Source organism: Peromyscus eremicus, chromosome 5, assembly GCF_949786415.1.
Source record: "Peromyscus eremicus chromosome 5, PerEre_H2_v1, whole genome shotgun sequence".
NCBI classification, from domain to species: domain Eukaryota; kingdom Metazoa; phylum Chordata; class Mammalia; order Rodentia; family Cricetidae; genus Peromyscus; species Peromyscus eremicus.
Genome location: NC_081420.1, coordinates 5,658,305 through 5,718,405, shown reverse-complemented (window position 1 = coordinate 5,718,405; position 60,101 = coordinate 5,658,305). Strand labels below are relative to the sequence as shown.

The 60,101-nt window shown below is 41.9% G+C and overlaps 1 protein-coding gene across 2 annotated transcripts; it reads right to left on the bottom strand.

Annotated features, from left to right (window-relative positions):
• Positions 1-4,092: 4,092 nt before the first annotated feature.
• On the bottom strand, positions 4,093-41,311 carry Gkap1 (G kinase anchoring protein 1). Of its 2 annotated transcripts, none has more exons than XM_059262817.1 (13): positions 41,213-41,311; positions 40,869-40,975; positions 34,015-34,248; positions 33,394-33,537; positions 29,827-29,904; positions 25,830-25,953; positions 21,493-21,515; positions 13,763-13,919; positions 11,198-11,295; positions 8,475-8,538; positions 7,011-7,081; positions 6,491-6,568; positions 4,093-4,405 (listed from the first exon to the last, which is right to left on the bottom strand). In XM_059262817.1, exons 3-13 carry the CDS (start codon positions 34,228-34,230, stop codon positions 4,358-4,360), a joined length of 1,101 nt encoding a protein of 366 aa, XP_059118800.1. In that variant the 5' UTR covers positions 34,231-34,248; positions 40,869-40,975; positions 41,213-41,311; the 3' UTR covers positions 4,093-4,357. The 2 variants fall into 2 exon arrangements, with proteins under 2 accessions (XP_059118800.1, XP_059118801.1); XM_059262818.1 differs by having other exon boundaries at positions 40,878-40,975.
• Between the last annotated feature and the right edge of the window lie 18,790 nt (positions 41,312-60,101).

Here is a 60,101-nt window from a genome sequence, read left to right as displayed (position 1 = left end):
GGTATTAAATAAGAACATTTTCATACAATTATATAATGTTATATAATGTACTTTGAGCATACCCCACCTTACTTCTTATCTTCCCATTTCTGTCTGTCTTCCTGGAAGCCCCTTTGCTCTAGACATTTTTCACTCTACATTCATGCCATGCATACATGGTTTTATACATCTATCTAAAATCTAGGAATAACAGATGAGGGAAACATACAATAGTTGCCGTTCTGAGACTGGTCTAATTTATATGATTATCTCAGGTTGCATCCATTTTGCTGAAAACATAACTTCATTCTTCTTTGTGACTGAACACACATGTATATCTCACACTCCTCTGCTGTTGGACACCTAGGTTGGTTCTGTAATTAGACACATTGGTTCTCAAGTGAGATGCTGAAAATAGTAGATGACTATTTTCAGGTTTCTGAGGAGCCTGCATAGTCATTCCCATGGTGGCTGCACCTGCTCACATTCCACCAGCATCATGTAAGAGTTCCCCTGGTTCACAATGGTACCAGCATTTATTTTTCTTTTGGAGAATGAGTACTGCATTAACATTATTTATACCCTCCTCCTCCCCCCAAGTTCTGCTCATTTTTTGTTTTTTTGTTTTTTGTTTTTTCTCTTTTAACCATGCAACAAAACTTCTATTAACATTTTTAACAAAGGTTCAGCTATTACCAAAACTTGTAATTTCTAAACTTAAATTGGGGCAAATGGCTATAGTGCAGAGTAGTGCCGTCATTGCCCACTGGAAATGCAGACTGAAGAATTAATAGCCATCCCTCCGATGGAGGACCAGGTACAGGGTGACTCTTTCTGGATGCTGTAATCAGAAAGTGTGGCCATCTTCCAGCTGCTGGGGGTGGTGGTGCCCTCTTTATCCTGGATCTTGTCCTTCACGTGGTGGTGCCATGGGCTCCACTTCTAGGGTTATGGTCTTGTCAGTCAGGGTATTTTGACCTGTTAACCAATGTGATGAAACCACAAAGCGCCTAGAGCACAGAAATGCCTAGACACAAGGTCCACTGAAGAATCTCTTGTCACTCTATTTTGTTTTCTTCATGACTGCCATAATGGCTGGGGTAAATGAAAATTCAATGTAGCTTAATTTGCTTTAAAGTACTTTTTATTATTTTTAATTATGTGTATTTGTGTGTCTTCACCTGGCTGTTTGAATTTCTTTGAAGAACTGTTCACTAGCCCATTTCTTTTGAGTGGTTGTATTTCTTTAGAGTTTTGAATTTTGTGAACGTTCTAGATAGTAATCCTGTCAGACAAACAAATATATTCTCATTCAGGAACTGTCTCTCCACGTGGTGGTTTCCTTTTCTGTGCTAATTTAATGCATGAGGTCCTATTTGCCAGTAGTTGGTCTTATTTCCTGAACAATTGAAATACTGTTCAGAAAGTCCTTGCCTATGATTCTAGAAGTGTTTTTTTTTTTCCTGTAACAATTTCAGCTTAAGGACTTACATTAAGGTTTCTGAAGCATTTGGAGTTGATTTTTTAGATGGGGTAAGAGGTAGGAATCTAGTTTTGTTCCATCTGTGGGTATCCAGTTTCCCCATCAATGTTTGTTGAAAAGGCTGTCTTTTCTCTAAGGTGTATTTTAGCATCTTTCTCAAAAACCAGGTGGCTGCAGCTGTGTGGGTTGATGTCTGGTCCCGTTTTACTCCACAGATCAGTCTGTTTTGCTGATACCATGCTCATAACTACACTGTAGAGCAAGAAGACAACGCCTGCAGAGTCAGGCCTGCTTTGGCTATCCCAGGGTCTTTTGTGCTTCCTTGCGAATTTGAAGATGGCTTTTTTGCTTTTGTGAAGAACGGCACTGCCATTTTCATGGGCTCACACTGCATCTGCAGGCTGCCTTTGGCAGCTTAGCCTCTCACAGTATTCATATTCCCAGTTCCTGAACATGGGAGGTCCTTCCAGTCTTTCATATTCTTGGTTAGGTTTATTTCTAAGTGTTTTTTCTTAAGTTGTGAAGAGATCCCTTCCCTGATTTCTTTCTCAGCAAGGTTGTTACTGGTAGATAGGAAGGCTACTGACTTTTGTATGTTATTTTTGTGTCCTCTTTCTCCTGTGTGTACTCTGGGGATTGAACTCAGGCCAGCAGATGTGACAGCAAGCACCTTTACCTGCTGAGCCATCTCAATGGCCCACAAGTCTGTTTTCTCCCAGTCTGCTTATAAGTATTTATTAAAGGATCAGTTCACTCTCACTTAGGCCTGAGATCTTGTTTTTGTCTCCGAATCAAAGTTTTTTTCTTTTTCACTATTCATTTTTTTTCCCCTTGAGACAGGATCTATTACGTATCTCTGGCTATCCTGGAACTCACTATGTAGACCAGGCTGGCCTCAAACTCACAGAGATCCACCTGTCTCTGTCCCTCAACTTCTGGGATTAAAGGTGAGTGTCACCACACCTGTCCTAAACTCAATTTCCTTAAAGGACATGGATTATAGGACTCTTGTGTAAATTTTTCATGGGTTTCCTTCACTTATCAAATTATGTTGATTTCCTAATTTGAAGCTCAAGATGGATCGTCGGCTATCTGCACACTACTTCTCTGCCTTTCTAATTACTATCCTGTGTAAACATCCATGCTTTAGTCAAAATGAAGGCCACCTGGGTGGCAAGTGTAACTCGGCAGAGTGTTTCCTACTCACCTAAGTGTGTGTGAGGCCCTGGACTAGACACCTAGCATAAAATAACTTTTCAGGCTTCTACTCCTTCACCATACTTTGTTTATCATTTTTCTTTTATCCTAATTTTTCTTTTCCTTCTCTCCTGAATAACCTCTTTATCAATCAAACACTGCTTCAGCATCTACTCTATGCCTCATGACAGAGCAGCACTGGGCACACAGGGAATGATAATCACAGCTCCTAAAAGGCTCGTATAACCTAATGGAAGAAGTCAGAGAGAGATAAGCAATGACAACTCATCACATTTCTGTTAAAATTGTTTTGTTTCTCAAAAACTGTCCAGAAATAGAGCCAGTGAGATGGTTCAGTGGGGAAGGGCACACTGTTCAGAAATAGAGCCAATGAATGGTTCAGGGCCGGGGACACTTGCCCTCAAGCTCAGCACCCCGAATCTGAGAACCAGGCCCCCGATGGTGGAAGGAGACAAGAGTTACTCCAGGTGTTCTCTGACGTCTTCACGCATGCTACAGCACACACCACTTCAGTAAATTAAAAAAATAAAATAAAAAGGAAAGACTGCCAAGAAAGGGAATCTTGGGGGCTGGAGAGCTGGCTCAGTGGCTAACAGCACTTGTGGCTCTTGCAGAGGACCTGGGTTCTGTTCCCAGAACTTGCATGGCAGTTCACAGCCATCCCTAACTCCAGTTCCAGGGGATCTGACCCCCTCTTCTGGCCTCCATGGGTGCCAGGCACACACATACATTCAGGCAAAACACTTACACACGTAAAACACACACAGAAGCGCACACACACACACACACACACACACACACACACACACAGAGTATTTTCAGTAATATTGGCTCAAAAGGCCAAGCTCAGTGTGCATGTATTCACTTCTAACATTACACACTGCTTCTGCCACTCAGCAATCTACTTCAAAGGACAAAGACAAATTTTAATAAATCATAATTGTGTATCACTGAACATATTGAAGGAAAAAAGTCCCCATTTGCAGTTAATTATTCTAGCAATTTCCCAGCAATCAAGCGTCCCTTGTTGACCCCCCTCACCTAGCCTCTTCAGTGTTGCTGTGTCTATTCTGACTGTGCCAGGCCAGGCTGCTATTTCAGCAAATCTTCTAGTCCAGATTTTATTCCTCGGCCAGAATGCTTCTCAACAAAAATATAGGAGAAACTCTCTGTAAGCATCATCTCGTGTAAGCTTTCTCAATTTACATTGAGGAACATGTGATACACTTGTGATGACTCTTGGAGACACGTGGGCATTAGTTTTTCCTCTTTGCTCACCACCACCTGAGGACATTAGCCGTATTCTTTCTACTCATGGTGCGATCCTGTCAGGTTCAGCACACAAAGGTGTGGAAAACTGAGCAATAACAATACCACACTGTTCAGGAGACTTTAAAGATCAGGCAGATTAGTGGAAGAGTAAATTAATTTTATTGACTGATGAAAAACTAAAGTCATAAGAAGTTTGGACAGAAAACAATAATCAAGTTCTGCTGGTATTCTATATTTTCTTTTAACTTTAAGCCAAAAGAACATAAAATTGTAGACTATGAGTGAGCTAGTTACTTTTAGTTCCTTCAACAAAAACTGCAGTCTAGCAGTTACACAGTATTAAATATACACATTTTTTTGCAGAATTCTGAAAAATCTGTGTGTTGACTTCAAAGGCTGCCATAATCACCTACACTGGTCAGACTCAGGGTTCCTTTTCCCTTTTCTGCCGCCCTGTGAGGAAAAACAGCACATTACTTCAGCTTGGGGCATTTTCAGTTTACAAATACACAAAATCAAAGTGCAGCTAGGTATTCTACCCGGCTGCTTTCACAGTTACTTTTACTAAGACTACATAAAGTAATTGTTTAGGCTAATGAAGTAAGATCACAAATACCTCATTTTTCAGAGTTTACTTTGTCCTAAATACTTTAAAAAGTACAAAACAAGCAAACTTTATTCATCTCATATAATCAGCAAATTTGGTAATTCAGTTAATTTCTTTTTTGGTAATTTAATTTATAATTTATGTATAGTTTTGTTCTTATTAAATAGCATTAGAATTTAAAAATTTTTAATTTATTTGTATTTTCTGCACATGGGTGTTTTTCTGCATATACATCCGTGTACTTTAGTGTCTGGTTCCCAGGGAGGACAGAGGAGATTGTCGGATCTCATGGAGCTAAAGTTACAGAAGGTTGTGAGCTGCCTGCCATGTGGGTGCTGGGAACTGAACCTAGGTCTTCTGGAAGCACAGTCAGTGCTCTTAACTGTTGACCCAACTCCTCAGCATTAGAAATTTGATTTTCAGGCTAGGACGAAGGGCAAAACACCGACACACATAAAATAAAAGGAAGTACTTAAAAGTTTAAGAATACACTAAGTCTATTTCTCAGCCGCACTGGGGACACGTTAGGCGAGGCTCATGTGAAAGGGCAGTGGCTTCTCTGATCTCTTTCACCCTTTGGGCCTACAGCATCCATTTGAAGTTAAATACATCAACCTTCTAAACTAAAAACCAAAAACTCTTAAATACATGAATGCTGTTCTTCACTCCTGATCACACGCAAGGTTCCAAAAGATTTATTCATTTAGGGGAAAAATGTACTGATTTTGCAGGAAATGAAATGTATAATAAACATACATTTAAAAAGAGATTTATTTCCTTTTAGTAGGAAAATAAAAATAAGTTTAGAAAACATTCCTTTAAGGTAAATAGCCACTATGCTCAGGCCCTACTATTGCGTATCTTAAAATTCTTAGCATGCTTCTCAATGATCAGAATTACCAATAACACAGCTGGATGAGTATCACTGGCTATGACGTTGTCAGTGTGAAAATCCAATGAGATTAAAACAAAACCAAAAAAACCCCAAATAACAGACATACAAGGATTGCTTTCAACATTTCATTATGACCAGGCTGGCCTTGAATTCACAGAGAAACACCTGCCTCTGCCTCCCAAGTGCTGGGATTAAAGGCATGTGTCACCAGCCAGGCCGGATTAAATACTTTTTATATTTTCTATGCCTCCAATGGCTTTCAAGCCTTTTTTTTTAAACCATGATTTCACATTGATGATTTACATGTATATATATAAGTATGGAAAAACATATCTGACACATTGATTAATGGAAAATATTGATGATTACTCTCAACTGTTTCATACAGGAAAAAAGAGCTGAGTTATCTTCTTAAGCCTAGCAGAATATAGTATCATCAAAATAATAATGAATGCAAATAACATCAATGGCTACAAAATCACTGGTGAAAGATCACACAGTCTCAAAGTATCAATCTCTGCCCACTTGTCGGTTAAAAAGAGCAGAATCTACATCCAAGTCACCAAATGTGTGGTGCTGTGGTGTGTCACCTGCGCCTTTCTGTTACATAACTAACAGTACAGACTGTCTACATAGCTCTGATGCACTTCTCAAATCACTTTAGTTATTGTTGTACATACCAATATCTAGAATTACCTTTATATTTTTGAAAATGTACATTATCTGGCCAATAACAAAAGCATTAACATGGAATTAGAGAAATGCCTCAGTGGTTAAGAGCCAGAGGACCTGGAGGCTTACAAGTGTTTCTAACTCTAGCATCAGGGGATCAACACACTCTTTGACCTCTACAGGTACCCCTCCATATACACACAACTCATACACATAAATAAAATAAATCTATTTTTCTTTTACAAAATCATTAATATATCTGGTGAATACATTTTCACTTAAAAATAAAATAGCACATTTATTCTTACATTGGATCTACTCCAAATGTAGCTATAAAGAAAAATTCAAAATTATAAAAACATACCTGGTATTTGGCTAATTCTGCCTGTAATACTTTCACTTTAGATCTTTCCTGTTCCAATGCAGCATGAAGTGAAGTCACCTATAGCCAAATAGTCAGTAAGAAAACTCTTTTTGCCTTTTTTTGAAAGTACACTAATTCTGAACATACCCAGTGTGATAAAATCTGACAACTGTCAGTATCAGAGATGCCCTTCCCATGGTTTCCATGAGACACCACAGGTGTGCACAGACAGGAGGAGAGGCTCACGGTGTAGAGAAAACACACCAGAACAGGATAAGCTCTGCCTGCTGTTGGTGTTCATGTCCACTAACTCACAACCTTACCTTTTCAGACTCTTTAGGACATATCTACCATCTTTAATTAAGTAAGCAGAAACTCTCTTTGCTAGTACACAGTAACAATGAATACACTATTGTTTTCTCGCTTGCTTACTGGGCAGTACTTCTGTTTTGTGGGGCATAACAATTAAGACCTCAGAACAGCATGAGAAACACAGTCAACAGGTCCCAAAGCCTCTCACCTGGACCGTCAGCTCATTCTTGATGCTCTGTGATTCATCCACTTGCAGGAGTATCTCTGCCTTGTCTTTCACTGAGGGAAAGAAAGCAGCGGCGTCACTGTTCAGTCACTGCAGTGCCGAGTGAGATAAACTCAGGGCAGCACAGTCAGAACAATGGTTTCTTCCTCTTTGCTTAATGCACGTCCTTCTGGGGCCTGACTGGCCTTATTTCTCACTAGTACATACTGGTCATTATTATAGCAACAGGTTTTTGTTTTGTTTTTTAGTAATTTAATTTTTTTCTGTGATGTTGAAATATTATCTGCATAGATATGATTAATTTTTCAATTTACAACCACTAGGACAGGTATATAAGAAAACTGAAAAATTCTAACAAAAAAGAAATATCTTGAATATTTATCTATTTATTAGGTCATGTTTATATTTTTTGTTATACTTAATTTGTGTGTGTGCATGTGTGTGCATGTGCCCCAGTCCATATGTGTCAGGATAACTTGTGAAAGTCAGTTCTTTCATTCTATCATATAAGTTCCAGGAATCAAAGTCAGGTTTATCATGTTTGGCAGCTCAGCTTTACCCACTCAGCCAACATTTTACTTTGTAGCCCAGGCTGGCCCTTGAGCTTCTGATCCTCTTGCCTTAGTCTCCAAGGTGCTAGGATTACAGAAACAAACCACTATACCTGATTCTTGGCTATTCTTAAAAGAAACATTTTTATTTTATTTCTTTTCCTTTTTTTAAAAAAATTTTTTTGAGACGGGAGTCTCATCACTATGCAGCTTTGGCTGGCCTAAAACTCAGAGATCCCCCTGCCCCTACCTCCAGAGTGCTGGATTAAAGGTGTGCTCCACCATGCCTGACTTGGTGCAACAGTGTGTAAGAACTCGAATCTCAGCCCTCTTACCTGAATAGTGGTAGATGTGCACAAAGCCAGGTACTTGAAGAGGCCTTACAGTGGTGATATTACAAAAAACTATCCAACTTGTATCACTCTGGGAAATTGTGTGTGTGCGCATTGATAAAACATGTAACTTGGTGATTTGTCTTCAGATATTAAGATTACCTCTAATTCTAAAAAACACTCAAAGGCTGAGTGTGGCGCACACGCCGCTAACCCAAGCACCTGAGAGGCAGAGGCAAGTGGATCTTTGCGAGATCAACACTAGTCTGGTGGACACAGCAAGTTTCTGGCCAGCCAGAGCTGCACAGCGAGACCCTATCTCAAAGAAACAAACTAAACAAAGGAGCACTGCTGCTCGTATGGAGAGCCAGAGTTCAACCTGCACACCCACACGGTGGCCACAGCCGCGTGATTCCAGCTCCGGGGAACCCATGCCCCTCTTCTGGGGTTTCTGAGCACCAGGCACACTCACAATACATTTACATACACACAGGCAAAACACCCACACACCTCAAATAATTAAACAAACAACCCTCGCACTCAAAAACACGTGAATCACTTACTTTCTCCTTCCTGAAGCATTTTTAATAATTGTCCATTTCTTGCTTTTACTTCTTTATACTTTGTCTAATAATCAAAGAAAAGAGATTTTAACTTTTTAAAAGTAAATGATAAATTATGGTCCACTTTTAATTTATTGGGCTGTACATTCTGTGCTTGTTTAAAAACATAAATCATTTATGAAATAAACAGACAGAGGAAGATGTAATTGGAACTACTCAATTAAATCTCGGAAAACTTAAAGAGGGTCAACAAGATGGCTTCAAGGGTAAAGCTAATGACATGAGTTGATCCCTGGAACCCACACAAAGGTGCAAGGACAAAACGGACTCCACAGGACTGAAGTCTACATGTGTTGTAACACACACACACACACACACACACACACACACACACACACGCACGCACGCACTCACACCCACATACTCATGCCCCCCCCAACTAATAAACTTAAACTTAAAAAGTTTCAAAGTAGTAGGGGAATAAAAGTGAAGTCAGGAAATTATTAAAATTTCCTGAAGGATTTTTTTCTTTCTTCCCAAATAAAAACTCTAAATAATTCCAACTAATTTTGATAAAAATCAAAAGAAAATGGCTTCCTGCAAGTTTTACCAGAACTCTCTGTCTGTTCTACAACTGCTATGGTCAGATACAGAACTATCAGCACTACTGGACTTTTTCAGTTCCTTTTCCCAAATGGCTTGGTTCTTCTAGTCCTAACAAACAATACACCATACATTCATGAATAAGAGAAACTGTGCTCCCACATGGACCATTTGAATTTCTGATAATTATCTCCCCAAACTGTTTTCACTCAACATTTCTTTTAGTACTCTAAATACCTTCAAACACTAATAAGCAATTAGTGAAAACATTAAATGTTATAAAAAGATAAAAGCCTAAAAATGTCAGTATAAAAACCTTCTCTCTCTCTTTTTTTTTTTTTTTCTCTCAGCAGGTACCAAGTGTGTGCAGAATTTACCAGTTTCATTTTTATTTCCACAGTGCTGGGGTCCAACCTAGGGCCTCACCAAACACACAAATCAAGGAGCTACCACTGAACGATGCCAGAGCCCAGTGAACTTAAATATATTTTATTTTTATTTATTTATTTTGGGAGAGGGGTTGAGACAAGGTTTCTCTGTCTAACAGCCCTGGCTGTCCTGTAGACTGGGTTGGCCTCAAAGTCACAGAGATCTGCTTGCTTCTGCCTCTCGAGTGCTGGGATTAAAGGTGTGGGCCACCACCACCTGGCTTTCAATATATTTTAAATTCTATAAAAAGTGACTTTTACTAAATGGTACTCTATCCAATTAAACTGCTGATAATAATTATTTACTGAGTAATACTGCAGTCCACACAGGGAACTGAAGTGTCTGCCACAGTAAATATAAAGAAAGTAGAATCACTTAAGACATTGAGATGAAAGAGAGATGCTGCACACAGCAGCCCCAGGGCCCTGGCATGCCCACAGGCGCTCAGGAAATAATCAGTAGACTAACGCTGGTCAGAAGACACACCATGCCTAGGAACTGGAGCATCTTTGTCCAAGTCTAAAGGGGAGCAGTAAGAGAGTGCTTCCTAAGTTTGTGGTTAAAAACCACTGTAAGGGCTGGAGAACTAGCCCAGGGTCAGGAGCACTTGCTGCTCCTGCAGAGGACCCACCCAGTTTGGTTCCCAGCACAACTTGTAACTCCAGCTCCAGGGGATCTGACACCCTCTTCTGGATTCCATGGGTACCTGAACACACATGTGCATTCATACAAGCACACATACACACAAATAAAATTTTAAAACTAATCTTTAAAAGAAAACAATTGTATACATATAGTATTAGCAAGGATATGGAGAAATTAGAATCCCTGTGCATTTCTGGTAAAAAAGGAAAAATAACAGTTGCTTTGAGAAAGCTTGGAAGTCACATAAAAAGCTAAAACAGAATATCATATAATCAATTCTACTTTTAGTTTCTCAAAATATTCAAAGAACTCAAAGCAGGATCCCAGATACTTGTGCACTCATACACAAAATGTAGTCTGTACATTTAGGAGGATGTTATTAAGTAATGTAGGACAAGGAATGAAGTTCTGATAAATGCTACAACACAGAGGAACCTCCAAAACATATGTTATAAGAAATAAGCCAGAAAGAAAAGACAAAAACTGTGTGAGCCTCCAAAACGAGGAATCCACAGCAGGCAATCCACAGAGATGGACTGTCGGAGAGAGGGCAGGAACAGCAGGCTGCTTCAGGTCAGAGTCTCTGCAAGGGACAGCAGTACCGGTCACTCGACAGTGGGAAGGTAGTACTCTATGTTACTGGGCCTTTAATCCCAGCACTCGGGAGGGAGGCAGAGGCAGGCTGATCTCTGTGAGTTTGAGGCCAGCCTGGTCTACAGAGTGAGGATGGTCAGGGCTACACAGAGAAACCCTGTCTCAAACAACAAACAACAAGCAAACAAAGAAACACAAAGAACAAGTAACTAAATAAACAATGCTACTGAACCATATGCTTAAAATAGTTTATACAGTTAAATGCATGTAACACACAATGTATTTTACAATATATATTTTCTAACAAAATTTATACCATTATTCAGACTTTAAGTGAATAGTCAGTTTAAAAGACTGAATAACAGAATGACTATTTCTAGTAACTGAATAATAAACATATAAAAACCCATAAAATGTAAATTCCTAATTCTTTTACAGGAATGGATACACACCTCCCACTGGGTGATCACAGCTTTGAGCTTCTGAATTTCAGCATCCTTCCTTTCAAGTTCTAACTTTAGTCTTTCAATTCTTCCGTCTTTTAGACCCACTTCCTGAAAAAAAGAAAAATACTGCTTTTGACCAAGATTGTTCCACCTATCATTGTTTACAATAGTCCTTTGTGAAAATATTAAGAGGAAAAATACTATATTTTTTTAGACAATTTTGAATTACTACATTTCTACCTTACTCAATTACATGATCCTAGTTTCATACAGTGATAGCAAGTGAGGTTTTTATGACAAGCTGTAAGTATACGCTAGACCAATATCCAGTCCTAGAAATGACAGTTCTGTCCTAGAATAAACACATGCTGGAGTTCCCTGACGAGGTTCTACATAGCCCCGGCTGTCCTGGAACTCACTATGTAGACCGGGCTAGCACTGAACTCAAGACACTCTCCTGCCTCCGCCTCCCGAGAGCTGGAATTAAGGTGTGCACCATTAGGCCTGGATCTATTCTGATGAATGTAAACTGATTGTATTTTCCTAAAGAGTGATGCACACAGATGCTCAATGAGTAGTTTCTAGGTGCCAGGGAAGAGACTGAAACATTTTTGTCCTTATGAAACTTGTCTAGTATAGCATGGGCATTTCACATAAAGCGCGTGTGCATATAGAAGCCAAGGTTTAAGCTGTGAGGTAAACTCTGGGCAGTGTTATGAGGGAGATGGCAGGAGATGACTTTGAGCTGGGTGTGGTGACATGCTGTGGTCCTGGTGCCTAGAAGGCTAATACTAGAGGACTACTTGAGCCCACAAGTTAAACCCAAGCAAGACAAACAACGGTTGCTCTTCATTTTTCTGAAAACATTTGAAATAATTGTCTGGCCCTGTGCCCATCTCACTGTTTATGAGGTCAGTAGCCAGGGTGTTCTCTGTTGAAGGGTCTTATGTTTTTGTCCTGTGATTTTCCCATCTGTTGGTTTGAGTATCTTCCTATTCTGGGGTGTGTGTGGGGGTCTTTTTCTTACTCAGTCTTCTCTTGAAGACTAGAGCCTGGTACACTTACCAAAGCAAAAACAAATTGCCTTTAGAAGTGGCTTCTGCTTCTCTCCTCCCTGACAGGGCTAAGTGTGGAGCTGTCCTGGCTCCCTGTGCTGCCTGTCTGTGTTCCAGCTCTTTCCAGGCTCCTTTTATTTCTTTTGTGGGCTTCTAAAGCTGTTCCTCTCTCTTTGGAATAGAATCTATTTTTTCCTTATTCTGCTTTTCTTAAAAGCTTCACTGGTTTACACAGAGGCATTCTCAAGTCTGCCATCTTGTGTGTAAATCTGATATTTATTTATTGTGTGTGTTTTCACAGTGAATTTTAAAATACACTGTGTAATGAGAAAAGTAACTAAATAATAGTTCAATTATATCTATATCTATCTATCTATATATATGTATTTTTTTTCATTCATTCTCCATATGTGATATCTCAGGTCTGTAATCCTAGTGCTTGTGAGGCTGAGGCAGGTAGATCCCTGTGAGTCTGAGGCCAGCCTGGTCTACAAAGCGAGTTCCAGGACAGCCAGGGCTGTTACAAGGAAAAAGTCTGTCTCAAAAAAGAACTGAAAAGAATTAGTACAGCTTAAGTCACGTCCATCAGCTAGCTTCAGGTTTCAAAGATACTGCCACACTGGTTTTGAAATGGCAATTCCAATCTTCATTCTGCCTAGTTTGCTATGCCGTCCTGTCTCCTTGAAACTGTTATCTAGCCCCACACATACTCTTCATGTTCCTTCAATTCTCCCTAGACTCTGCAATAAAATTATTAGTACCAAATAAAAAGTTTATTCTGCTCAAAAATTTCTTAAAATTCTTTCCTGTCCACAGACTAAACTGCAAACTAGGCTTTAAATGCTCCACAATGCTTTCCAATCCACCTCTGCAAACTTATACAATCTCCTCTTTTCACTAAACTGATTTCTATTTCACTGTTCATGGTTTTACTGAAGACAGAAACTCATCATGATGTCCATTCCCAATTACACTAATGTGCTATTTTTCTACTCACAACTCTTGTCTATACAATCATCTATAAATACATATTGTGTACATAGACTCTGTTAAGTATTTAAACTGCAATTTCTAACTCTAATAATCACATAAGAAGGAAACAATTATGTCCAGTGCAGCACGGCAGATGAGTTGCAACGCTGATATTTTTATAATATTTGATTTCAACAACTGTTCTCTTTCATTACATCCCACTGTCATTCAGGCTTAATATAGCACTAATGCCTCCTAATCATCTTAACTACATTTATATACTCAACTTAGTTCTACCGAGAGCAGGGCCTGAGAGACAGGGACCACCCTCTCCAGCACCAGTTCTTAACTATACACACAGCGCAGCATGTGCTCCATATTCATTAGTGAACTAACTGCACATACACATTATCCTCTCAGAATAATGACTAGGATAATATCCTAAAACTGTTACTTTATACAAAGAGAGTTGAAATCTGTCATTTACCTTCTTTTAAAAAGAAAAAGAAAACTTCACTGTGATTTTAAGAGAATTTTATTTTACATGCCTGGTTGTGCTCCGGAGCGGGACAATTATCTGTTCCGTTATGTTCTGTAAGTTGTTCTCTTCTTTTTTCTCTAGTAAGAATCTTATGAACATCATCTTCCAGTCTATTGAAGAATCCCCCATCGTGTGATAAAGTCTGAGAAGAATTCAATTCCTGTCAAAATAAGTCATGATTTACTATCATTCCACACAAACACACACTAAACCCTGTGAGTCATTAGGAGGGTAGTGGAAGGGAATGGTTGCTAGGAGACAGGCCACCACTCTACCCTGTCTCTGGAAGAGAAGCAGGAGATACACTTGCAGGTATCTTTTTCTTACTCCTTCGTATTTTGGAGTGTCATATGATTGACAGTTTAGAGGGAGGGTCTTACTAGAGCCCAGACTGGTCTGGAACTTGTGATCCTCCTGCCGCAGCTTCTCAAATGCTGAAACTACAGCTCTGTGACATCATGCCTAGGCACTACTCGCCCTTTAAATTTTTATTATACACACACCACACAGTTCACCCTGTTAGCATGTAAAAGTCCCAGGTTTTGTACTCTCGAGAGTTGTACAACTGTCACCACAAACAGCTTTATATACTCTTCACTCTGCATTCATTAGCAGTCACTCTGTCCCTCATACTCTTCTCCACCCTAGGCTACACTAATTTTCTGTTTCTATAAACTTATCTATTCCGGACATTTTATATAAACAGAATAATTGTGTTTTCTGTCTCAAACTTCTTTGATCTAGCAATATGTTTACAAGATTCTTCTACGTGACGACATGGATTAGTGCTTAATTTTTATTACCAAGTAAATACCCCATTTTACATTGTGTTTTTCTTGTCACTGGTGGATAGACATCTCTTTTGCCTGTTATGAATGGTGGGGCTATGAGTATTTATACACAAGATGTTTCCAATTCTGTTTGGCATATACCTAGGAGTAAGGTTATTGGATGGTGTGAAAAGTCTATGTTTAACCCTCTGAAATCTTCCAGCTAGTATTCCAAGCAGCTCACTATTTTACAATCAGCAACATGAGACAGTTCTAATATCTATATTCTCACCCATATGTTATTGTGTTTTTATTGTAGACACCCTCATGGATGTGAATGACTATTTCATCAGGGTTTTGAGTTGCATTTTCACTATGGCTAACAGAGCAGGCCTGCTTTCATGTGTTTACTAGACACTGTATAATAATCTCTTGAGAAATGTTTACTTAGCACCTTTGCTCATTTTTAACTGAGTTATTTGCCTACTTACTTTCAAGTTACAAGGATTTCTGTCTTCTGGCTGGAGAGATGGCTCCACGGTTAAGAGTGTGTACTGCTCTTGCAGAGGGCTGGAGTTTAGTTCCCAGCACCTACTGTGGGTGACTCACAGCAGTCTACAACTCCAGCTCCAGGGGATCTGATACTATCACTCACGTACACATACCTGTCCCTTCAACATGTCCCCCAAAACATACAGGCATATTTACAATAAATACAGATCAAAAAGAAAATAATGTATTTTAAAAAGCTGAGCATGGTGACAAATGTCTATAATCCAGTGAGTGACAGAGGGTGAGTGACAGAGGGGTCAGAAAGATCTGTCACCTCTGATTGTGAATCTTTTCTGTCGACACCCTCCCATTCTCAAGTCTGTGAATAAAATGGTTTGACACCTCCCTCAATATAGTATATAAGATGAAGAGCAACTGAGGAAGACACTGGACATTGACTTTTGGCCCCCACAAACACACACATGCACACATACATGAACATGTACACATACAAAACCTTATTTTAAATAAACATCTCATTAAATATTATTTGTATTTTCTCTCATTCTAAGGGTTGCCTAAGCAAGTATTTCATGTCCTCTATATAACACAAAAGTTTTAGTTGCCCCCCTTTTTTTTTTATCTTTAACTAGGGGTTGAGTTCAGGATCACATGCTAGGTGAGCACTTTACCACTTTACTTCCGATCTTCTTCTAAGAGTGTTGGAGTTCCAGCTCTAACATTCAGCAAACCTTTCAACTTAGATCTGCCTTTGTGGTGTCGGGGTTCAAACATTGGCATGGCCTCAGTGATGTCAGTGGTGGGCACTTGACCACAGGAGCTGTAACTCCAGCCTGCCACTTCAACTCTTGTGTCCAGGCAAGCTCCAGCCTCTCAAGCAGCTGGACTGCAGTGCATGCTCTTCTGCTTGGTTTTAGGTTTTACATAGACTTCTGTGATCCACTTTGGGTTAGTGTCTGTGTATGGTATGCAGAAGGCATCCAAATGTATTCCTCTGCATACAGCTATCTAACATTTATTCAAGGAGAAGATTATTTTTCCATACTGAGATGTCTTGGCATTCATACTCAAAAAAATCAAACACAGATATCAAGGTTTATTTCTGGACTCTTAATTCCATCCGCCTCTGTGTCCATTCTCAAGACTCAATTCTCAGTATCAAATTGACTTGATTACTACAGTTTAGTAATTGCACTGTTTTATACTGCATTTAAAATTTACTTTGATGCCAGGTGGTAGTGGTGCACACCTTTAATTGCAGCATTAGGAGGCAGAGGCAGGCAGATCTCTGTGAGTTCAAAGCCAGCCTGGTCTACAGAGCAAGCTCCAGGAGAAAGGGCTATACAAGGAAACCCTGTCTTGAAAAATCAAAAAAAAAAAAAAAAGCCATTTTGACATAAACTGTGCTTACAAATAAAGACAATATGTTAAAGAGGAGTGATTTTAACACAAACTATCAAATTACTTAAATTTGGAAATTTTACACATTCTCTAATAGAAGTAAGATTTCCCCTCTCGTTATCAAGCACAGAGACTGACAGAAATTCTCCTCCTGTCCCCCTCAATTCCACACCCTTAGGCTACAGTACTAAGTTTTATCAAGTTCAACTGTATTTGTAAACAGTGATCCACAGTTAAATGGCTGCTCACTGTTTTACTTCCATTTCACCTAAGAAAGTGAAATGTTTGAATGAAAGTTTACTTATCTATCAATACAAATGAAATTGTTAACTACCCGTAGAGAACTTCATGTTCTATAGAGCACTAAGACCCTGCTTTACCTGAGTCTCATAAACACCAGGAGAGGCTGACAGAGTCATCAAGGCTTGGGATGCCCAGGAGCCACCACAATGTGGCATAACCATACTTCCAAGTATTGCTTTATAAAACATGTCCGCTATATGGTAAGATCTCATTTAAAGCATAAAACAGTGCTGAGCTTCCATGGAAGGAGCACCAGGCTGACATCAACTAACCAGTTTCTGGATTTACACTAGTCAGTGGCCCTGTTTGACTGACAGTTTTAGAGACAGATCTCACTGTTCACTCTGCAGCTTTGCAGGCCTTGGATTCACAGAGACCTACACCTCCATGCTGGGATCAAGGACATGCACACCATACCTACCATCTTCTGACTGCTGCTCCCCTTACCAGTGTTCCTATCCCCCAAAACCATTTTAGCCCCTCAGTATTTCTGAATGATACACACATAAAAACACATTTAGAATTGGCAAAAAGAGAAGACTGTTCAATAATAATACCAGAATTTTGACAAACACATGAAAACATACTCATTAGTTATCCTGAAAATGCAACTGAAATTCAATGGCATACACTACATTCCCACTAGTGTGGTGATGTTTTATTTGTGCTGAAATGTGATATTTTATTTGTATGTTAATAAATAAAGTTTGCTTGGAGATCAGAGGTCATAGTGAGCCACAAACAGAAGTCAGGCGGTGGTGGCACATGCCCTTAATCTGATCACATGGCAGGCAGAGTCTGTGTGTTCAAGGACACAGCTGAGCGTGGTGACACATGCCTTTAATCCCAGTATCAACCATAGAGACTTTGAGGTCTGTATAGACAGGCAGTGACGAGGAAGTCATGTGACTGGGCTTACAGCCAATGAGAAGGCAGAACAGGAAGGCAATAAAGGTGCAGGTTAGACAGGAAGAGGTTCTCTTGGGAAGCTACGGTGGTATGGTGAGCTAAGGTTAGTCGGCGGCTATTGCTCTGATCTCTATGGCTTGCACCACTGTATTTGGCTCTGTGTTTCTTATTTAATAAGATTGTTTAGAAATTCGTCTATAATTGGCACCCAATGTGGCAAGAATGTCTTTAAACCATTGGTGGCCTTACAGCCTTACATCATTGGTGGGGATAGTAAATGGAACATCCACTCTTTAAAGCAACCTGACAGGCTCTTGACAGTTAAATAGCGTCAACCAGGTCTCCTGGTGCAGGCCTACAATCCTAGATAGTGCAAGGCTGAAGTAGGAGGAGAACCAGGTCAAGGCTTGCCTGTGACACAGAGAGTTCAACGCCAGCCTAGATAACTTTGTAATAAAATGCTTGCCTAGCTGCTCAAGGCCCTGGACCTGATCCTCAGAACATTACAAAGAGGCAAACATTTTCAATCCCTGCCTCTGCAAAAAAGAAAAATATACTATACAGCCTAAGCAATTTCAGCCCTACAGAGAAAAACACAGAACCACATAAATATTATCAAGTTTGTAACTGAATACAAAACATTTCCACAATGTTCAGTAATAAAGCTGAATGAACTATTGTTTACTTGTTTGAGACAGAGTCTCATTCTGTAGTGCAGGCTGGCCTGGAACTGTGTGGACCAGGCTGGCCTTGCCTCTTCAGTGTTGGGATACAGTGTGCAACTACGTCTAGCTGAATAACTACTGATCCATGCCACAACATAAATCAACCTAAAAACACTATGCCAGGTGAAAAAGCCAATCATAAAAGACCACACAGAGTCTGTTCATAGGTTACCGGAAAACGTAAATCTCGAGAAATCAAAACAGAATAGTCATTGCCAGGGACTCAAGAGGGGAGCATTTACAAGGGAACTCTGGGGAATTATAGACAATTCCAAATCTAGACTGTGATTATGGTTGAATAACTTCTTAAATACACTACAAATGGGGCTGGGAGTTTAAAAAAGCAATTGTTTAATATATCTGAGACCCTGGTTTGATTCTCTGTCTTTGTTCATGACTTAGTTATACACATGCAATGGTAAATTAATTACATAACTCAATAAAGCTGTTATTTTCAATTATATTTTGTTTACTGAAGGGGGTAGAAGCCAGAGAAGAACTTGTTTTCTGCAAGAGTTAGTAGTCTTCTGTCACATGGGTCCCAGGGATTGAACTAGGATCATCAGGCTTGGCAGCAAGTGCTTTCCCATGAGCCACATTACCAGTCAGTAAAACTGCTTGTAAAAAAGCCACCCACGACCTCGTTTCTCTTGAAAACTAGAGCATGACCTACCTGTGTCTGTGCCCTTCATCATCTCCTACACTCAACTTCTGGCCTCCACAAAGTAACCATGACCCTGAATTTAGTGTTTATCACCTCCACCTTTTTTGTTATTAGGTAAACAGCACACAACAATATAACTTCATTCTGTTTGTTTCATTTCACCTGTATACTTCTTGACTTAGGTATTTTTTGCAATAGGGACACCATGGCCTAATCTGCATGAGGCCTGACATTACAGCTGCTGATCTCTCAAGTCTCTTCTAATCTAGAACATACCCCTTTCTACAACCCACTTTTTCTTCACACATTCTTATTGGAGAGACCAGGTGAGTTGTTAGACAAAAATCCATTCCCCAGATTTGCTGGGAATCAACCTAGGGCCTTATTCACAGCAGGCAAATGCTCCACCATCAGCAGCATCTCCAGCTGCTTAACTGCTTCCTTTAGGATTCATTTCACTTGCACATCCGAGCCCGGAACCTCATGTAGCATAGACAGCCCTCTTAAGGCTTGACTTATATTTAGGTTAAGCACTGTTTTTGAGCACACACAAAACTTTAAAGGATAGTTTTGCTTATCCTTAAGTTATATCATACTTCATAAACCTCTGTGTGATTACTCTAAAATAAGTATTCTACTAAAGATAAACATCTGGATTTATTCTAGTCTTTTCTTGGGTAAGATGAAGGGTAGGCCTGGTTATCACACACACAAATACCAACATTAATGTACATGGTTCCCAGGTGGTCACATATGTAAGCTTCTCTAGAGCAGGTATACCTGTGATAGCCGCACAATCTTATCTTGTGTATGTTTGAGTGCTTCTGTACATGTGTGCAGAGGTCAGAACTAGACACGAGGCACCCTTCTTTGTCACTTCCCACCGATTCCTTAAGGCAGGATCTCTCTCTGATCTGGCGTTTGTATTGACTCACAGGCCCCAGTAATCCTCCCACTTCTGCCCCTCTCGGAGCTGGGGCTACAGGATAAGTGCGATCCTCAGCCTCTGACATCTGAGCTCAGGCCTTCACAACTACACCACAACACCGCACTACTGAGCATCTCTCCAGCCCAACATTTTCTGATTTCTAAGGGTTCCACATAACCTCTTACATCCATCTTTATAATTAAAGATATCTCTTTTTTTTTTTTTTTTTTTTTTTTTTCCGAGACAGGGTTTCTCTGTGTAGCTTTGGAGCCCTGCCCTGGAACTCGCTCTGTAGACCAGGCTGGCCTCGAACTCACAGAGATCCACCCACCTCTGCCCGAGTGTTGGGATTAAAGGCGTGCGCCACCACCGCCTGGCTAAACATCTTAATGCACTGCAATACACAATCTTCACAACGGTCCATCTAAACATGCTGCCCCACTAGTCAAGTATTTGTAATGTATTCCAAGAAGCAGCCACCAGTGGTGTTCCTCAAATGAACTACCACAGACGACACTAGTTGGCTCTTCCCTTCTACCAATGGTCTCAAGGATCAGATTCGGGTTGTAAGCTTGACAGCAAGCACCTTCATGTGCTGAGCCATCTTGCTAGCCTTTTGGTTGTTTTGTCTTTTTTTTTTTTTTTTTCTGGATTTTTCTGTTGTTTTGGCTTTTAGTCACAGGATCTTGCTATATTTTTGCTATATCGTTGTTATATTTTTGGCCTTGAGCCAAAAATCTCCTGCCTTTGCCTTCCAAGTGTGAGATTTGTAAATATGTGTCACCATACCTAGAAGGGTAAGCATTTTTAAAGGTTTTTTTTTTGTGTGCCACATTTAGGGTGGCATGTGTGCCAGAACACATGCAGAGATCAGACAACAAGCTGTAACGGTCAGTTCTCCTCCACCAGGTGGGTCCACAAAGGTGGACAGCATGTAAGGAACAACATCTGCACTTGTTTCCTGGCCTCCACACACAACCATGCACACACACCTGTGCAGACACATGCCTTCCCCAGTACAAAAGAATGAACGCACTACAAACACAAAAATTAGCACAGGGCAGTGGTGGCACACGCCTTTAATCCCAGCACTTGGGAGGCGGAGGCAGGTGGATCTCTGTGAGTTCAAGGCCAGCCTGGTCTACGGAGTGAGTTCCAGAAGAGTCAGAGCTACATAGAGAAACCTTGTCTCAAATAATAATAATAATAATAATAATAATAATAATAATAATAATAATAATACAAAAATTAAAATACAGATTTGGAGATTAAATCACTCCTTTGAGTTTAAACCTTATAAACAGACGTAATTAGGATAGTGATGCCAAACGGAACTGTAGCTTATGCAAATAATCACTTTCACTCTACTGTGTTTACGTCCTCATAATACCAACACACAGTGAGTTTAGTCAAGACAAACCTTTCAGTGGCCGTGTCTCTAGAAAAAGACTTACTGTTAGTCATTATAGTACTATTCTTCAGTGTTTTCTAGACTACAGGACAATCATAGTAAAACTTACCTCTGCCTTTTTACTAATATGATCTGTAAATGAAAAAAGAAAAGAAAAGTTTTACTGGAAAGAATTAACAAATACAAATATTTTAACATGTAAAAAACCAAAATATCCAAAAGAATGTTAAAATTGTAAGAGGTGCAAACAGAATGTTCTAAGACTCACATCTGATTTACTTTCAGGCTTAGGATGTTAATTCTAGCACAAACTGGCTAGTTTGTTCAGCTCAGGGACTATATCTTATACCCTAGTAGACACCACCACATGGAGGGATGTTATTAGATTTTAAGCATGTGAGTTTTATATATAACTCAGTTATCTGGTTTCATTTATTTTTCAGGGGACAGAAATTTGAAGAGATACATCTATGTCCAAAATCAAATCACAAAGGACTATTAACTGAAAATGTTCCGATTACTGTCTTTGTTGAATGAAATAAAAAATATGATAGCAATTTATGTCCTTGAAAGCTATTGGCTATATTATTTTTAAGACATAGTGATTTAATTGCACTGTAATAAAACCCTTAGCATAGTTATATACATATTTATAGATGTGTATTTATAAAATTTAACGATGGAACAGTAACAAATTATAGATGAAACAAACCATGGACAAGAAACTCCCACAAAGCCCTTCTAGGCAGGAGTGACCGAGAGCAGGAAGAGGGAACAGTCAAACTAAATAAAGTACAAGCAGGACTAACCACTGCATTTAAGTCAGGGTGATCAGGATGTCTAGTTACTTAACAATGTTCTTGTATACAAACAATTATCCCCTCTCAAAGAAGAACCTGACAAAATTCTTTTTTTTTTTTTTTTTTAAAACAGGGTTTCTCTGTGTAGACAGGGTTTCTCTGTGTAGCCCTGGCTGTTCTGGAACTCACTTGTAGACCAAGTTGGCCTTGAACTCAGAGATATGCCTGCCTCTGCCTCCCGAGTGCTGGGATTAAAAGGCATGTGCCACTACAGTCCCAGACTAGCTTTTTTATGATCAACAATTTGAAAGTTGGCCTCATTTTCTATACATCATTTGTTCATCAGAACAGTATAAAACATAGTCAATATCAAAGTGTTAATTCACATCAAATTACCTAATGATTGTTCTTCTGGTATGTCCTACTTAGTAATATAATGCCATAATCCAAAGAAAAATCACAACTGTGATAATCATACCTTGTAAAAAGCATGTAGCTTACCTTTGCTATACTCTCAATGCAGCTAATAAGTTTGCTTACAATTTGAAAAATCCAACACATAGAAAATAAATTAGAGTTTTAAAAAACTATTTTGGATATGTATTTTGTCTCATGAACTTCCAATTCATCATTCAGTTAAGGATGAAATGGAACTTCTTGCCTTCCTGCCTCCATCTCTTCAATGCTAGTATCACAGGCACATGCTACAGAGCTCTGTGTATGTGGTGCTAGGGATCAAATTCAGAGCTTCTTGCATGGTAGACAAGGCCACTACCAAGTGAGCTGCATCCTCAGCCCCTATTAAGTATGCTTCTGCCTAAATTTTAATGCAATTCTTTTTTTAAAAAAATTTGGGCTCGAGAGATGGCCCAGTGATTAAGAGCACTGGTTGCTCTTGCAGAGGACCTGGGTTAGATTCCCAGCATCCACATAGTGGCTCATAGCCACCTGTGACTCCTATTCCAGAGTATCTAATACCCTTTTCTGACCTCCACAGGGACCAGGCACACATGTGGAGAACAGATATATATTCAGGCAAAACAATTTTACAATAGAAATAAAGACATAAATTTTTAAAAATTTACAAAATTAAAAAATTTATTATCTTACTCTACGTGCACGGGTGTTTTGCTGGCATGTATGTCTGTATACCATGTCTGAGTGGTGCTCAAGGAGGCCAGAAGAGGGCACCGTTTCCCCAGAACTATCTAACACAGTTGTGGGTGCTGCCTTACCTGCCCTTAACTGCTGAGCTTCTCCATAGACCCAACATTTACTATATAAAAAATTCTTCTTGGTAAACTTGGCTGTTTTACTTTAATGTGTATGTTTCATCCCTAAACCAAGTGACTTACTTAGACTACAGAAAAACTTTCTTCCTTTTTATGATTGGTGTGTGTGTGTGTGTGTGTGTGTGTTTGTGAGAGAGAGAGAGGAGAGAGAGAGAGAGAGAGAGAGAGAGAGAGAGAGAGAGAGAGAGAGAGAGAGAGAGAGAACACTACAGCAATAATCTTTTATTTGTTTTGTTTGAAAGGTCTTGTAATGCAGCCCAAACTGGCCTGGAACTTATGATCTTCCTGCCTCAGCCTCTCACATTCTGGGATTACAGGCATGTACTACCACAGTTAGAAATATTGTATTTAATTCCTCAAAAAGTAGAAATGTCAAATTTTACTTTTAGTTGGTTTTAGAAAAGGGACAAATTCAGAAATACAACAAGGTCAATTTTTACTAAGTTTTACAGAGTCTTACTGACTTGTCTAATTTTTAAGCCCTCAAATAGTTATTTCTAAACAGATTTCTGCTTTAAATTTTTCTCACTGTAAAATTCATGTTGAAATGTAACTGTCATTGGAAAATTTTTAAGCAACGGGGCTTTGATTTTAGCCTCTGCCCTCTTGAGAAACAAACTGACACCCGCCATGAACAGTTCACAAACTAACGTCTGCCATGAACAGTTGAGGCTCTGGAAACACTGCACTTTGTGTTCTAACTTTCACCAAAAGTATGGAAAGATGGTGGGTGTCTGTGAGACCAGGAGTTTGGGTGCAAAATGGCTATGATAAAAAAAGTGCCGAGAGAAATAAAAAAGCAATAGAAAATAGAAAGGAGGCCACGTGTGATTTTTTTCCAAAAGAAAGCCTGCGGGACACCCAAGCACACTAAGCAGGACACACTAAGATGGCCCCTGTCGGGAAGCACAGTGAAGGACACATGGTCCAGCGAGAGCCTCAGAAGAAATGTGTGCACTGCCAGAACCCCAAAGGAGACCTCGAGCATGTGCTACAACAGGTAGTAGGGACAGTGCACGGCTCCCCTTCCCATGCTAGTGCCCAGAGAGCAGGTGATATGCCCCAAAGCCAGGGACTGTGGGGCTGGAATTCAGCCACCTGAATCCACCACACAGGGTGAGCTCCACAGCAGGGCTCCTAAGGAGAAAGCGCGAGGGAGGAGGAGGTCAGCACATCTACACCATCCACCTTTTAAGGAACTGCCCTCCATCATAAACCCAAAAGAAGTCTCAGGGAAATTAACGGGAAGCAATGGAGAGCGCAGGAGACTAACCCTGAAGGTCACACACATTCCAGTAGTTGCACAAACACAACAGAGACACTCAAAACTACAACAGAAAATTCCCTGTGGACACCACCACAAGCTGATAGCTTCTTGGTATCAGAGAACAAGGATGACCAGGTTCCTGACTTGCCAAAAATACCTCAGAGCCCCACTTTAAAATCCAACCACTGAAGAAAATCCAAACAAAGAGATAAAGACTTTAAGATGTATGTAAGAAAATGATTCAATCAATTCAACAGCTAGACAAGAAAGTTACCAAGTGGATGAAACAATCAGTAACTTGGAGGAAAAATTCCCTAGAGGGCAGAGGGAGACTCCTACAGTTCTGGAAGGCCCACGAGGCCTGTGTCTGAGGCTACCCAGCGGCACAGATGACTCAGACAGAGCTGCCTGCAGGCTGGACAGTGATATTCAGGGTGCGTGCAGTGTTTATGAGCTGCCACCCAGGCTGAGATGGCTTTTGATGATGCACCTGTGTCCTCTAGGTGACCTCTCTCCTGTGCTTCTGTAGGAAAGCCCCATTAATTCATTGGTTGGGCAGGCTAGACTTGCAGGCAGCTGTCTTTGGTCTGTATTGGTGTACCTCCTGGGTGAACAAACACTTGTCCTCATCTCTCAGGAAGTCACACAGCACCTTCTCTCTGGCCCTTTTGTCTTCTACCGTTTGAGCAGCAGGCATTCCCCTGACAGATTCCGGCACCTCCAGAACCGTGAGCCAGTGCATTTCTGTTTGTTGGGAATTACCTACTACAGCAGTACAAAATTAACAGGCTTACATTTTTATACTTTACATGGTAAACAAACCAAACCAAAATCAGAAAAGTACTCCTAACTATGAAAAAGACTCAGTTGGTAGACTCTTGGCCAGCACAACCAAACTTCCAGGTCTGACCCCCAGCACCACATAAACTAGACATGGTAATGCACGGCCTGTGACCTTGAGGCAGAGGCAGGAGGACCCTGGCTACACAGTGAGTATGGAGTCATCCTGGGGAACAAGAGTCCAGACCTGAGAGACAAAGAACACACTGAAGCGGCTCTGGTGTGGCCGGGGTTGCACATACTTTACCTTCACACTGAAAATCTTTTAGTGATACTGTGAGAGGTTTGTCTTTTCCCTGCTGGTTCTTTCTTTTATCTTTTTTATTAATAACTTTTGACTGAGTTGAAGCGTTTTCAGCATTTTCATAATCCTAAAAAGAATTACCAACAGTAATTAAGTTTGGTTCATAAAGCACAACACCAACTCCTCAATATGTCTCTTAATGTTTTATTTTTAAAGATTAAAGGCAAATAAACAACTGAAAACCCAGGTCAGCCAAGCTGTTTGAAAATTCCTATTTAGTTAGTGTTCACCTTCTCAACGGAAAACACTGAAGTAAAATGATCAAAATTGGTATACAAGCCTCCCCCACTGCCAACTTCTTATTCTTTCCTTCAGGACTAAATTTAAGAGAATAATCTACAATTTCCAATCTCATACCCTGAAATGGGGATTGTGTTGTTCTCTGACACTAACATTAAGATCTGCTTCCTCTTAATTTACAAATCTGAAAGACATTTTTTTAATCAACTCATGTTTTTAAAAAAATATTTTTATTTTACATGTATGGGTGTTTTGCCTAAATTTATGTCTGGTGCCCAAGGAGGTCAGAGAGGGCACTGGATCCCTTAGAATTGGTGGTTGTGAGCTCTTACATGGGTGCTGGGAATGGAACACTGGTCCTCTGAAAGACCAGCCAGTCCTCTTAACCACTGAGCCAGCCCCTAACTCCATACATTTTTTAAAAAAGTTTTTTCCATACATTTGTAATGCCTCAGGTCTCCATTGCTGCCTTCTTTTCCCAACCCTCCTCATAAGAACATAGCTGTTATCCTTAACCTATTCTTACATGCTCTTCAATATCCAAGTTTCCACTTTTATACTAATGATTTCTCTATGTACAGACAGCAGCTGCAGTGCTCAGCACACTCTGCCACACTGTGTTTATTTTTCAATCAACAACCCTGGCTTCCACTTGATGCTCTACAGCGTGCTTGGCTATGCCACCCTCTACACGGCCATCAGCTATAGGCCATTCTTAGATGCAAATGAGCCATTCAGTTGGTTACCAGGTCTTGCTGAGTTCATCTCCTAAGGATCTCTTTGCCCTTTGTATTTCTGTCATTCCCTTTCTCTTCTCTGGCTTGGACAATGATGGTCTCTAATTTCACTTTCTGTAATACTGATCACATTATCTTTCTGAAATAAAACCTAAAATCAATCTGGAAGTTAAAATAGCAGTATCTTAGGAGAAGGCAAGCCCACCTGTGTTCTGACACCCTGTCTTCCTTCCATACTGAAGCTTTCCTAGGTCACTCAATTAGTCTCTTATACCCAATTAGTCTCTCACATGTGATCTGTTGTGTATTTTTGTACATCTTCCCCAAGAGTGCCTACCTCTCTCTGGTCTGCTTTGCAAAAACAGCTAATACATTAAGTAAGACTTTAAAAAAATCTTTTTTGAAAAATCCCATCCTCATCAAAGGCTGAGAAGCTGTGGATGCTGAACCTTCACTGTGCTAAGAACAGGTACCTCTCAGCACTAACAGGATGATCATTTGCATGCCTCTTGCACTGAGCTCAAGGGCTGAAACTGTCTTTATCTCTACATCCTAGGCAGCACATTCTGGCTATTTAATAAGCACCCAGTGAGTAAGTAATAGAAAAGGACAGAAGATAGCACCTCTAATTTTCTTTCTTTTCTGTAGCCCAAGCTGGCCCAATGCTGTGGCAATCCTCCTGTCTTTGCCTTATCAGTGCTGGGACTATAGATGTGAGCCAACGCATGGCCCAAACTCATTATTTGTTATACAAACTCACAGTAAGAATAATCATGGCGCGGGGGAGGGGTGAGTAGAGATGATCAGTTGGTGTTTGCTGTGCAAGCCTGAGGCCTGGAGTTCAATCCCTAGTCTCACGGAAAATAAAGACACCTGGTGCAGTAGTGAGTCCTGTGACCCCAGTGCTGGGCACGGGGCAGAGAGGAGGACCACAGGCTTGCTGGCCAGCCCATCTAGCGGAGTCTGTGAGCTCTAGCTTCAGGAGAGACCCTGTCCAGAGAGAAGACTGAAGAAGACACCCAATGCAGATTTCTGGCCTCCCCACACCTTGTGTATGGGCACCAACATACACACATGTGCCCGCATGCATGCAGGCACGTGAACACACACACACACACACACACACACACACACACACACACACACACACACTATTACGGTTATTTGGTTGAAATACTGACTTATAAACTATGAATACACTAACACAATTACATAAAACTAAAAAGTAGCACTTCCATTCTCTTCGAGTCATTATTGTCTAACAAAAATTAATGCTTTGGGGTACTAGGCCTATGAATTTAGCAAGAAAACTGGCTGGGATCATGACATTTTATCAACACCATTTGCTCCACTCCTGAACAGCTAATCATTTTAGCTTCAGAACAACATACAGCCGGGCGGTGGTGGTGCACGCCTTTAATCCCAGCACTTGGGAGGCAGAGCCAGGCGGATCTCTGTGAGTTCGAGGCCAGCCTGGGCTACCAAGTGAGTTCCAGGAAAGGCGCAAAGCTACACAGAGAAACCCTGTCTCAAAAAAAAAAAAAAAAAAAAAAAAAAACCAGAACAACATACATCCAACAACTAACTAATCATTACTGTATGGTAATAGTCTATAAGTTAAAATCCTATGCATTAATTCAGAAATAAAGAAGGACCTTGCCAAGCATAATCTCTAAGTCCATTTAAATGGCTAAATCACAGTCAAGTGTGTTGTATTCACTTTTATACTAGCTTCATTTTTATCTAAGTGGACATCTAACCATTTTGGTTATAATCATTCTTTTGTTTTCTCTTTAAAAAATATATATTTTTATGTGTATGGGTATTTTGGCTGCAAGTGTGTTTACCACTATGTGTGTGTATGTAGTGCCTCTGAAGAGCAGAAGAGGGTGTCAGATCCCCTGGGCCTGAAGCTGCAGGTAAGCTGCCTTGTGGGTGCTAAGAATTGAAACCTGAGTCCTCTGGAAGAGCAGCCGGTGCTCTTAAGCACTGAGCCATCTCTCCAGCCCTGATTTTGGTCACAATCATTTTCAATTATTTAGCATACAAGGAATAAGGACATGGAAAATAAAGCACACAGGATACATAGACCACCAGACTGGCAAGTTTTATTTATGTATTTATTCTGTAGCAAAATCATCTGCTGTGAGTTTTAATTCCTCTCTTCCTTTCTCCTGGGATAGAGGTACCAGCGGACTGTAGCATGGCCAAAAGGGCTTTAATCATGAGAGGGGGCATTCTAATCAACCATTAAGTTATACCATGAATTAATCTAGCGAAGAACAGCAGAATTCTAATAAGTGTTAAGAATACGTTACATAAATCAAATCCCAAGTAAATATGGGAACTGGAAACCAACATCACTTTTCCCTTAGTATCCCTTTAATCAGGGACACATGCTGAGCTGAAGAACACAGTCTGGGAGGTGAGCTCTGTATCCTGCACGGCCATGCCTCTCAGGCAGGGAGCCTTTGAATGGATTCCCGTACACTGCAACACTCAGATTTCCTTAGATTTTTAAATCTCCTTTGGAGGAGGGAGCAATTGATGACCGGACAATATGTGGTAAGCCCACACGTGGCCTCTGAGCATCACTCCAAGCTCCCTAAACGTACTTACATTCAATGCTCATTTGAAATGAAAATAAATCATCTGGCATTAATTTCATTTCTTTTGCTTGCTTCATCTTGGTTGGAGAAACTTCACATTCCAAGTCATTAAACAAAGTATAGCTCATTTGTTTCTGTCCCTCAGAATCTGAGGAGGGAATCCTATCATGGATTTTTAAGGTAAACTTTATTTATTTATTTATTTTTTTGTAGTTCTAGGGAATGAATCCAGAGCCTAACACTAAGTTACATCCCAGCCCTAAATAAGAAATTTTATATAAGTTCAGGAAGGACTGACCTGAGCTTTACTACATAAAAAATTTTAAATGCTTACATTGGTAAATATATAAGTACCTGTTTGTGCTCTTCATATTCTAATTTGCTCAGCAACAATGCCTTCTCAAGATCAGCTTCAAACATTTCAGATGTCAGCTGAAACAAAAGTTTCAGAATAAACATAGTTTTATACCATACTCTCAAAATAACTATGATATATGATAATACATACAGGAAAAGAAAAAGAATGCACTTTAAATAAAAAGTTATCTGTTCTCCAAAGTTTAACCATGCTCTCCTAGGAACCCTGTATGTATAAAAGCATAACTCCTATCTTTGAAATGTCTATTTCCTCTTTCATTGTTGAGTACATATCTGTGTCTACATATGCTATAGATGTCTCCTACTTCTTCTCTCCAGAACCCCTTACTTCATCCTTTAAATACACTATTCTGATACTCCTCGATTCCCACCATTCTACCACACTACCACACGAACACCCAAGCTGAACCACCAGCAACAGGTCAGGGAGATGAGCCAGGGCTTCTCTGCTCTTCTAGGCATTATCTCAAGAAAGGTTTAACCACCTGACATCACCCCTGGAATGTGGTATCTGCTAGCTCTGGCCTCTGAGTGTGCCAGAACTTCTTAGTTTCCATCTTTCCTATGGCCTAAGTTTTCAGGTTTTACTCACTCCTCAATAAATTTTTGCCCAAGTTATTAAAAATTATTTATGTTGTATAAGTACCGCTCGGTGGCACACGCCTTTAATCTCAGCACTCGGGAGGCAGAGGCAGGCGGATCTCTGTGAGTTCGAGGCCAGCCTGGTCTCCAAAGTGAGTTCCAGGAAAGGCACAAAGCTACACAGAGAAACCCTGTCTCGAAAAACCAAAAAAAAAAAAAAAAAAAAATTATTTATGTTGCTTAATATTTAAAAATATATAGACTAAAATAGAAACCAATGTCAAGAGAGTAGAAGGGTACCTTGAAAACTAGAAAACTTAATATTGAATGCTACGAATTCACCTTTCTAAATGAAGTTACCCCTTTGAAAGTGTCTCATCTAATGCTATGCTGAGACAAAACCAGCAAAACAAATCGGCTTTGCACAGAAAAGCACTCATCTAACAGAAAAATATAGCGAGAATTCAAATGACAAGTGCAAGAATCTAAGTAAGCCCACAGTAAGCTACAATTAACTCAATTCAAATTAACTGTTATCAGAAAATAGCACTTTACAGTTTAATTATAGGAGCCCAGAAAGGTGTCTCAGTGGTTACAAGCACTGGCTACTCTTGCAGAGGACCCATTCCCAGCTCCTACATAGCTGCTCACGACCATCTGTAACTCCAGTTCCAGGGGATCCAACACCTGCTTCTGGTTTCTGCAAGCACTAGGCACACATGTGGTACACATATATACATGCAAGCAAAACTCCCATAAACAAACAAAACCCTAAATCATTATATTGATAATGAAAAATAATAAAGTAAAAATAGGATTTATGTGTTAGCCACATTAAAAAGAAAGTATAAACCAATTTCTACATCTAAGCTGAATAGTTCGTTCATGAATTAAAAATTTGATGATCTTAACAAAAAAAAGTAGCAAATCTTAGTTTATTCTGAACAAAGCTGGTTAACTGTCATTAAAATCCTATTTTTAACATTTAATTATGGAAAGAAAATTTGTGGTTATTTCTAATGTATCATATATTTGGGCTGATATCCCAATGAGCCAGACAGAAAAACAGGTTAGGAAGCTGGAAGTCTTGCAAGATATTGTGATTTTCCACATTAACTCACAGAATTTAAGTGCTAAGGTAGAGCATTCCGATAAAACAACAACAAAAAAATGAATTAAATCAATTTTTTTTAGATGGTTTCACTGTGTTGCTGTGGAATATTCCTTTACACTGTATAAGGATGTGTCACTGTGATTGGTTTAACAAAATACTAAACGGCCAACAGCTAGGCAGAAGGTGGAGCAGGGACTTCTGAACAGAGAGAGCTCTGGGAAGAAGAAAGGGGAGTCACTAGCCAGATGAGAGGAAGCAGGATGGGCAGTAGAGAATAAAGGTAACCGAGTCACATAGAAGAACAGATTTAAAAATATGAGTTAATTTACGTTATAAGAGCTAGTGGGACAACATAAGCTAAAGGCTGAGCTTTCATAATTAATAATAAATCTGTGTCTTTTTTTGTGAGCTGGTGACCCAAAGAAAAGCCAGACTACACTGCCTATCCTTAGCTGTCTCAGAACTCACTACACAGACCAGGTTTGTCTTGGCACAGAAATGAAAAAGTGAAAAACAAACAAACAAAAAAACAACAAAGAAAACAAAGCCATCGCTCTCCCTGGGATCTGAGTCTAGAACACCTGATCACTGTGCTGGCAAACATGGACAAGAAAGGGACCCAGCAGACTGTGTTCATGTTAGCACACTGCACGCATTTCTGAGTGACTCTCAGTCGTTGTCCTACATCACGGTCCAGTCACCTTTGGGCAATTGAGAGAAATTCCCTCTGGTGGAGACAATGTCAATTCTATGACTGCCCAACAGCACCTCACAATCTGGAAATGTCAATGCCATTAATGCATGGCTCCAGAGTAATAGTTGGTACTCATAAGCAGTGTTTGGACAATGCAAGATCCTAAAGAAAATACACTGAACACAGCTTGTGAAAGGAGCATACTGAAGCACTGGCGGCCTGTGTTAGCTTATCTTGCCCAAACAGGCTGGGCTGGAACTCAAGAGCTTCCTGACTCAGTTTCCCAAGTGGTTAGATGCTTGGATTACTTATAAGTACCACTACACCCAGCTTTCTCTACTTCCTTTAAAACTGGTAACATAAGAATGATAGAAAAATCCACTAAATGGACAAAACATGTTTGAAAATAATGCCTATTTTCCTATGGACCAAATTATAGTTTAATAAATATGCAAATAAACAATGTTCATTTCCTATGCATGCAGAGCTTGTGCGCATGCGTGTGCACCCCCACCCACACTTCCTCCCTTTCCTCCCTCGTGTGTGCTCTCATAATAAGCATTTAGAGACACAGAATAAAACACCATATAAACAGGTCAGCAGAACAAACATGCCTTCAACAATTCTGCACTGAAGTTAAAAAGGAACTCTCACCTCAAAGTCCTTATGTTTAATCAAAACTGTTACTAGACATTCTAACAGGAGACCTGTAGCCCTACAAATCTGGTTTTAAAAAATCTGAACAAGTGTTTTTTAACCACTGAGATACCTCTCCAGCCCTCAAATATCTGAAATAAATTAATTATATTTCTCTATGTTCCTAACACTCTTCTCATATGTAAACAGTAGATGAATTAAAAACAAAACAAAACAAAACACACACACACAAAAATACAGGGTTGTAGCTCAAGGGTAGAGCACATGCCTCGCATGCCCAAGGCCCTGGGTCTGATCCCCAGAACCCACAAACAAACAAAGAAGACACTCAACTGCTTCGCACTGACAGATCTAACACGGTATACACACTGGCCACCAGCTCTCAAAGCTGCACACAGGAAGCGTCCAAACCTAACTGCTCTCTAGAAGGCAGTGACGGGGACTCAGGTGAACTCAGGAAACAGCTGGGGCATTCCTTCTGCTGCCCCGGCCATACCTGCTCGTCTCTCTGTCTCCACTCTTGCCAGTTCTCTTCCCGAGACTCCTTCTGTGCTGGGTTTGGCAATGGAAGCTCATGTTGAACATTGCAAATGGCATGGGAGGATTTCTGGGGAATTTTCTTAAAAGCAAGATTCCTGAGCTATAAAATAAGCACAACATACATTAAATTCAATTAATTTTAATTTTAAAATATTTCTAGTCTAAGTACTCATATTAACTTTTAAAACTTAGATAAAAGTTATTTATGGATTTTATTTATCTTTACTTATAAATTTCTTAATTTGTTTACTACATAAAGTCTCACTATGCTCTATGCTGTCAGGCTGGCTCAAGTAACCCCATCAGCTCAGTCTCCTGACAAGCTGGGGCTCCATGCATGGGCTGCCTCCTTTTAAGACTTCTCTGTTTTAACTTAAGATCTTGAACACACAAGCTGCTCTGGTCAGGAGAAAACGCCTGTAAGTGTTTACTACATTTGAGGTAGTAAATGTTAAGGTAAAAAAGGTAGGTGTATGTTCACCAAGTAGCTCTGCTCCAGAGATGGGGCACAATGGGTGCCCCAGCGTGGCTTACATCGGTAGCTTAGGGAAACAGACAAAGAACTCTCTAACAGTACCTCATTTGCTTCACTCTGCTGCTGTTCCTTCTTTTTTCTTCGTTTCTCTCTCTTTTTTTCATTTGTGGTTGATTTGTTTCCCAAAGTTTGAGACTTCCCATTATTCCGGCCCTTGCCTTTTCCAGGCTCGGAATCAGAACCACTGCCACTATCAACTTGTAACAGGGCAAATCGAGAGGCAGTAGTGAGAACAGAGCTAAGGACTGCTGAAGCCATGGTTCAGAACAGTAACTCCTGTGGGCAAGGAGAAGAGGAAGCAGATGAGAAAACACACTGAAGAAAAATTATTCTAATGTCTAGAACAGCCAGACATATAAAATACATTTCTCCTAACATCAGATTTGGTAGTATTTGGATTTGTACCCAGAATTTCATTGTCATTAACATATTTTTTAACTTAAGTAAAAAAAAATTTAAGAAAATATGGGTTTTATTTATCTCACAGGTAACAATACAAAACTACAATCATACATGATGCTCATTCCCACATCTGGTTTTAGCATCCTTGGCTTTCCTTTTCTTTGAATGCTTGTGTGGTGTGTACACACTCATGGGAAAAATCCTAAATCACGATGGTCTGCTGTGGAAGAGGAGGAACAACACTTTTCATTATACACAAAGGCCCTTACTGCAGCTACATGTTTATCCTCAACTTCCAAGAAAACAAAAGAACATAAAAGAACATTCTTATATTCAAAATGCTGAAGTTTGATTATAAAGACTGAGGTCTTACAACTAATTTTAAAAAATAAAGAGCTTATATTCCCTCAACCATGGAATTCATGCCTAGTACTGTCAACTTTGGCCAAAGCCTATGGCTGATGCGGTCACAGGCCCTAGGGGGTACTTACTACGGTAGATTTGCTGAAAAGGCATGCCAAACCACCTTGACCAGTGCTGCTCTAAGCCTTGGCCAGGGAATCTTTTGTTTAGAATGGAGTGCAGTTAAAACAACTGGGGCCAGAAAAGGGCATTGTATCCCCTGAACCACTGCACAGATGGTCGTGAGCCACTGTGCATGTGGTGAAAACCAAACCTGGGTCCTCTGCAAGGGCAGTAAGTGCTCTTACCCACTGAACCACTTCTTTAGCCCGAAATACTAGCTTCAAACGACACTGTGTTCTCTTTCCCCTTCATCTAAATTCTTGGAAGTGTATGCTATACTGGCATGGGGTTGGCTCTATTAGCCAGGTTGATAGAATCTGAAGCCACAGTGAATTAAACCCTTAACAACCTGTGCTAGGCGTGTGGCTTGAACCAAAAGGTTGTGCCACTTTAGGCTCCTGGGATTTTCAAACTGTTACTGCAGTATAACCTAGCTTTATCATGACATATTTAAAGACATTTCCAGAAGAGGGCGCCAGATCTCATTATAGATGGTTGTGAGCCACCATGTGGTTGCTGGAAACTGAACTCAAGACCTCTGGAAGGGTAGCCAGTGCTCTTTACCTCTGAGCCCCTATGAGCAGATTCTAAGCAATGGCCTTAAACCTCAACACTGACATTTTCCCTCCTTTGCTAGCTAATAGCATGCCCTTTTAATAGCACAAAAATCTATCTACAAGGCCTTGCTTAGACAATGCAAACATATTCTGCCAATCAGAGCTTTGTCATCAGTTTAAAACACCTGAAGTTAGAAACTCTGATTAAATTTGAATTACTGAACTTATACAAATTCAGTATGTAGTGCCTGTCCTGCTAACTTACTGTTTTATTCCTCCTGATAACATCATTTTTAAAATGTGAATATATTTCTTCCATTAGCTCTATGTGAACACTCACAGGTCTCTTTCCAGTTTTAGATTAAAAGATGCCTTTTTCCTGTGTGTTGGAGATGCAGATGTCAAATAGTAGGGGTACTAAGCCAGGAGCTCAGCCTGGGAACCAGGGAGCCTCGTCGAGCCCAATGTGCTACTTAGTGTGAGCCCCAAGGCGGCCCTGCTGTCTTCCTCCTCTGTGAGGTGGGAACGACAGCGTCTGAATCAGGAGGTCAGTATGTGAACTCTGTACAGCGGCAGCATAAATCAAATGTCAGCATTTACTGCTATTACTTGACTGTAATGTCTATATGAGATAAATGCTCATAAATATCTATTCTAAAACACTTCTTGAAGAGGAGATAGGATCTGGCACAACTAAAATGTGACTAACACAATGATTCCACTACAAAGTATGTTCTGAAATTCGAACCAACATTTGCCCTATCTAGAAGCTAAGGCTTTAACCTTTGAAATGAAAGAAACAAGTTTTTAGGCATGAAGTAGAAATTAGGCAGTCAGCAAAGCTCCATCAAAGGCCTAATGAGTCCACTAGTGTAGCACAGAAGATAAGCATGGGTTTACCTGAGACCACAACTACAGCTGGGACTATGGGTTTTTTTTTTCTTTTTGGTTTTTCAAGACAGGGTTTCTCTGTACAGCCCTGGCTGCCCTGGAACTCATTCTGTAGCCCAGGCTGGCCTTGAACTCACAGAGATCCACCTGCCTCTGCCTCCCTAGTACTGGGGTTAAAGGCATGCACCACCTCGTCCACTGGGACTATGTCTGAAACACTGGACACACAGAAGTGTTTCCTGAATGAGTGAGAAAACAAAAGGCAAAGCACAAAGGGCCTGAGAAAGGCCAACAAGAACTGTTGACAAGACAAAGCATGCTCACTAAGAAGGCTGCACCACTGCAACAGCCTGAATGTCAGCACAGCATTAAAGGGGAGAGCGCAAAGGTGGAAATGCTCGTGAGCAACAGCCATTCCTCGTTTGCTCAGGTTCAAGGGTGCAAAAGGACAGGACAGTGGCAGTCACCTGAACAATAATATAATAAATTATTATAATATGCTAAATATTTAATATAGTAAATACAGTGAGGACAAAAAATTGTTCTACTTAGTCTTCAAAGCTAAAATTTCAGGGTTTATATGGTCCCTGTTCTTTTTGAAGACCAGGATTCTCTGGGTAATCCAGGCAATCTTAGAGGTTACTCTGAGGCCCATGTGGCCTCCAGGTGCTGGGATGATAGGTGTGTACCATGACATTGACTGAACCTAAGATAAACAGCTGGCATGTCTTCTATCTCAGCAGCCATGAGGAGATCTATATGCCATGGCAAAGGCAGAGTAACCAGTACTTCTAAAGTGACAGATGTAAATTTTAAATGAAAAAAGAGAATATCATTTAATATAAAAACCATGCTCAATTCCATTGGCAGTTGCTGACAGCTCTTCACCAATAGGATTTTCATTTTTCTGAGCTCTTAACTCTACAAGTATAACTTTTTCTGTTTCCATTTTCCATATTTTCTTCAGATACCTGCTAAATTCTTAAATATACCTGTCTTAACAATCTGGGTATTCTCATTCTCACACTTTCTCTCAAGATACTCCTAAAGTCAGCCGGGTGGCAGTAGCCTTTAATCCCAGCACTGGGGAGGCAGAGCCAGGTGGATCTCTGTGAGTTCGAGGCCAGTCTGGTCTACAGAGTGAGATCCAGGACAGTCATCAAAACTACAGAGAAACCCTGTCTGGAAAAACAAAAACAAAAAACAAACAAACAAAAAAGATACTCCTAAACTCAATACAGCTGCTTGCAGAATTCCACTCTGAGCCTGCCTTCTTGGACATGATCTCAAAAGACACAACAGTATCTCCTTCTTCCAAGAACCTACCAAAATGTATAACTTTCCTGCAGTTTTTAATCTTAAAATCCAATAAAATTGTCCTTGAGCTTACAAAATATAAAAAGAAAAATCAAAATGCTTGAAATTACATTATGTTTTCCAATGACTCCTATGAAAAACAAAACACCTTGAAAAGGGAAAATTACTATCTCTCCCCAAAATGAAAAAGCAGAGTGGAACCAATACAGTAGGGCTTTTCCTACCACGAATCAAATGAAGAATTAAGAGAATTAGAATTGGCAGTCAGACGGCGGTCTTTCATGTTAGTGACGCCTAAGGATGACAGTGGAAGGAAAGCATGCTCCTAGAGTCCATTAGCTTCACTAATCAACTTCTAAGACTTCCCAGAAATAGTCATTTCATACAGTCACCATCTCCTTTGCAGCCCTACAGCTCACACAGACATCCCAGGTCTTAAAGCTCTTCCCGCAGGATGTAGCTGGGGTTAGTGCTCCTTTAGTCTTGGGTTCTCAGTTTCAGCATCTCACCTCCAGTCACATCTGAGAGGAACACAGCATCACTTCCTCTCCTCCCATCCTCTTTCAAGCATACTTAGTTCTTTAAATCCAGATACTGACTTACATACATATACATACTTACATAACTAGTTAATAATTAATTATATAATTAAATGGAGGAATAATGGTCTGCACTAAGGTAGTCTATAAATATGGTGTTTACTATATAGATAATTTATATAGCACTAAAATATTGCAAAGTCAAGTTTTAAATCAAGAAATCTAAACATAGTTTTGTATTTTTTCCTCTCTACCCTGTGAGTCTTCCATTAAGAATAACTTTGGTGCTGGAGGGCAGCTGCTTTGCTCTCCAGTACTACTAAACATAAAAAGTAAATGTGTCCTCTATAAAATAAATTGTAAAGCTAGTGTAAGGGGTTGATGAAAGACAAAACAAGTTCACAAGGTAACTTAAAAAGCAAATGTTGCAGGGAAAAGTAAGAAAAACAAAACAAAAAAAACCAGGTTTACAATAAAAACCATGCAGGTAATTTATCATCTGCAAATCCATCTCACTAGTCCACTGCTTTACCTGAGGCTCTAGTGTGCTCCCTACTCTATAATCCTGGGTCTAGAATGTCTCCTCCACCTAAAATATCTCCACTCCTCAAATTTAGCCCTGTTGCAAGTCAACTCTGATCGCCCTCAAGTTAAGCATTCACTCTAATATTCCTTCTATTTACTCCTGTTATTCAATGGATTCCTTAAAATAGCTGTTATTGTATCTAGCTCCCTGCTGTCCCGATTTAAAAATGCTGAACGTGGATCTCTTCCCTGTGTTCCCAGGGAACATAAAGAATTTGGCACACACGTTAACAGATAAATTTATCAGTCATTTGTAATGGTGCATATCTGCAGTCTCAGCACTAGAAGAGCTAAGGCAGGAAGGTCCTATGTTCAAGGCTAGCCTGGGCTACACATTAGGAAATTGTCTCAGCAAAAAGAAAGAAGAAATAACATTAAATATATCACTAATGACATCAAGCTTACTGGCTGGGGCCTAACTATATTTTCCAGGTACAGAGTGCTACACACCTAAGTGTGCACTGAAATGCGTGCTTCTGAACTAGGAGAATGAGGGTACAAAGTACATGCAAATGAACAATCAGTTCAAACTATTAAAAGCACCATCACAACTAATTATTCCTACAACTAAGTTTTTCTAGGAATCTTGTTTTTGTAGGGAGCTTTTGATTTTTAAAAGGTGAGGGTGCAAGATACACTATAGTAAAGGAAAGGCTAAGCTGCAATCAGCAAGATTTATAAATGATCTAGATTCTTGGTCTCTATGAAGGGCCACAGCCATTATGACCTCCTTCCTCTATGACCTCACTAGAGTCAGGAAAGAACTTGTCCAGGGAACTCAATTACACTCAAGAACAATCAATTTTATTCCTTTTTAAATGAACAGTAGTTACCATCTATCAATATCATCAACCAGTTAGCTAGATCCAAAAAGAAAATTCACAATGTATATACCATCAATGAATGTGGCTATATGCTTTGAGACAGGATCTCACTGTGTAGCCCAGACTGGGACTCTCAATCCTCCTATCCCAGCCTCCTGAGTCCTAGAAATACAGATGTACACCACCACATCCATCTAGAGAGGCCATGGTAAAATCTAATAGATTAAAAACAACAAACTGATGAATTAGACCATGAAAGGCCCCGTGTTTGATGCCAAGCACCCCTCCTGCCCCCCACCCCCAATTACAAATGAGCATAAAATGAAATGGCATTAAGTATCACTAAGCTTTGTGCCTGTCATTTTGACTTCTTAAAAATTAAGGTTCACAGGCATCAAGGGCCAAGTGCATTCTGAAACTCTGCTTTCAACACACTTATTGCAAATGGCATAAACTTAAAGGTCTACCCCAAATCCCACCTCCCCCACATACACTGGTTAAGTACAGCCTTCCTTCTCTGATCTGCAGCTCTCAATTTCTGGGACTGAAAACTCTTAAAAAAGAAAGAGAGAGAGGGAGAGAGGGAGAGAGGGAGAGAGGGAGAGGAGAGGGAGAGAGGGAGAGAGGGAGAGAAAAAAGAAAGGAAGGAAAGAAATCCAAACAATGTACTAAGGGATTCTGTCGTGAAGGAAATGTAAGAATTTTCACAGCATCCCTCTGATCCACTTTCATGTTTGCTAGAAGCCCCTGGGTTAGTGCAAGTAAGTTTATTTTGATCGTTAATAGATAAGCTCATTAAATAAGCTTTAACTACTTGCCAATTTTAGTGGTATAAACTAGTGTAGGGAAACCCTAGATTTCTAGAAAGGTTTTTCAATATAGTTTTACGATTTTTTCGATAGTTTCTCACATATTTTTGGAGCTACAGGCTTAACTTCACTCTGGTTACAGGTGCAAGCACGTTCTTATAAACAGAGCAGAGTGCAGAACAACGTTCTGGGCGTTAGGAAAGCCATCTTTCGCTAGAACTCTCACCGATACCAACTGAGAAATATGGCAATGGGAGGGGGCGGGGCAGATAATGGAATAAACTTTCGTCCCAACTGCTCAGGATTTAGGAACACCTCAGCGCAGGCGACCCCGCCACAACGCGCAGCTGTTAAAGGCGTGGGCAGCAAAGGCACGCCTGAGAAGCCCGCACGTCTGCTGGTGTGGCCGTCCCCTCGCTCTCCCTCCTTCGGGACCCAAAGCCAAACCTCACGCACGAGCGGTTCCGGGTGCTCCAAAACTTGTTCGCGAAGTACCCGGAGAAAGAGCGCGGGCTGGGCGAGCCCCAGCTGCAGCCGAGTCGCGGCGTCCAAGCCTGCAAGCAACACGGGAGTCAGGTGGGCGCTCCAGAAATTTCCGGGCGGGCGGGCGAGCGCCCGGGCGGGCGAGCGGCCGCACCTGTCACGCCCGCGGCCCGCCGAGGCCTGCGGCCCGCACTCTCCCGCAGCCTCCGCGGCCCTCTCGCCCTTCCCGCCGCCCAGCCTGGTCCCCGCCTCAGGCCGCACTCGGCCGCGTCGCCTTAGCCGCGAGCTGCGGGGCTCCGCGGACTCACCGGGCCTCGCCGCGGCGCGGCCGCTCTCCTCTCCCCGCCGCTCCCGCGCAGCCCCGGGCGTTGGGCGCGGGGCGCAGGGCGTCCGCAGTAACGGGCCCGCGGCCGGGTGGCGGGCGCGCGGAGGCGGCGCGGCGCGGAGCGGCAGGCCTGGCGCCCGCAGCGGCGCGCGGGACTTCTTTCCCGAGGGTCGCGGCGCGGCGCGGCGGACGCGGACGCTGGCGCCGAGGAGAGGTCCGCGGGTGACGGACCGCGGAGGACCAGAACCACCTGCTGGAGGAGCCGCGCTACGGGGGCCGCGCAGGGTCCAAACGGCTCGCGTAGGCTGCGGCTCCGCGGTCCTCGGGGTCGCGGAGCCGGGAAGGTGGGAGGCCTTCCGGGACAGAGGCTTAGGCCGCCGCCCGCGCAGCGCGGCGGGATCACTGGGCTCTCCCGAGGCCCGGGGGCGGCGGAGGACCTCCAGGCGGGGAAGGAGGGCGGTGCCGCCAGCGAGATGCAAACAGCCAGGCGGATTCCCTAGGGAAAAGAGAACTGCTCCGCTCGGCCGCCCGGACACCTATCGGGTCTCGGTTTAGTTTTGCAAAGTTAAGTGGCTTACCCAATCCCGGCAGCCAGCGGCAGAGCTGGAACGGCGCTGTACTGCCCTGACGCTATCCCACACAAGTCACTTCCACGGGTAGGATGCTGCGGGGACACCGAGAGTTGTTGAAGTTATCCTCGCCCTCACGGAGAAAGGAGCGAAGCAAAGCTGAAACTGTAGAAAACGCCAGACCACCGTAGGGGCCTTGTGGAAAAATACAAAGCACTACACCGGAGGACGGCGCGCATCTGTGGGGCAGCGTGAGGGAGGAGGCTTCTGGAACTGGCCTGGGAAGAGGTGGAGTTTTGCAGGGAGACCTTGGGGCCTCAAATGGAGGCCTTTGGACGCTGCGTTCCAGTGACTGAAGACGCCAGAGGCTGGGGCATGGTGCCGAGTGGCAGAGACAACTGGAAATGGGGCACAACTTCCAAATGGAAGGATTTGTATTTAAGGCAGTGTTTCGTTTTCTAGGTTTAGAAGTTGGGAGGAGGAAAAGGCTTTTGCTTTGTAAGTACTGTCTGAAGGAAAGCAGACGTTAGAGATGGAAAACTGACAGCCCTATGTAGACCAGGTAGAAGGTAATGACGAGCTATGACAGCTATTGAGGTGTGGTGACACACACCTGTGATCCCAGCTGGGAGTCCGAGGTCAGCGGTTACACAGAAAGATTGACCTGGGCGTTAAGACTGAGATGGGGGAGGGGCAGAAAGAATTTTAAATAATGTGTAGTACACCTTACAGGATTTGACAGCTTGATTGGTTAGGGTTAGGGAGAGAGAAACAGGGGCTTAAGACTGGATGATCGTAAGAGGGACAATACGTAGAAGAGAAAGGAGACAGTTACTCTAAAAAATTATTTTTAAAAATGTATTTATTCTACATTCAGGCCGAAGTTACCCCTCGCTCCTCTCCTCCCAGTCCCTTCCCCCACCCTGTGTTTCCACCCATTGTTTTTGGTTTTTTACTCTTTTGGGGGGCCCTGCCACAAAGCTCCCAAATAAATCACACACAAAGGCTTATTCCTAATTATGAATGACCGGCCTTAGCTTGGCTTGTTTCTTGCCAGCTTTCCTTAACTTAAATTATCCCATTTACCTTTTGCCTCTGGGCTTTTCCCATTCTCTTATTTCTGTAAATCTTACTCTTACTCCATGGCTTGCTATGTAGCTGGCCCCTGGAGTCCTCCTTCTCCTTCTCTGGCTACTTCTTTCTCCTCCTCCCAGATTTCTCCTTCTGTTTATTCTCTCTGCCTGCCAGCCCCACCTGATTCTCTTTCCTGCCTCATTATTAGCCATTCAGCTCTTTATTGGACCATTAGGCGTTTTACACAGGCACAGTAACATAGCTTCACAGAATTAAACAAATGCAACATAAACAAAAGTAACACACCTTAAAATAATATTCTACAATACACCCTCTAATCCACTCCTCTTCCGTTTTTTGTTTAGGAAAGGGCAGATCTCCCGTGGATATCAACAAAATATGGCATATCAAGTTGCCTTAAGACTAAGCAACTGTTAAGGCTGGGCAGGGCGATCCAGTATTCAGAGTAGGTCTCAAAAGCCAGTGGAAGAGTCAGAGACGGCCCCTGCAGGCGCTGCTTTTTTTTTTTTTTTCAAATGTTCATTGGTGTTCTGCCTGCATGTATGTCTGTGTGAGGGTGCCACATCCCCTGGAACTGGAGTTACAGTCTGATGTGAGCTGCCATGTGGGTGCTGGGAGTTGAACCCTGGTCCCCTGGAAGAGCAGACAGCTACTGAGCCATCTCTTCAGCCCCTAGACAGCTGCTCTTTAGGAAAAGATTAGATTTGGACATTTGGAAGGGCTGAAGGCAGCCAAACAGATGTGGTCACTAAGAAGTTAGAGAGAAAAGTTCTGAAATAGGTGGAAGAACTGAATGGGAATGCACACGGGGCTGAGGAGAGAGTACAGTGGGTAGTTTGCATTCTATCCCCAGAGTGAGTGTCAGATCTCCCATGGTAGCATGATCTTGTCCCAGTGATTAGCAGACAGGGACAGAGGGATCCCTGGGTCTTGCTAGCCAACCTGTCTAAAAAAAAAAAACAAAAATCAAAAAACAAAAACAAAAAACCCAAGGTGGATAGCACTTAAGGAATGATAATCAAAGTTGTCCCTCTAGCCTCCACACACACATGTACACACAATCTACCTGCATATATATGAGCACCCCAAACATGTACACACATGTACACACAATCCACCTGCATGTATATGAGCACCCCCACATCTACACACATGTACACACAATCCACCTGCATGTATATGAGCACCCCTGACATCTACACACATGCACACACAATCCACCTGCATGTATAGGAGTAACCCCACATCTACACACATGTACACACAATCCACCTGCATGTATATGAGCACCCCCAAACGTACACACATGCACACACAATCCACCTGCATGTATATAAGCACCCCCCACATCTACACACATGTACACACAATCCATCTGCATGTATATGAGCACCCCCCAAACATGTACACACAGTCCACTTGCATGTACATGAGGACCCCGCCCCCACTCACATACACACAGAAATAGATTGGAAACTCCTCAGCCTAGCATTGTATTGCTGTGAGAGAAGCGGGTAGACGCAGTCTTCAAATACATTGTTAGTCTTGCTACCTCAAGTATGACCACATCTGTGTCATCAGCAAGTCCGTTAGAAATATGGGGATCTCAGCCCCAACACAAACCTGCCAACTGACACCCTAGGCTTCAAAGACATTGCAGGAGGTGATCCACATGGGTGTTTGGGAAGCTGGGTCATAGGTGAGAAAAGCCAGCAGCAGAAAAGGAAGAGGGGCACCTGAGTAGGGCTGGAACACCAAAGCAGAGGGACTTGAGTCTCATGAAGCTGGGCATGAGGAGTGCAGGTCAGTGCCATGAACTGTGGAGGTTGAGAAGGACGAGAGACAGTGATGCCATGAGCACCGTGCCAGCCAATTCTCAATGGAAGCTTAGAGACTTACTTTCTGACTGGGGAGTGTCTAGAGACAGTCCTTGCTGTGTGCGCACACTTGGGACATGTTGAAGTAAGCAGGTGGACTGATAGATGGAGAACAGAATGTCTCTAAGGGTTGCTTCTGCTTTCTCAGCAGAGTGAGGAGCAAGGTCATCTTTTGTCTGTTACAGTTCACGTCCCTGGACGCAGACTGCTTTTCTCAGCCTAGAGTGGGACTTGCTGGAGTCTTTACTTGAGCAGTGTGCTTCCTCCTTCTGCCAACTGGACCCAGGACACAGCAGCTCTGCTTCGATTGTCTAGATTCCTGGAAGCACCTGGAAGTGGCAGAGCCACAAGAAAGCGCCTGGAGGAAGAGGAGCTTCTGACGCTTGACCTAGAACACCCGATTATGTGAATGATGTCTGGGCTTGGATTGAACTAGAGCCTTAAGACTTTGGGGTCCATTTGTTGTAGCCATTGGGCCTCCTCTACTTAACATGGCCTTAACTAAAACTCATAAAGGAAGAATAGAATTTGGCATGTCTGAGTGAAGAAAAGTGATCAGACGGAGCTTTCCAGACACCACTAAACCTTTCAGTGAAGGGCCAAGAAATTAGAGGGAGACTAGTCAACCAGTCCTACATTCCAGTCCATGTGAGGCACTGAGGAGATAGTGCGGGCACTATGCAGGACAGGGAGCTGGCCAGGAAGCATAATAGGGGAGAAGGACAAAGTATCTGAAGGTAAGAAATAAAGGAAGCATTATTATGTCAAGCATGGTAGGAGAGAAGGTTAAGAAGAGGATAAGGAGTAGCTAGAAATATGGTAAGGTTGGGGCTGGAGATGTGGCTTGGTGGTTAAGAGCACTGGCTGCTGTCCAAAGGACCTGGGTGGGTCTGATTCCCAGCATCCACATGGTGGCTCACAAACATCTGTAACTCCAATCCCAGGAGATCTTCTGGCCTCCACAGGCACCAGGCATGAATGTGGTGCATGACATATATATATAGATATATATGCAGGCAAACATCTGAAAACATTAAAAAAATATGGCAAAGTTTCTAAACTGGAGCATTTGACCAGGTTAAGTAATTTTTAGAATTTGGGTGCTGTGGAACAATCTTTGTACACTGTATGTATTTTTCTCATTGTTAATAAAAAGCTGATTGGACGATGGCTAGGCAGGATTTGGGGGCAGAGAGAATGCTGGGAAGGAGGGCAGAGTGGGAGGAGTTGACAGACAGACAGGAAGCAGGACATACAGGAAAGGTAAAACTCACAAGCCCTGGGACAGCACATGTATTAATAGAAATGGGTTAATTTAAGTTGTAAGAGCTAGTTAGGAATAAGCCTGAGCTATGGGCTGAGCATTTATAATTAATAATAAGTATCTGAGTGGTTATTTGGGAAGTGGCTGGCGGAACAGAGCTGATGTGGTCCCAATGAAAGACTCCACCTACATTTGGGTCCTATGGGGAATGACCTAAAAACAGCACAAGTGAAAAGTAGAATCTGCACATTAAAATTAAAAGGGGATCTGTGTAGTGAGTCTTGCTTTGTACTGCCAACTCCCAAATGACAACATGGAGACTTCTTATTAATTATGAAAAACTCAGCCTTTAGCTTAGGCTTGTTCTCAACTAACTCTTATAACTTAAATTAACCTGCTTCTATTAACCTATATTTTTCCACATGTCTTTTTTACCTCTCCTCCATTCTGTATGTCCAAATTGATCTGAGTCTCACTGGTATCTCCCCACCTCTTCTTCCCAGAGTCTTTTTTCTCCTTGGAAATCCTGCCTTGTCAGAAGTGATTGTCATGAGCTATTGCAGGCCATGATGTAATTATAGCTTATAGCAATTGATAATTCAGATATCAACCCACCAGAGGAATGATTCTCTTATGGGACACCTGCTGTGGGATGTTCTATATGTTAAATGTGTTGCTCTGATTGGTTAATAAATAAAACACTGATTGGCCAGTATCCAGGCAGGAAGTATAGGTGGGACAAGGAGAGAGGAGAATTCTGGGAGGAGGACGGTTCAGAGAGAGATACTGCCAGCTGCCGCCATGATGAGAAGCAGATGTTAAGATACCGGTAAGCCACGAGCCACGTGGCAACTTATAAATTAATAGAAATGGGTTAATTTAAGATATAAGAACAGTTAACAAGAAGCCTGCCTCGGCCATACAATTTGTAAATAATATAAGCATCTGTGTGTTTATTTTATAAGTGGGCTGTCGAACTGCCAGGGCTTGGCAGGACTCGGAGAGAAAACTCTAGCTACAGACACCCCATCAGCAAGGCTTACGGATCACTGACTCTGAAAACTGTTGCTTTCATCTGTAATTTCACTTGCACAATAACAGCTATGATGTCTCCCCATTACCATGCACTTTCATGTAATGTGTACGTGTAATCTCATGATTACATCTCAATCTTTCGGCCATGTATATTTGTGGATGGTCAGGAAGATGACTTCTCATTTAGCTGTGTAATTTTGATGAATAGAAACATACTAAAATATGCTTCATAACTAGATCTATTATTTCCTATGACTTAGAGGTCTGCTCTCCATCCTTGGCTTACTGACAGGGCAAATTGTCCAAATGAAGTGTCCTTGGGATAGATTACAGGCATAAGTTTCACAGATTTTATTCATGAGTGAAATTGAAGGTGTTTGGCCTTATTGGATCAAAACCATTCAAAAGATTTATGGTGAACTAGAGTGATTTTGCAGGTGTCTGGCCTTGACATATCTTAGTCCTTCAAGGGATCTACAGAATCTATGTTGCCTTAAGCTTCCTCCACCAGCTCTGCCTTATCAACACCTCCCCATTCTGATTCAAAAAGCAATTAACACTTTGTATTTATTTCTACACTAGTTTTTAATGCAAGATTTTAGGCTCAATAGACTAACTATGTTTAGGCCCTGCAATTCAGATGATTAACAGAAAAAGGCTGTTAACTGATTAACCATGCCCGGATATTATTAATCACACTTAAGAAATATGATAGAGTGCAGGTATTCTTCACCTCTTCCTTAGATCGCTCATTGGTTTAGTTTTTTCCACTGTAACCCTTGTAGCTATCCCTTTAAGAGATAAGCCAGAACTTTTTACAGCTGCAGCTATGAGCAGCCATCAATTAAGCTGACAAAGCTTTTGCCTAGCGTGACTCTTATTGTATCTACAAAGAATGCTTGTCCCACGGGGATCGCCCAATGACAGAGAAATGGAATGAAATCTACATGAACAGCCTGGACATGAGTGGGGGTAGTGAAGGGCGAGGGTCGAGGGAAAGAGAGTTTGGGGGAGTGGGAGATCCCAGCTGGATCAACAACAGAGAGGGAGAACAAGGAATAGGAGACCATGGTAAATGAAGACCACATGAGAATAGGAAGAAGCAAAGTGCTAGAGAGGCCCACAGAAATCCACAAAGATACCCCCACAACAGACTGCTGGCAATGGTCGAGATACAGCCCGAACTGACCTACTCTGGTGATGGGATGACCAAACACCCTAATTGTCGTGCTAGAAACCTCATCCAACTACTCAGGGATCTGGATGCAGAGATCCATGGCTAGGCCCCAGGTGGATCTCTGGGAGTCCAATTAGCGAGAATGAGGAGGGTTTATATGAGCGAGAATTGTTGAGACCAAGGTTGGATAAAGCACAGGGACAAATAGCCAAACGAATGGAAACACATGAACTATGAACCAATGGCTGAGGGGTCACCAACTGGATCAGGCCCTCTGAATGGGTGAGACAGTTGATTGGCTTGATCTGTTTGGGAGGCATCCAGGCAGTGGGACCGGGTCCTGTGCTCATTGCATGAGTCGGCTGTTTGAAACCTGGGGCCTATGCAGGATCGCTTGGCTCGGCCTGGGAGGAGGGGACTGGACCTACCTGGACTGAGTCTACCAGGTTGATCTCAGTCTGTGGGGAAGGCTTTGCCCTGGGGGAGGTGGGAATGGGGGGTGGGCTGGGGGGAAGGTGAGGGGGGGCGGGAGGGGGGAGAACAGGGGAATCTGTGGCTGATATGTAGAACTGAATTGTATTGCAAAATAAAAATAAAATAAAAATTTAAAAAAAAAAAGAATGCTTGTCCCTGAGAGTTTGCCTTGTAGCTTTTTTTTTAATTACTAACAAGTTACTAATGAATGAATATAGATATGCTTGGGAATTTATAACAGAGAACAATAAAGAGACATGACTGGAACAGCACATGTGTGAGTTTTTCTATAAACCCTCAGATTAGAAATATCCTAATTTCCTTTCCCTTTGTTATGGCTTCTGATCCTGAGACAGATCTGTAGTTATTAGCAATATCAGAGTGCAGGGGATGGGCATGAGGAGTAATATATGCTATATTTCATATCCTAAGGAGCTCCCCAAAGGAAGGTCTACCTGATCAAGGTTTGGTGCCCAGAATCTTTGGAGGTATTTTTTAAAAGATATAGTCAACTCTGGCCCCACTTCAGTTTCTTTTTCCTTCCTGGCTGTGAAGTAAGCAGTTTAGGGGTTTGCTCCCTGCCGTGATGTTCACCACAGGCCCCGAAGCAACAGTCAGTTATGCACTAGAGCACATAAAACTGTGAGCTCGTGTAGATGTAACCAACTGTCTTATTAAATAAGAACACAGAACCAATGCAAAGAAGAAAGCCAAGAGATCAGAGCTAAGAGCCTTACCCTTCCTGCTGAAGCTAGCCTCTTTAGCCAAGAGACCTCTCCGAAAGAGAGCTACTTCTTGTCTGTTTGTCTTTATATAGACTTTCTGTTCTGCCTTCTCATTGGTTGTAAACCCAAACACATGACTGCCTCGTCACTGCCTGTATGTACAGCCCTCCAGGTCTTCTATGGTATTGAGATTAAAGGCGTGTGTCTCCAATGCTGGCTGTATCCTTGACCACACAGAGATCTACCTAGCTCTGCCTACCAAGTGCTGGGATTAAAGGCATGTGCCACCACCGCCCAGCTTTTGCTATGGCTCTAATAGCTCTGACCCCCAGGCAACTTTATTTATTAACATACAATTAAAATCACATTTCAGTACAAATAAAATACCACCATAAGCTAGTGTTAATATTTTCTCTTTAAAAGCTGTCAGGTATTTTATCATAATAGGTGACTAACAGTGAGGGACCAGAGGAAAGGGTCAAAGAATCAAGAGGCAGTAAGAGTTTTGAAAGGATCATCTGTAGTCATAACAGGCCCCCAAATCATGACACAGAGACTTATGAAAGCTCAGCCTATAGCTTAGGCTTATTTCTAACTAGCTCTTATAACTTAAATTAACCTATTTCTATTTGTCTATGGCTCATTGCTGTGGAATAATCCTCTTGTACAATGTAAAGATTTGCCACTTGAATTGATTTAAGAAAACACTGATTGGCCAGTAGCCAGGAAGGAAGTATAGGTGGGCCTACCACACTAAGAATGCTGGGAAGAGGAAAGCGTAATCAGGAGTCACCAGCCAGATGCAGAGGAAGCAAGAAGAAAATTCTGCACTGAGAAAAGGTACCAAGCCATGTGGCTAAACATAGAAAAGAATTATGGGTTAATTTAAGTGTAAGATCTAGTTAGTAATAAGCCTGAGCTACCAGCCGAGCATTTATAATTAATAAAAGCCTTTGAGTGATTATTTAGAAGCAGCTGTGGAGTGGGGCAAGACAGAGAAAAGCCTCTGTCTACAGCTCATGGCTTTTACCTCTCCTCTTGCATGTCTTGTATCCTTGTATCCTGGCTGGCGCTTCCTCCTTTCTTCTTCTCAGTTTTTCTTTGTCCAGAAGTCCTGCCTATACCTCCTTCTTAGCTAATGGCTGGCTATTCAGCTCCTTATTAAACCAATCGCAGTGACACATCTTCACACAGTGTAAAGGAATATTCCACAACAAATATCCATGTTTTATTGTTTATATGTAGCCATGCATTGTCTTTGTTATCCACATGTTTTATTATTCATATGTAGCCATGTGTTGTCTTGGTTAACAACACACCACATACAGCAGTGGTCTCAGAGATCGAAGTGCATGATGCTGTACAGCTGCCATTCCAGTACTTGGGAGGTGGAAGCAGGAAGGTCATGAGTTTGCTGCTAGCCTAAGCTACAAAGAGATTTTGAGGCAAACAAAGCCCCATCTCAAAGAAATAAAAACACAACCTAACAACAACCAACCAAGGTAATGTTGCCTAAGGACTTCTAGCTGTGTCTGTGTAAGAGGCCCCCTGTGCTGTACAATGACTAAATCACCATATGCTCACAGAACATATCCCTGTCATTATACAATACCAGACTCTCCCATACATATGTGGGCAGAGAGCTCCTCTTTGTTCCCCCAGGTCCCCCATGTAAAGGCTTGGTTGCCATTCAGTGCTACTGGTAGGTGATTGAAGCTTAAAGAGGGGGGCCTGGTGGGAGGTCTTTAGGTCAGTGTGGGCAGCTCCTGAAGGGGGTGGCAGGACCCACACCTTCCCTTATGTAATCCCCAGCAATGAAACGAGTGGTTTTACTTGCTAAGTGCTCCTGTCCCAATGCAATGGGGCCAGTCAGTCACAGGCGGGGCCCTCCAAGACTGAGCTGAAATTACTCTTTTCTTGTAAGTTGTCTACGTTAGGTACTTATCACCATAATGCAAAGCTGATTAGCGTGGTTAGGGAACCAGCTACTCCAAGTGAAGAGATCTCTAAATATGAAGTTTGACCCACTATAGTGAGGAGGAGTGTGACTTTTTTTTTTAAATCTCTTACAGTGAAGTTATCCACATTGTCAGAGACCTCATTAGATTTCTATCACTGACTCTCAAATGTAAGTACTACTTTAGGATATGCATGTATTTGGAGAAGCCCCTTGGATAAAAGACCAGCCTAAATGAACAAACAAGAAATTTTAAAAGAATAAGATGGGGGGGGGTAATAAAACCAGTGCACAGAGCATAAAAATGTATCCTTTTTTTTAATTAAAAATTTTTTTTTAATTAAACAAAAATAGTTCATGTATACGGGTGTTTTGCTTGCTTCTCTGTGTGCCGTGTGCCCTCAGAGCCCAGAACAGTGCATTGGCTCCCCAGAACTGCAGTTAGAGATGGTTTTGAGCCACCCTGTGGCTGCTGGCAGTTGAAGCCTGGTCTTCTGGTAGGGCAGTGTCCTAGTTAAGCTTGCTGTTGCTCTGATGAAACACCATGACCAAAGCAACTTGGGAAGGAAAGGGTTTATTGGGCTCATACTTCCATATAGCTGGTCATCATTGAAGGAAGTCAGGACAGGAACTCAAGCAGGGCAGGATCCTGGAGGCGGGAGCTGATGCAGAGGCCATGGAGGGTGCTGCTTACTGGCTTGCTCCCCACGGCCTGCTCAGCCTGCTTTGTTATAGAACCCAGGACCAGCAGCCCAGGGATGGGCACCACCTACAATATGCTGGGCCCTCCCCCATCAATCACTAATTAAGAAAATGCCCTACAGGCTTGCTGACAGCCCGTACTGGAGCGTGATTATAGCTGTGTCAAGCTGACATAAAATGCCAGCACAAGCAGCCAGTGCTCTTAACTGCTGAGCCATCTCTCCAGCCCCAAATCTTAAATATTCTGATTCCCATCTGCTTTATCCAGGAAAGTGCCAGAGAGAAGCACTCTATCCAAATAAGGGCACAGATCAAGAAACATAAAAACATGAGCATCTAATGAGTAGAAGCTGAAGAGAGAGGGGAACGAAATTCCCTTAGCCTAGGTAAAGGTGCAGGGGCCTCCAGGAAGAAGACTCTGCCAGGGCTAGAGACCAACTGGCCCTTCCCGAAGCTCCAGAGAGCCATCTCCAGTGTGTTTGAACCATATGAATGAAACTTTCCAACTCTGGTGGGACACACAGCTGAAATGCTGATAGGTATAGAGAAAACTATGCAAACTAAAAAGGAGGGGTTTATAAATGCCAAGGAAACATGTTCCTAGCAAATTGCCTGTTCCAGGATTCCACTTTGATCAGTTAGCCAAAGAAGCCGAGGCAGAAGCTGTGCCACGTCATGGTTCCCTGCCTGCTCTGCCACAGACACTGCTCAGTGTGGTGATAGTGTGTCCCCCAATATATCGTGCACCCTAATAAATTTATCTGGGGTCAGAGAACAGAACAGCCACTAGACAGACACAGAGGCCAGAAAATGGTGGCACACACACCTTTAATCCTAGCCTTCTGGAGGTAGAGATCCATCTGGATCTCTGTGAGTTCAAGGCCACACTGGAAACAGCCAGGCATGGTGACTCACGCCTTTAATCCCAGGAAGTGATGCAGGAAGCAGAAAGGTACATAAGATATGAGGACCAGGCACTAGAGCTGGTTAAGCTTTTAGGCTTTTAGCAGCAGTTCAGCTGAGATTCATTCCAGATAAGGACTCAGAGACTTCCAGTCTGAGGAAACAAGATCAGCTGAGGGATTGGCGAGGTGAGGTAGCTGTGGCTTGTTCTGTCTCTCTGATCTTCCAGCATTCACCCCAATAACTGGCACCAGGTTTGATTTTATTAATAAGACCTGTTAAGATTCATGTTCCGGCTCAGGAGTGCAGACAGCCGAGAGGAGACCTCGGCTCTCCCACTGCCGGGTGTGAGGCATCACGGAAGGAATCCTTCCTTCATCTAACAACACAGTGGCGTAGGGAGGGTTCTGTGGTTGTCAGTGTGGTACAGAAGTGGGTCGATCTCTGGGACAGCCAGGGCTACATAGAGAGACTGCGTCTCAAACAACAACAAAACAAAAACTTAGGGCTTTATACATGCTAGGTAAGCCTTCTGGCACTCATTCAGGAAGTATATGGAAGTCTTCCTCTCCTCTTATTGATGCACAATCCCACAGAACTCTTCAGACTGTAGGTTCTACTCCCTCGAGTCTCGTCCTCCCAGCTTGCCTGCTCAGGTCACGGATACTCCGATCTTGGGATGAAGCATTTCTTAATGTTGCTAGATACGTATAAACTAATGGGAAGGAGCTCCCTCTGAAAACCCATGCTGGACAGGCGACATGGTAACGTCAAATTTGCTCTGATTACTTCTGTATCTGGTAACATAGATCAGGACATGCCAATGATAATGTCTGGCAGTCTGACTACCTACCTATGGAATGAACTACCAACTGAAGCAGGCTTCTTCAGCTTCAAGAAATGTCATCTCCCAGCTATGGTTCAGTTACTCTGAAGTGACTATTGCTAATGGAAGAAATAACAAATAGCCTAAAATACTGGTCAAAATCCTAGTAAAAATGTAGTTTTTCACTTGTAAGTCAAGGGTAGTCACAAAGTATGACTTATGCCTAGGAAAATGGATTCAGCGAGTGTTTAAAATACTTTCCTGACTGAAGTCACATGAAAATGCAGAGAATATGGCAGCTCCTGTTGTTAAGATTTATGACTAAACTGGAGGTCAACCCATTTAGAAAATGCTTTACTACATGTATACTGGAAGTTATTCTACTTATATAGCCGTTGGGAACCTATGGAAATCTCATCCTAAACAATGCACTACTTATAATATACTTTTGTATATTTCTCTGGTAAAGCAACAGACTGTTTGCCATATGTAATTTAAAATAGTCATTTTTCTTCTTAAAGTGATTAAATGTTGCATTTGAAATATTTTTTAAGAGTAAAGGAATGATAAGTGGCCTTTTTATTTTTAAAGAGGCTTACTGGTGGCTTAGAAAACACCACTAATGCACTCTATTAAGGTTATAACTGGGGTTGTGATAATTGGTGATACCCAGAGCCACCTGAGAAAACATCCAGTGAGAGGAGATGCACTTAGGCTGAGGCCTAGAATTAACAATTCAGATGCTGCCCAGCTTTGAGATGATGGTAATTTCAAAGAGCATACAAAGTATTCTCATTTCATTCTTCCTATTTGGAGAATGCAGTCACACTAAAAATAACAACACCACCAAGCTTAAAACTGGCAAATTATCAGAACTATCGGTTAATAAATCTCCTAAATCCTCAGTCTGACAGTGTTGGGAAATGTCACTGCAAGCCACAAACAACAGTGGACAGTTTAGCCTCTCAAGGCAGACAAATGGCTACTGGTTTTAGTCAGTTCTCAGTGAAAACCTTCTCTTCACATGGATTTTTTAATGAAGGTAAAATTAAGCAAAATAATTGAGATTATACTGCTTAGTAGAGATGAATCAACAGGTTGTCTAAGTCAGATATTTGATCAACCCTTCCTGGTTCTTCACGGTAAAATCACTTAAGTCTTAACTAATTCCATTAGTTTATGTATTGACTACTTCTTGTGTGTCACCTGTATGGCTTCCCGTTTCTCCCAATTCAGCCTTAGAGGGCTTTTTATATAATCCTGAGTAAATGGTAACCCCAGGAAAAGAAACAGATATAAAACTGGGCTGTGTATTTTTTTTTTATTTTTTATTTTTATTTTTTGGTTTTTGGTGACAGGGTTTCTCTGTGTAGCTTTGGAGCCTGTCCTGGAACTCGATCTGTAGCCCAGGTTGGTCTCAAACTCACGGAGATCCGCCTGCCTCTGCCTTCCGAGTGCTGGGATTAAAGGCGTGCACCACCACCACCCAGCTGGGCCATGTATTTTCAAATGGCAAGTTTAGTGCTCACTATGAGTTTTCTTCAGGAGGGTCCTCTGTGGTGTCTGTCTTCTGCAGGAGGGTCCTCTGTGAGGGTCTGTCTTCTGCAAGAGGGTCCTCTGTGGGTGTCTGTCTTCTGCAGGAGGGTCCTCTGTGGTGTCTTCTGCAGGAGAGTCCTCTGTGGGTGTCTGTCTTCTGCAGGAGGGTCCTCTGTGGGTGTCTGTCTTCTGCAGGAGGGTCCTCTGTGTCTGTCTTCTGTAGGCTTAGAGGCATTTGAATATTGATAGTAAGTTTTAGTTCTTTTGCTAGAAAACTAAAATAAATCCTCTCCAAATACTTAAAAAATTCTTTGCTGGTTTATGAAATACTTTCCAATAAACCTTTCTGTACTGTTCCCTCCATTCCTGTCCCTAGACATATGTCTTCTCATATGTCACCTGGATCCCAGTGGAGATCCAGGGTAAAGCACTACATGCCTATAATTTGCTGCAGATAATTGGGGGTCTGGGGTCCAAGTGATGATTCTTCTAAAACAATATATAAGATGTTTCTTAGGCTGGAGCAGTGGTGACTGCCTGTAATCCCATCAGTCCAAAGGGCCCAGATAGCTGAGTTAGGAGCTTGAGGCAAAGCCTTGCCAGAAGGAAGAAGGAAGAAAGGATGGGGGGTAGAGAACAGGATAGGGTAGGAGAGGGGAGAGAAGAGAGGAGTTGAGAGAAGAGGGGAGGGAGAGAAGAGAGGAGCTGAGAGAAGAGGGGAGGTAGAGAAGAGAGGAGCGGAGAGGAGAGGAGAGAGGAAGGGGGAGAGGAAAAGGGGGGAGGAGGAGAGGAGAGGAGAGGAGAAAGTAATGGAGAGGGGTAGAGGGAGGAGGGGAAGAGAGAAGGAGAAGAAAGGAGGGGGAGAGGAGAGAGATAGAGTGAGGGGGAGCAGGAGAGAGGAAGAGAGGAGAGCTCCAGGAGCGGGGGAGAGGGGAGGAGAGAGGTGAATGCATGGGTACTTCTGGGGCTGTAGAGATGGCTCAGTTGTTACCAATGCTTGAGGCTTTTTCAGACAATCAGAGGTCAGTTCCCAACTGACATCCATATCAGGCAGCTTACGGCTGTCTGCAGCCAGCACCTTCTGGCTGAGCTGGGCACCTGCACTATGTGCACATTCTGTCTTACACACATAAACTTTTTAAATTGTTTTAAGAAAAAGGAGGCCGGGTGGTGGTGGTGCACGCCTTTAATCCCAGTACTCGGGAGGCAGAGCCAGGCGGATCTCTGTGAGTTCGAGGCCAGCCTGGACTACCAAGTGAGTCCCAGGAAAGGCGCAAAGCTACACAGAGAAACCCTGTCTCGAAAAACCAAAAAAAAAAAAAAAAAAAAAAGGCACTTTAGGCTCAATGCTGAGTGCTTGTGTAGCACACACAAGGTCTTGGGTTTGATCCCCAGCACTGTAAAAAACTGACACCTCAAATCAAATCAAATGAACAATATTTACCTATCTGGATTTGAAAAATCATATTTTATTTTGTATATACTGTAACAAGCTTGAAACATGAAACATAAATAATTTTGAAGTAATTTCCTTTGTTATACTTTAATGACACAGCATTTAAAAAGGTTTTAAACTTTTTACTGTTTTCTGAGTGGCTCTGTCCTTTGAGCATCAAGGATCTTACACATTAGAATGAAGTCTGAGAAATAGTTCTGTCTCTCTCTCTCTCTCTCTCTTTTTTTTCCCGAGACAGGGTTTCTCTGTGTAGCTTTGCGCCTTTTCCTGGAACTCACTTGGTAGCCCAGGCTGGCCTCGAACTCACAGAGATCCGCCTGGTTCTGCCTCCCGAGTGCTGAGATTAAAGGCGTGCGCCACCACCGCCCGGCTGGTTCTGTCTCTCTTAAAGCAATGTAGCAATAACCCAGTAGAGGTCTCTGTGTTAAAATCAGCCAGTAGAATATAGCACCTAGGTCTAATTTAGTATCTTTGGGTTCAAATTACGTTGCTACCAAATAAAGGCATTTCTGTGACTAGGGACTGTTGCGGGGATCCACCAGAGAAGACGGCTCAGACATGGGTTTAAGCCAATAGAAAGTCTTTATTAGCCGGCTGTCGACTACACTGGGTGTTCGGGATCCCAGTGTAGCCCCGAGCCTTTCTCAGGGTGAAATTTTAAGCACAAAAACCATGTTCTGGGTTGACATATTTTAGTTAACAAGAACAGTTAGCCAGAAGTGTAACTAACTACAGACGCCAAAAAGCAAGGTTAGTACATTTAGAGACTTCCCACAACTGTGGGCTTGGATGGTTTTTGCCTCTGAAAAGGTTTTGCTGGGGGTGCTGTCTACACACTGAGTGTTGCAGCCTGAATGGCACTTCCATCATGGAGTCAGTTGTGCTAAGGTCTCGGGCTCTGTTACAAGGGCCTTCCTATAAAAAAAAAAAAAACTAAAATATATTAAAAGATACAAATACAGCTTGCTTTCCCTAGGGGAGGGGTTTCTCTTAAATTCTAATAAAATTGTCTCGAGTGGGAGCAAATGAAAACCACTGGAAACATTAAAAACTGACACTGTAACATAAGGCTTTCTTTCTTTCTTTCTTTTTTTTTATAACATCCCTGGTTCTGATTACTCCCATGCTTGGCTCAATTCAAAGGATGTTATGACCATCAAATACCATTTTCAGTATTTGGTGCCTGTGAGCAGTTCATTCTAAGAGGAGCAAATAAGCAGTGACCATGTGCAGGTGAGGCATGTGTTTCTGTAGAGAATTTAAACAGTTAAATCCCTTGAAAAGTCAGCTGTCAGCAGCAACTGCAGTGGTAAAACACTGCCTGCTGGGTAGATGTGCTCTTGTGGTGAACCAGGTAAGTGACCCTACTTGTGGTAAACGGCAACGTTACAGGCTCAAAGCCAGTACTCAGAGCGCTAGAGACAGTTACTGTAGAGGGGCTCATTCTCACATTTGGTACATTTCGAAAATGTTACTCAGATTAAGACAGCCTATAGCATGTTCCAGTTTTAAATGTAAGATACACATAATATTTTTAAAATTCCAAAGAAGAGAACTGTCACTATGAATGACCTTCTACTTGGACCCCTGCGTATCATCCTGCACCTAATGTTTGAGAACCTGTGTTGAGCACGAACTGCCCTTACTAGTGATTTGATTCCATTATAACCGGTCATGTAAGGCACCTGTTCTTAAATAAGCCTGACTTTATTGCTGTAGGTTATTATAAACAAAGTAATAGCTAACGAAAATCAAGTCCATGTCATTAAAAATCATAATGTATTTCTGTTGACTCTTTGAACTCCAGGTTCATAAGGATATGAATAACTGAGGGGCCCAAACAATTCCATCAGAAGCGAAATCAAACTAAAGCAGCATCCAGTGCCCATGAGGGCAGCAGAGCACCTCCTAGTGTGCCCACAGCCTGTGATGACCCCAGCACAGGACGGGGTGCAGAAGCACCTGCATCCCTGTTGTCATTACCCACGGTTCCAGATTTACAAACTTCTCCTACAAACACTCCGGTTAGGGAATGAAAGGATATTTTAAAGAGGCAAACCATTCTCCCTTTAAATATTCTGTTGCATGTGGAAAATGTGAGAATATACCGAACAACAAAGATCCTGTTTTATATATGCTCAGAGGTGGTGGCATACACCTTTAATACCAGCTAGGGAGGCAGATGAATCTCTGAGTTCCAGGCCAGCCTGGTCTACAGAGTGAGTTCCAGGACAGCCAGGGCTACACAGAGAAACCCTGTCTTGAAAAAACAAAACCAAACAAAACCCCCATTTTATATACACTGAGAAAGTCAGGCTGAGGAGATGGCTCAGGAGGTCAAATGCTTGCTGCTTGAGCATGAGGATCTGAGTTCAGTCCAGGGGTGGTGGGGACTATAAATCCCAGCATTGCAGGGGCAGGGCAGGGCAGTGCAAGGCAGGGCGGGCAGAGAAGCAGGTGCTCTTGGGAGCTTGCTGGCTAGCCAGCCTAGTCTAAATAGTGATTAGGTTCAGTGAGAAACTCTTTTCCCAAAAATTATGTGGAAAGTACCCAACTTCCTTCTCTGGCCTCCACAGGCACATGCACAGTGAATATGCATGAGCAGGCAAATGCATGTACACCCCATGGAGAATGGGGCTGAGTTTGCACTGGGGAGGAGGTACCTTATATTTTGATTACTATGTAAGCATACTGACCTAACTAGAATGAATTGTTCACACCCAAATTACATGTTTGGAACATTATATATGTTTTAGTATGTGAATAAAATCTATCAAAGCATATACAAGATACAAATGAAACGTTTAACAAAATGGGAAAGCATACTTTTGTTACTTGGCAATCAATTCACATTTGTATTATCTGATGAAATCATTGTAGTTTTATGTAACTTTTCTTGCTTTGTTAGTGAAAACAAGGTTTATATTTCCACAGGTACAGTAAATGTTTTAATTCCTTGGGCAAAAGAGATTCTAGAATCAAAACACATAATTGTATGAATTAATTACTGAGGCATAGCACGTTATTTATTCTTAAAGAAATTTACAGTTAAGACCTTCATTAATAAAAAGGTATTTACTACTACATAATTGTTTTTTGAGACAAGGTCTCTCTATGTAGTCCTAGGGCTCACTATATAGACCAGGCAGACAGAGATCCACCTGCTTCTGCCTCCAGAGTGCTGGGATTAAAGGCGTGCGCCACCACACCCAGATTAACATATAACTTATGTTTAGTTCAAGGCACTGACTTTTTGCCATGAGACTAATATATGAT

Excerpts from the sequence above, each read along its gene's own strand:
- Gkap1 (XM_059262817.1), bottom strand. The coding sequence starts at position 34,230 with ATGGCTTCAGCAGTCCTTAGCTCTGTTCTCACTACTGCCTCTCGATTT. Across the intron at positions 29,905-33,393 it reads GGAGACAGAGAGACGAGCAG|CTGACATCTGAAATGTTTGA; the intron begins GTATGGCCGGGG and ends CTTTTGTTTCAG. Across the intron at positions 25,954-29,826 it reads AATATGAAGAGCACAAACAG|GATTATGAAAATGCTGAAAA; the intron begins GTACTTATATAT and ends AATTCTTTTTAG.